Source organism: Castor canadensis, chromosome 4 (assembly GCF_047511655.1).
Source record: "Castor canadensis chromosome 4, mCasCan1.hap1v2, whole genome shotgun sequence".
In the NCBI taxonomy this organism is placed as follows: Eukaryota; Metazoa; Chordata; class Mammalia; order Rodentia; family Castoridae; genus Castor; species Castor canadensis.
This window is the reverse complement of record NC_133389.1, coordinates 100,715,680-100,787,768: the sequence shown is the minus strand read 5'-3', so window position 1 is coordinate 100,787,768 and position 72,089 is coordinate 100,715,680. Positions and strand designations below refer to the sequence as shown.

The following is a 72,089-nucleotide window of genomic DNA, read 5'->3' as shown; positions in this document are numbered from 1 at the left end:
ACAAATAATAATAAAAAAAAAAAAGTCTAAAACAGGAGGGTGGCAAGTCCAGGTTGACTTGCGAAAAGCAAGACCCTAACTTCAAGATAAGCAGAATAGAAGGGTTGGAGGTGTGGCACAAGCAGTAGAGCATCTGTATAGCAAGCACAAATCCTTGAGTTCAAACGTCAATACTACCAAAGAAGAGGGGGCAGGGAACATCCTATTACATTTCATAGGCCCATGCATGTGGATACTTATCACTGATTATATTTCTTATGACTGTCTTTTTTTTTTTTTTTTAGAAAATTTATTTATTTATTTATTTGTTTATTTATTTATTTTCTTCATTTTTCTTTTATTATTCATATGTGCATACAAGGCTTGGTTCATTTCTCCCCCCTGCCCCCACCCCCTCCCTTACCACCCACTCCACCCCCTCCCGCTCCCCCCCTCAATACCCAGCAGAAACTATTTTGCCCTTATCTCTAATTTTGTTGTAGAGAGAGTATAAGCAATAATAGGAAGGAACAAGGGGTTTTGCTGGTTGAGATAAGGATAGCTATACAGGGCATTGACTCACATTGATTTCTGTGCGTGGGTGTTATCTTCTAGGTTAATTCTTTTTGATCTAACCTTTTCTCTAGTTCCTGGTCCCCTTTTCCTGTTGGCCTCAGTTGCTTTTAAGGTATCTGCTTTAGTTTCTCTGCATTAAGGGCAACAAATGCTAGCTAGTTTTTTAGGTGTCTTACCTATCCTCACCCCTCCCTTGTGTGCTCTCGCTTTTATCATGTGCTGATAGTCCAATCCCCTTGTTGTGTTTGCCCTTGATCTAATGTCCACATATGAGGGAGAACATACGATTTTTGGTCTTTTGGGCCAGGCTAACCTCACTCAGAATGATGTTCTCCAATTCCATCCAATGACTGTCTTTTTTAAATGTCCTTTAAAGTTAGACCTATTGAAATTACTCTGGGAATGGGGAGAGTGGGGATAAAGGCAAAGGATGGAGTGTGTGAATTCAACTATGACATACTATAAGAACTTTTGTAAGTGTCACAATATACCCCCAGCACAACAATAATGAAAAAAACTTACATCCCCCCCCTTCAAAAAAAACTTGCTATGTTACATATAAAATAGTTTGTCCTTTTAATTTCTCTGGGATCTGTAGTGATTTTCCATTCTAAATAGTTGAAATTCATGCCTTGTCGTTTTTTTTTAAAACATAGTTAAAAGTTGATTAATTTTTATTGATGACTAATGCTGTATGGGCTTATATTTCTGGGTTTTCTATTCTATTCCATTTGTTTATGTGTCTGCTTTTAGGCCACTACCATGCAGTATTTGTTACTATGGCTTTGTAGTATAATTTGATGTCCGGTAGTATATAATACCTCCAGCATTGCACTTTTTTCTCAGGATTGCTTTGGTTATTCAAGCAATCCATGTTCTTCCATGGAATTTTTTAATTACTTTTTTATATTTCTGTGAAAAAAAATCAATGACATTTTGGTAGATATTACATTGAACCCATATATTGCTTTTTGGTAGCACATCCATTTTGTAATATTAATTCTGCTGTCCTATGAACAGGGAAGGACTGTTTTGGGGAAAGGACAGAGAGGAGAGAAACAAGGAATGGAGATGGGGATGAATAAGATCAAAGAACATTTTGTACATGAGTGAACATTTCATAATGTAACACACTATTTGTACAATAAAAAAATTTAAAAACATATAATTAAAAAAAGAAATTCAAAGACAATTTGCTTATACTTTCCTGAAATAAATGCAATATTCATTTTACCTATTGCTTCTTTAATTGTTGGAAACTGTTCCTATTAGGCAATGGCTTTCATTGCTTTCTTCAACTGGAGTGAGAGAAAATGCTCAGCAAGCTGGATCAACAATTATGAGGTGGACATCTATAAAAATGGTGGGCTCTTGGGGGTATATGGATAGCTGAGTTCTCCAGTATAATTACATGCTACTATTACAGTTTATCCATGTAAAAAAATGCCCATTCATAGGGTTTTTTCCTGGAAAATGTGTAGCCTATTCCCAGGATATTGATCTTTTTGTTCTATTATTAAATTCATCTTCACTGAGCTGCTACAGTGTTCATAGTTCTGTTTTCTATACATATATTTCTACATGGTCAGTTTTCCATCTTGCATCTATCAAATAGTAAGAAATATAATGGTCATTTTCCAGACAGTAACATAATTCACTCAAATTTCAAACTTAGTTAAGGGATTACACTTTCTCACACCAAGGTTCTAAATATCCCATATTTAATCCTAGAGTAGCAATCCTCCCCAACTATTTCCATCCTTCATTTTGCATACTCATACATCCCTCTTAAATGTTCATGATTTTTCTAAGATGTTTTAATAATCAAATTGTATCTTTTATTGATATAATAATTAATTATAAATATTAAAATGGAATTGTAGATATTATATTAATAACTAATATTTTATAAAAATTTTATAATTTATAATTTGCTAATCATATTCATTTTATGTCCTTAGATACAAAGAATTTTGGAGATTCAGAGTAACTAAACGAATTGCTCAAACTCACCAGCTGGTTATTAGTAGGTCAAAAATTTTTATCATATTGAGTCATAAGAAATTTCTGGTTGTCTGATTGTCTCAAGCTCCTTATTCTACAAATGAGAAAGTTGACACATAGATAGTCATGACAGACATTGTGACTCGTTAGCCTTTCCTACCAATTTGCTTTGCATTCTGAGATAATAATATAAACTATAGATGTTTTTAAGCAATATCACCAACACGTGTTACATAATCATCACCCCTCTTTAAAAGTTACATTAGACAAAAGAATGTGTGCATTCTACTGATACTTAATCAGCAACCATGCATATTTTGAAGTTCCGTGAGAAACTCGCAGGCTGACAAATATTTCTATTGAAATGCTGATCACTAAATTCTGACCTGTTCTGACTCTCTTTGCTGGTATAGTCTCTTTGATGGTATAGTTTCTTTGAACCCTGCATTTGAGTGCATAATATGTGCAGAAGTAGTTGTACTGTCACAAAGAGAATGTAATTTCCCTAGCAATTCTCAAAGTGTTCATGTGATTCCCAAAATATTATAAATGTTTGTACATCACTATTATATTTAAAACTCTTAGATATTATTATTACATTTCTCATGAGTTGCCTAAGAACAATTTCTTCCTTTCACACCATTAAAGATAGCTAGAAAGCACATTCTAGCATCATTTTGTTTAAACAAGTTCTGTGCACATCATGATGTCATGTGGTTAACTCATAACACCATACAGAACAATCTTTTGGAGCTTCTGCATATCTAGGATAGAATCTCTCCATTGCCTGGCAGTGATTTACAGTTTATGCCCTATCAATTCCACAAAGATAAAACCTAGAATGATACACATGGAGAAAGAGCCCATTCCCTGACTTCAGAATGATTTGTGATATTTACTGACTAACCAAACACTTGCAATGGGATCAGACCCAAATAGCCTTTCAAGACTGGAGTGATGACAATTGGCAGGTGTTAGTGTGGTACCAGAACATGTACAATACTTGCAGTGTCATAGAACAGTGGTGTTTCCAAAGGGGAGCGGCAGCATCATTCCACAAAGGAGACTGGGAGATGATATGGGCACAAGTCATTGTCCTGGGCATAGGATGGAACCCAGAAATGTCATAAAATCCCTCTTTGATCTGTTGTCACTACTGTTGGTTGTATGAGAAATTAACATATTTAATTAACTGTCTGACCAAAGCAGCTGTTACCTTATATAAAACCTTGAACATTGATGTCTGGCTTATCCCACTAGGTGTTTGAATGTGCCAATGGCATAAGACTGATAATATTTTATACTACATGGCACAGCATGACTTCTCTTGCAATCAGCTCAAGTCAAGATCTTCTTTAAATTCTTTATGGAGAATAGTGATGCTCCAGCCCAAATTGCTTAATAATGCACTATGTCAGGCCAGCCAAGAGGAAGCTCCATGCACAACAAAACTGGCCAATCCCATCATTCCCAACGACCAAAGAGGTCCCTGTAACACAGGCTCTGGCAGAGTCAGTCGTGCCTCTTTCCTCTTTATTTGTTGGGATGCGATTTTATTCAAAACTCACTTCTAATACTTTTTACAGATTATTATTTGCTTTATATATTTTTTCAAACAAAAATTTCCCTGTCTGCAATATTTCCAAGTGGAAAGAAATGTTGCCGAGTCAGAAGTTACTTTCATCAGTTTGCTAAGTTGTTGGTCCAAAGCTATTATGAAGATATTGTAAAATAAACTTAATGCATCTAATTTCATATGGTACATGGATTGGTTTGGAGGATTTCTGAGAGGAGGGGGTGAGGGGGGAAGGGAAGGTAGAAGGTAGATTTTCTGACCATTGAAAAATGTTTCCTTTACTTAGTTTGTTATTTCAACTATTTGTGAAAGAGTAAGAATCAAGCATTTCCTATTTTGGATGGCTGTAGCTGTGATGAGTTTATCTCTTGCAAAGATGGAGGCCAGAATTTTCAATACCTTTCCCAGCGGTAATGTGGTAACCCTGGTTATCTTGATTGTCAGTGCTGCTCTTTTCTGAATGAACTTACTTTGCCATTGAATGTGTCTTCTTCATCATACCTTTACTACTGGATACACTTAATATTTCCTTTTGTACAATTTCTGAAATTCTTGGAAAGTATTGCAAAGTCTGCATTTTTGGCTAGTACCATATGTAACTTACAAACACTTTGCTAGTTCAGCAATTGAAGGGCTCAACATCCTGATTAGAGAGCAAGGCCTACATAAATCAGTGGGGAAAAAGTTACCTAGCAAAGACTTTTCTTCACCATTGGAATTATTACACTTTAAACTGTAAGAAACAAAATGTGCAATAATTAGGATATATGCATTTGGTTTTATGTGACTATAAAAAATTGACAAACACTATTTTCAAAAATATGAAACTGAAGAAATGTTGAATAAATATAACAATGGCACTTACTTTATTGTTAATGAGCATATCATATATTGTGTGTACATTTATTCACACAAAGTCACATTTTATTTGCATATATCACCAGAAAAAACTTCCCAGGTTTAAAGAAAAGTAAAATGGTGATCAGTTAGTTCATTTTTCACTGATTTCTTGTAAGATAAATATATATATACTATATGTATACATATGTGCGTACATGAATACTCACATATATATGCGTACATATGTGCATGCATTCTTACCTATGGCTATAAAACAGGCAAAAATACATTATTAAAACAAATGAGGCTTCAGCACATCTGAAGTGAGAAAGAACAACCTCAAGCTTATAGAACTCTAAATTTAGAGAGAGGTCTTAGAGGTCTATCTTATTGTTAAGCTCAGTTAAGAATAAGATGTCTAACTAATATACTTACTCTGGTATAAAACTGATATTTTTACTCTGATCATGAGATTTCTGATTTCTCTGTTTAGACAGAATTTACTGCATCAATTTCTTCTGTTCAATAAATAGGTGCCAAATATTTTAGGGATATGAGCAAGACAGATACTGCACCTGTCCTCACGTTGCTTATAGAACAGATGTCTAACAAAGATCATAACTAAAGAGTTTCTATAAGTACAGAATTTATGACTAGAAGAGGGAGCACTTGCTTAGCACGCATGAGGCCCTGAGCACAGAAATCTCCAGCATTGCAAAAAAAAAAAAAAAAAATTAAAGAGCTTGAGCCAGGACGCTTGGAATCCTAGCACTCTGAAGGCTACATACATATTGAGACTTCTCTCAAAACAAACATAGTGAAAATTAATAAATTTAAAATATAGAGTGATGTCCTAATAGTTTATAACATAATCCTACCATCAATTAAACAAGGATTCTGCTAAGCAACTTGTACACATTCTCTAATGGATGCTTTATAATATACAGGTTAGGTAGCTACTAATATTATCAACTGTGAACAGCTTAGATGAGAACAGAACTTAATTGCAAAGGTTAATAGTCACCATAGTGGCAGAAAAGGTTGTCTGCTTGCTTTCTCACCTACAGATATTATGCCCTGGCCTGTTACATAGTTCTTCCTGTCTGATCAGCTCGTAAAAATTCTTGGGTATTTTTGTTGTCTGTTGCAACATAGTTCTGTTTTCCTTTTCAAATTCTGCTCACTCTGAGCTTATCCCAGGTCGAGGATCTGCTTTACATGTGTGAAAAGTTTTGTTTTTTGTTTTATTTGTCTTTTACTACCTGCAGAAAATGCTTATATGTTTTTTTGGCAAATCTTCCATTTTCTATTTTGAACTGCATTTGAAGAGATGGCATTTACCAAAGAGGATTAGCAAAGTTATCACCAACCCTGGAAGGCCTTCTTCTTTCAGTTTTCATGGCCTTGCATCTTTCCCTCTGATTCTTGCTTCCATCTCCTTGGGTGAACTGTGATCTACTCTAGTGAACCTAAGGCCTAGGAGATAATAATCCATACTGGCATTCTAGTCACTGTCTATTAACATTTCCCCCATTCTACTACTTCCTAAGAAGGATTGCTCTGTCTTTTTAGTGAAATCCCAAGTGTTGGCACCGTAAGAATTATGGCTGAAAGAATTGAAATAAATATGCTTACTTAAGTGAAAATATGATTAGTCTGATTTTCAATTCCTCTTTCCTTTTATAATGATACCCTAAACTTCATTTTTTTGGAAATTATCTTTCTCAAATATTCACAGAGTCTTCAAACCAGATGAATACACTTTTCCCAGGCAAATGGCAGATACCAGACTCAAGTCAGAGCAGTGGTGCCCAAGTACTTCCTGTTTCCTTGATGTGTTCTGAAGAACAAAGATAAAGATATGGTAGTACCAGCAGGGTTCATCCATTTCAGTGGACACTATGAAGCTTGTTTTATCTTAATAAATGTTCCAAGTGCAATTGAAGACAATGTGTATTTTCCTGTTGTTTGTTTAGTGCATTGTCTTTAATCCTGAATAGCAATTAGGTCAAACAGGATTATGCAAATCTTCTCTAATCATATAGGTTTATTGGTCCATGTGTTCTAATATGGAGTGAAGAATTAACATATCTGACTGTAAATATGAATTTATCTATTGTTCTTCTGTAGTCTTATCAGTATTTCACCATGTATTTTTAAATTCTATTAGGTACATAAACAAATTCATGTCAGTTAGGTCTACTAGATATATAAATGTTTAAGTTTGTTATATTTCTTAACCCATTTATCTTACGCTATTTTTCTCAGCTTTAAATCTACTTTGACATCTGACAGTTATTTGAACTGATGTTTTATTAACTTTGGCATAGCATATATTTTATATCATTTACCCTAGATTTTTCTCTATATTGGAGGTATGTTTCTTATTGGCAACATTTAGTTGAGGTTTAGTTTTATGCTTTAGGGATTTTTTGAGCCTCTTATTTCTTTTTAGTGGGATACCTGATCATTTACACTTAATGAAATTATTGATATAAATATGTCTTATATGTTTATAAGCATATGTAATATGAAAAAACAGAGAATTTAAAAAGTACCTGTGAGAAGCCTGTTCAGACCCAGACTGTTTTACTACCTCCTTTTGTTGTCTTTTTATATAATTTTTCCTTAGCCCATGTTCTCTTTCATTGGTTCTATAAAAGCTGTGTTTTTTTTAAATTTTCTGTCTTCAGTCTCTTGTTGAATCCCTGTGATGGATACAGTTTGTGTTTGGAGGCTTATTGTTTGTTCATTTGTTTTTGGTGGGACTGAAGTTCAAACATGGATATATTTTAAAATAAGTATTGTTTAACAATAACAATATACAAAACCCTTCTTTTGGACTAACTGAATTTATCTCCTCTTTTGGCTTATTGGTGATACCTTTTATTTGGTTGTCTTAATGATTATGGGTAGGGCTATTGGTATGATGTTTTCTAAGTTATCATTCCTAGTGCTTTCATCACTTTCTTTAGATACAGGATTTCATGTTATACCATTTCTATCAGATGAACATAGTTTAACATTTATTATGGTATGGGTCTACTGGTAGTGGGTTTTTGTACCTTAAAACATCTATACTTGCCATTGTTATTCAAGGATCTTTTTCCTAAATGTAGACTTCTGGGTTTGTAGAGCTTTTTTCTTTCCCTGTGGCTCTACAATCTTTTAACTAGCCTTCCTCTGTGGAGAAATCTGCCATCATTAGCCTTGTTCATAATATATATTTTCCTTCCTAGTTTTCTTGGTTATTTTTCAGAAGTTTGGCTATGATGTGCCATGTTGTAGTAACATGTGTGATGTTTGGTGTTCAATGATCTTCTTAGATATATAGGGTACTGTCTGCCACATTTATAATATATTTGTTCAAGTTTTGTTCAAATATATTCTCTCCCCCAATTAAGTATCTATTAGCCTACTTGAAACACCAACCAAAACCTAATGCTCTGGTCTTTTTTTAAAAAATTGTCTTTTTTTCCTCTTCACATATCATTTTGTATTATTTCTGTTGTTATATCTTAAAGTGCACAAACTTTCTCCTTACCTACATCTAATATGCATTTAATTCCATCCATTGTTATCTCATACAACATAGTTTTCATCTAGAAATCCAATTTAAGATATCTTTCATGCCTTTTTTCCCCTTTATTGTTGTGCTGGGTGGGGGTATTGTGGCATTTACAAATGTTCTTACAGTGTGTCAAATATATTCTACATGAATTCACACCTTTCACTGCTCTCCTTTATCCCTCCTCTCCCAATTCCTGGAATAGTTTCAACAAGTATATTGTTTTTGCATACATATGTATACATAGTTTGCACCATTTTCACCCTCCAACCCCCACTCTCCATCACCTCAATTGAAGTTTTAAATATTTGAATCCAATTATAACAATTATTTTAATGTCTTTGTTAATTTTCCACCTGTGTGAGTTTGGGTCAGTTTCAATTGATTGCTTTATCACCATATGATTTCTATAATATCAGTTTTTAAAATCTGATGCCCTACATTGTGTATCTTAATTTTCTGGCACTAGATATTACTATTACCAGAAACACACTCAACCTATATTACAAGACACAATTAACTTTGAACACTTTGAGTTTTATTTTTGAGGTTCGTTGGGCAGGACCAAAGCAATGGTCAACTATTCTAGATCTAATTGTTCTCCACTACTGAGGCAAGACTATTCTTTATTCAACCAAACTCTTTGAAAGAATAACATCACTTTGAGTAAAATAAAGAGATTCATGACTTATTGGCTATAGGGTTTAAAGCAGCAGGATGAGTCACAGATGGTTAAATATTCTATTCTTGCAGAATATAAGAGTATGATTGATGAAACAGAAAAGTCAAAATACGGTATCATGATGAAGTATGCAAAATGATCCTAAAGTCTTGAAATATGTATAATTCTGTGTGTATAACCTTTTGCATCTTACAAATTGTAAGTGCAAATATATGTTGTCTTCATCTATCAAACTTATGTCTTTTTATTTACTTTTTTTCTATTCTTATCTTAAATGCCTTTTGTCAAACATTAATTTTACATGCATCCTTCAGCCAAATTCTATGTTCCATGGCCATGTTAATATGTGTATGACCTTTCAATTTTTGTAGTTTATATATTTAACTATAGCTACAATGAAAGAGATTTAAATGAAATTACAAACAATAAAGAAGTACATGTTCAAAATGTGAAAAATACACTATGTTTTGGATTTCATGAAACATGAAAAACTAACTTAAAGGTCTTTATATATTTTAAGTTACACATCTAAGAGCTATCCAGCATAAGAAAATTTTTGAAGGAAAGCATGGAACAAAATATTTCTGCATAATTTACATAAAAGATGGAGCAACATGTATGGGGATATGCTCTGTGTCCAACACAAGGCAATATACTTATCACAATTTTCTTGATGGAGCCTTAGTAATTTAGTGACAATAGAACATAATCAAATGAATAGGAAAGCAGCACTTCCCATCATCCAACAATGTTAGGCAATAAAATTCCAACTTTTTTTTCAAGAGGCAAAAATATATCATCAAACATAAAAACCTGGGATAAAACCCACAATATGAAAGTTACTGCCTTAATGAAATATTAAAATTGCATCAGGAATACTCTTGTGGCATTAAAAATAAACAATAACATTTCTTCCTCATTATGGTTCACTTCAATTCTTTAAAAATTAATTATTACCTCTTTAAATATTTGATTAAATTAGATTTCAGTGGGCTATCACTACCCACAAAACACATGCCATTGTATATAAATTCTCATCTCAGCCTCTGATATAATTTGTCATGTTATTTAATTCTATGATGAATTCCTTGACTTTTTTTTTTGCTTTGGTAGTTTAAAATACTGAAAATAATCACAGCTATCATTTTGAATATAAATATTGTATACTGTTAAGAAGCATCATAAAAAGTGAAATTTGACAGGAATATTTGGTACTTCCCTATCATATGCTCTGAGTTTCTCACAAAGTCATTTGCAATTGCACTTTTGAAAAATATCTTTAAAAATCACATATAATTGTAAGGCAGAAACCATGCAGTTCAACTTTCCATAGTATATACAGTTTGATTGCTAAATCCAGCATTTTTGGCACCTGTCTATAGATTAGTAATAAAACATGTTTTTGAGGAACATGAACACATTTTATACTATGATTCCATTTTACAAGATTCAGAGTACATTGTCCAGTTTGTTCTATGTTTAAAATACCACATATACATGTAACCTTACCATTATCATAAGTAATGAGTTTATTAAGTCATCATTTTTCTTTTTCAGAGAATTGTCTCCATATAATTCATGCTGTGCTTAAATTTTCACAACTGTATCTGCTGTTTGATTTCATATGTCAATCATTGAAATTTGGCAATTTTGCCTAAAGTGATAGCCAGAGGTAAAAGTTAAACTAGTTTATATACAAAAGTCTTAGAAAAAAGGAAAGGAATTGGTAGGTTAGCAAAGAAATCAAGATTTGTGGATCCTTGTATTTAGATCATGCCATATTCTGCTCAATTTCTCAGACATCAAGGAAAAGATTTTATGACCCAATAATAAATGACTCAATTTTCTTCAACCTAAGTTCACAGTGTCTCTCTTAAAATGCAATAGTATCCTACTCTCAACTCTTCTCTCCAATCTAGTTCCCATTCTTAACTTTCTAGCTGTAACCAACCGCACTATAATCTTTTCTAATCACGCAGTCTGGAAATGTTAGGCTAATCTGGGCTCTCTAAGATTCCCCATATCCATTCTGTTATCTAGCATAGTAAATTCCAAGGTTTTACTTGTCAAGCCTACAACTGTGTAAGAATGATCCCACAGCCTCACAGAATTTTCTGTTAGGGAGCAAAATAGGTAGCCATGTTGGTGATCTTAACAGTCTGGCCTTAGTTTTTTTGGATCAGGTATAGACATTCCACTCAAACTGCATCAACAGTAATTTTTCTCAAGAACATGAAATCACAGACATAGATATAGTTTCATTAGTCAGTGTGGTCACTGTAATAAAATGTTACACTTTCCAGACTTCCAAGTGAAACTTAAAGAAGAGAAGACAATCTTATTAAAAATAAGAATAAAAAAGAAGTACAACCCCAGAAAGGTTGACCTCAATACCTAATTTTCTAGTCCCTGATTTCAGTCCCTATGGAAACCCAAATATGCTTCCTGGTATTAGACTTTAACAGCAGCATTTAGACCCTGGATTTAAATCCCCAAACTGTTGATTCAGCTGGTTTATGTTTTAGGAAAATACTGTTTCTCACAATTTAAAACTAAGAGCATTGTGAAGAAATTGTACTTTACATTTTTCTTGCCTGTACACTTTTTTCCATGTTTACTGCTGCCATCACACCTTCAATAATTTCATACATTCACTGAACATTCATTCAGCAGTGTTTGAGTCACTATCATATGCACAGATGCAAGGCATACTTCTAAAACTAGGGTAATAATGTTGAATAACTTTCAAGCAATTTGTTCTACTAAATTATGTAATAGAGAATAGGGACAAAGTCTTCAAAGGAAAAGAACATCTTTCTGTGAGTATTTCAACAAAGGAAGTTGATATAGGACAAGGATCAAGAAAGGTCTCTATGAGAAAATATCAATGAAATTCTCAAGGACGATTAGTAATACATTTGTGTAGAAAGGAGGAGGAGCTGAGGAATGTCTGAAGAAAAGGGAGGAGATGTTCTTACAAAATTCTCTCAATCTTTTGCAATTCTGAATGCTGTGGGAACTGAGGACAAGGCAATAAGATTGGAGCAAAAGAGCAAGCAGAAACAGCATAACATATCACTGGAGAGCTCACAGATGACAGTTTGGATTCTACCCTAAGAATAATGGGATGTAGTAGAAGACGTTGAAAGAAATGCCTTTACTTCATATAATCAGTTTCATATTTTGAAAATGTTCTTCTAGCTTCGGTGTTGAGAAGGGATTGGTGAGGGACCAAGTTAGATGTGGTAGACATATTATTTGCTATTAAAGTACTCCCAACTTAGCAATGATTCTAGTTTTGACTTGGGTCTTGCAGTGTGCTAGTAGAAATGAAGATACTTAGGAGACAAACCAATAGGAGTTGTTGATTTGTGCACAGAAGTAAGGGAAAGGCTGACATTGTAAATGACTCCAAGCTTTCTGGCTAGTGTGATTAAATTGAAACTGGTAGCTCTAATTGCAGTATGTTGAAATTTACCTTCTTAAAAGAAATGTATAAAGAAAGGAGGTAAAGAAATATTCATGAGTTGACCATTAGACATGTTGAGTTTGAAATATTCTTAACATTTTTTATTTGATTAAATATCTCATAGGAGATGAGAGTGAACCTGAAAGGATACCGACATAATCTCTCAAGACTGGATCTTGCCAACTGTGGCAGTCTACACCTATAGTCCCAGATAATTGTGAGGCAGAGATCATGAGAATAATTGTCTGAGGATAACCTGGGAAAAATAGTTATCAAGACCCCATCTTAGCCAATAAACTAGATATGGTGCTTGTAATCCCATTTATCTGAGATGCATAAACAGGAAAACAGCAATCCATTCCTGCCAGACAAAAGTGTGAGACCTTATCCAAACGATATTTGAAACAGAAAGGGCTGGAGACATGGCTCAACTGGTAGAGAGCCTGCTTAACAAGTGCTGAGTTCAAAACCCAGTATGACAAAAAAATGAAAATAAAAAAGAAATTGGGTCATGAAGTCAAAGGAAGAGGTCATTAGAGCATGGGCTATCAAAGAAAAACGCATTTTAAAATAAAAATGTTGCACTGGATTGAATGATTATGAGATTGTGAATACCAGCATGGCAGAGCACTTCATGGAGCAATGAGGAGTTTCACCATGTGGTTTCTCTCACTTTTTTTCATTATTGGAATATAAACTCAGGGCCTTGCACTTGCTAGGCAGAGGCAGACACTATGGTATTTGAAGGCTAGCCCCATACCTTTGTTGCTTTAGTTATTTTATGGACAGGGTCTCACATTTTATCCTTAAGACTACTATACTCCTATGTATGCCTCCCACATAGCTGAGATTACAAACATGTCCCACCATACCTAGCTTTTTGGTTGAGATGGAGCCTTGCTAACTTTTTGTGCAATCTGGCCCCAAACCATGATCCTCCTGATCTCTGCCTCCTGAGAAGCTGGGATTACAAACAGGATCCACCATTCCCACCCTATGTATCCCATCCTTGAATTAAACTTATGCCCAAAATCTCATTTCATTTCAAAGCCTGAATTCTTAAGATATCACTACTCATGCCATTCCACACTTTCACCCATGATGGTACTCTAGAATAAAAAGAAAGTGTTCCTATAAATACTTATCTTAATGTCATGTACTTAATAATCACTGAAAACAAACTTACAAAATTTAACTGCCTATTACATAGGCAAAAAATAAATGCATTATTAATTTTCACACATCACCTGGAAAGTATTCTCAATTATAAGGTGGAGTAGGTGTTAGGATCCAGTAACACTGCTGAGGGTCTAATGTTCCTGGATGAGCTGGTTATCTACAAGTTTCCATCTCCCTTTTTCATTTGTGTGTCTAAGGGAGAGATGTCACTAATCATTGATTACAAAGAGCAAGGACACAGTTATGTCAAATAAGAAATCATTTATTCCAAGAACACAAATGTGTCAGATCCCAAGAAAAACTAAAATCCAGATTCTTGAACCAGAAATATGAATGTGGCTCTGGATGAAAATCAGAAGTGGAGGCCTCTATAGGCCAATTTCCTTAATGAATATCAGTGCAAAAATCCTTAATAAAATAATGGCAAACCGAATCCAACAACACATCAGAAAGATCATACACCATGACCAAGTCAGCTTCATCTCAGGGATGCAGGGGTGGTTCAACATATGAAAATCTATAAATGTAATATGGCACATTAATAAAAGCAAAGACAAAAAACATTTGATCATCTTAATAGATGCAAAAAAAGTCTTCAACAAGATCCAACCCCACTTCATGATAAAAGCTCTAAGAAAACTAGGAATAGAAGGAAAGTACCTCAACATTGTAAAGGCTATATATGACAAACTTACAGCCAACATCATAATTAATGGTGAAAAATTGAAACCATTTCCCCTTAAAATCAGGACAAGACAAGGGTGCCCACTATCCCCACTCCTATTTAACATTGTACTGGAATTCTTAGCCAGAGCATTTAGGCAAGAAGAAGAAATAAAAGGAATATAAATAGGTAAAGAAAATGTCATAATATCCCTATTTGCAGATGATATAATCTTAAACAATAAAGACCCAAAAAACTCTACCCCAAAACTCTTAGACACCATAAACAGGTATAACAAGGTAGCAGGATACAAAAATCAACTTACAAAAATCACTAGCATTTCTATACACCAACAATGAACAAACTGAGAAGGAATACATGGAAACAATTCAATTTACAATAGCCTCAAAAAAAAAATCAAATACCTAGGAGTAAACTTAGGAAAAGATGTGAATAACCTCTACAAGGAGAATTACAAACCCCTGAATTTGAGAGATTGAGGAAGACTACAGAAGATGGAAAGATCTCCCATGCTCATGGATTGGAAGACTCAACATAGTAATAATGGCTATACTACCAAAAGCAATCTACATGTTTGATGCAATTCCCATCAAAATCCCAATGACTTTCATCACAGAGATTGAAAAATCTACCCTAAAGTTCATTTGGAAACACAAGAGACCGCGAATAGCCAAGGCAATACTCAGCAAAAAAGAGCAATGCTGGTATCACAATACCCGACTTCAAACTATATTACAAAGCCATAGCAATAAAAACAGCATGGTACTGATACAAATACAGACATGAAGAGCACTGGAACAGAATAAAGGACCCGAATATGAATCCACACAACTATACCCACTTCATTTTTGACAAAGGGGCCAAAAATATACTATGGAGAAGAGACAGCCTCTTCAACAAATGTTGCTTAGAAATGTGGTTATCTGTCAGCAAAAAACTGAAACTAGATCCATGTCTATCACCCTGTACTAGTATCAACTCAAAATGGATCAAGGACCTAAATATTAGACCCAAAACTCTGAAGTTACTACAGGAAGGAGCAGGAAACACTCTGGAAGTAATAGGTATAGGCAAGGACTTCCTCAATAGAACCCCAGCAGCCCAGCAACTAAGACAAAGGATGGACAAATGGGACTTCATAAAACGAAAAAGCTTCTGCACAACAAAGAAATGGTTTCTAAACTGAATAGACAACCCACAGAGTGGGAGAAAATATTTGTCAGCTATACATCAGACAAAGGACTAATAACCAGAATATATAGGGAACTCAAAATACTAAACTCTCCCCAAATCAACAACTCAATGAAGAAATGGGCAACTGAACTAAACAGAAGTTTCTCAAAAGAAGAAATTAAAATGGCCATAAAACACATGAAAAAATGCTTACCATCTCTAGCCATAAAGGAAATGCAAGTCAAAATCACACTAAGATTCCACCTCATCCCTGTTAGAATAGCCATCATCAAAAACACCACCAACAACAGGTGTTGGTGAGGATGTGGGGGAAAAGAAACCCTGGTACACTGCTGGTGTGAATGCAAGCTGGGGCAACCATTGTGGAAAAAAATTTTGGAGGCTCCTTAAAAATCTAAACATAGATCTGCCATATGATCCAGCAATCCCACTCCTGGGGATATACCCAAAGGAATGTGACACAGGTTACTCCAAAGGCATCTGCACAGCCATGTTTATTGCAGCACTATTCACAATAGCCAAGTTATGGAAACAGCCAAGATGCCCCACTACTGACGAACGGATCAAGAAAATGTGGTATTTATACACAATGGAATTTTATGCAGCCATGAAGAAGAAAGAAATGTTATCATTTGCAGGTAAATGGATGGAACTGGAGAACATTCTGAACCAGGTTAGCCAGACCCAGAAGACCAAAAATGGTATGTTCTCCCTCATATGCAGTCTTTAGATCTAGGGCAAATACGGCAATGTTGTAGGACTTGGGTTACATGACAAGGGTAGAACATATACGAGAGGTATGGAGTTAGATAGAAAATCCAAAACATGAAAACATTTGATGTCCCCACTCCAGAGGAATTAATACAGAAACCTTAAAGCAACAGAGGTCAACAGGAGAAGCAGATCAGGAGCCAGTGTAAAGATCAGTTACAGATCAATCAACTTGGGTTGAGATACATTTGTACATGAAAGCAATAGTAGGAATCTTTCTGTATAGCTGTCCTTATCTTAACTAGCAAAAATGCTATGTCTTTCTTACTATTGCTCATTTCTACTCTTCAACCGAACTGGAGAAAAGCGCAGAACAGGTTCTGCCTGGAAGGGAGAGGGTGGGGGCGGGGGCAGGAGGGAGAAATGACCCAAACAATGTACTCACATGTGAATAAATGAATAATAAAAATATAAATAAATAAATAACCTTTTCAAATGAAAGAAAGAAGAAGTGGAGACCTCGGCCAAGGGAGTTCCTGGGTCTCTCTTGGACTCCAGCTGCTCACAGTCACTATTTATTTGCATGTTTGTTTCTGCTACTCATACCTTTTGTATTTATCTCATTCCCCCCCAGCCAATGTTTAGTTGTGTGTGCATGCATGTGTTTGTGTCTGTCTTTTTACTTGGTCTCATAGTTTATTGAACTGGTTTTGTTTGTGTTCTCTTATAAATTCTGATTGCACATGGCCCAATCACAGCTTCTCTAGTGTCTCTGTTGTGACCTTTTCATTTTTAGTACTCATATGTAACCCCATTATTTTTCCATATTTGATGATATATATACCAGAAAAAGAGTCTGATTTAGTCTGTTAATCATTTTGAACCAATCACAGTGTAAGATATTGCCATGCTATTGATCAGTTGTTCATGGGCCACATGGTGAAAATCATTCACCTTTAAAAGGGCATTGGGATGTGACAGCATTGTTTAGAAGAGTTTGCAAACTTATCAGATAATGTAGCCAGTATCAATGTCAGGTACAATGCTCAGGACATACTTAGTGATGCCTGTGGTACTATAAACTTATGGTCTGTGCTACAGGTCCCAGGCTGAATGTTAGAATCACTTGGTAAGAGTTTTAGGAATGCACATTTTCACATATCACTTTGATGGTTCTAAATGGAATATGTTGGTTCATATATGATATAATATCATATTTTAAAATCTCCGTAGGTCATTCAGATTTAGCTTTTCAGTCATCTAAGACATTTTTCTCTTGACATAAGCATTATATGATGTTTTATTTCTGTCACAAATTATCTTATTTTTCAGCTTATTTTATTTTAAAGAGTTCATCAAATTTGTTAGCAACAAAGTTATTTCCATAATTATTTGCCTAGTTAAAGCCTTTTATAAGTATGTGAATTTTCTCAATGGTTCTAAACCAGGGGATACCCATTGATATGTACAAAAAGGTTCACCATGTGATAGAAACAATAAATCCTTCTGGAAGACAATAAGCATGGGGTTTTGGTAAATCAGAAATGGCATGTTCCCTCTTACAAGGCCCACCGCTGTGAAGCATAATTAATTGTCATATAAATATGGGAAGTAATGTTGCCACAGTGTCTATTTTCCAAAAGAAGATGAAAATCTAGATTTTATAAAAAACATCCATGTTTCATATGTTGATAATTTCTTCAAAAATTAACATATGCTTACTTCATAAGCTATTCTGTAACATTGGTGAAAAGATTATTATATTGTATTTTATACTGTAGTGCCTCTTAAAAGGAGAAATTTGTTTTGATTTGTCATGATTTGTGGTGCTGGGGATCGAACATCGGGCCCTGTGTATGATAGGCAGTGCTGTACCACTGAGTCACAACCCCAGCCTTTAGAGGAGAAACTCACTTTAAAAGGAAAATACGTAATATTTTGGGTTGAGATGGTGATACTGAAAGTTTTGTTTTGTGAGAACAAAGAGACAGATATATCGCTTGTGTGAGAGAGAAGAGATATATAAGGTGGAATCTACCAAGAGAGAAATGGAAAGAGAAAAATGGCAATTATGTTACAATCTATAGCTTATAACAAAATACAGCCAGTGGTGTTATATAGATATGTGTGTGTGTGTGTGTGTGTGTATATCATATATCATATATTATATAGAGATACAGATAGATATACATATGTGTATATAATGCATATACAAACATATATATATTTATTTTGTGACTGAAATCACTTAATCTTAAATAATTCATATACAAATGATCTAGACAAATCACATAAAGAAGCATCAAGTGAAATGATTTGAATCACAAGCCTATATTTTACCATCTAATAGAAAATGGAAATCAGCAATGAGAGTTGATACATGTATAGAAATCAGAGTGTATTACCTTGACAACTGGGTTCAATCCAAACAGGATCATGAGAACTACAGGCCCTGGGAATTTGCAGAACTTGAGTGATTCTATTGAACACTTCAGAATCTGACATTGGGACTAAGATCCTATTCAACAGCTATGGTTCAGTTCCCCTAGGTGCTCTGTTGTATGGGGTATAATATTAAATTTCATGTAATACTATTTTTGGTTCTCTAACCATCTTGTATACCTTATTCAGGAAAAAATTGTTCATTTTCATCCTTGTCACTTTAAAATCTTATACCAAATTCTAAATATTGATAATATTGATTAAAATGAAGGATGTGGTATACACAGTGAAAGTTCTCTTTATCATAAAGTATTCTAAAATGGCAAAGCTAGAGGAGGACAGAGAATAGCAAAAGACTTTCTGTTATGATAACACAAACTAAAGTTTAATTGCATAATCTTAAGTTAATTGCCATGTGAAATAAGGACAGTGAATAGCAATGAAAAGATAGTGCTCTTACTATCAGGTAGTAGATTGAAAAAGATGCAGCAATTTTTATTCCATTTGTTCTCATTTTGTTGTTGTTATGGAATATTTTGGATAGATGTTGAATTAAAAATATTTCTGGTTTCCAAGTTCTTGTGATAGCAAATGCTGTGGAATATCCAAATACAAGGTAGCAGGAATGACCATCAAACTTGATGTTCAAGCTCAAGAATGTTAATATTTGACTTAGATACTTGTAGTTTTTCAACAGTTGGGTAGTTATGCATTTGAGTCTAGATAGTCTTCATTATTGCCTAGTAATATGTGTTCCTATGGCTATTTTAAAGATAACATGAAAGAATTTTTAATATGAATTTTGAGAATTGTTAGTAAACAATTGTTAACAAAATTATTCATTAATCTAACTATGAATTTACAATTCTAAAAAATCCTTATTTACTCTATGAGAAATTCCAGAAGAATCTAGAATTATTCCTTTATTTTGGGCAATGGTCTCAACAGAACACCACAGCCTCTTATTAATGAGCTGAACAATCTTCTGATCTGTTTATTACATACTCTTAGAATGTAATTCTTTGAAAATAAGCATATGATTGGAATTTAAGTGTGCTAATTAGAGTTCTGATCTATCCAGTTCTGACACCCAGCCTTGAAGGTATATTGCCTATGTTTTTTGATCACTATATATAGATGTAATAAAAATCTCAACTTTGGTCCTTATTAAATCAGGGAGCCTGGATTCATAAATACTGTAGATGTATTTTCTGTCATGGGTTTCATAGGATGCTGGGCGAAGCTACTTTTCTGCAGCTGACTTCCTCACCTTGGTTTGGGGGTCCCAGACATTACATTTTGACATAAGCTTAGAACAAAATTTGTGAACATTGTCAACTGAAGGTCTATCCAATCGTTAGCATCATTTAGCATTCAGCAAATGATATTTACAAAACATCTTTGGAAAAGTCACTGTAATTAGAAAAAGTAGCTAAGGTAACTATTTCTTATAACTTTATGATGTTGTGTCAGGTCAACTCAATATTTTCTCATTGGACAAAAAGGTAAATCAAGAGGATAATTTTAAGTACAAACTATAGTGAGTTAAATAAAATTGTGATTTTTAAAAGACAAAAATAGTTATCTCAGTACTTACTGTTTCTTCCTAAATACTTTTTTCTTGGCTCTTCTTTTGCTTCATAAGAGCTTCAACATGCATCTCAAAGTTTTGTCTTTCTAGAAGCTTTGTCTATCTCCATAGGCAAAGTAGCTCAGGAAGCCAGCATGAATTGTAAGGATTTGACAGACTATCCATATCAAGCAACGATGAATTTGAAATGTTTCCACATCTGAATTCCTCTTTCTTCCAGTTTTACATTTTTGCATTTAAAATTTTTGTTAGCATATATTAATTGTAAAGGGGGATTTCATTGAGATATTTCCATAATGTGTTTAATGTACTTTGATCAAATTCGCCCTGTGTTACTTTTCTTACCCCCTTCCCCAATTTTAAGTAATTTTCAATAGATTTCCTTATTCTGTTTTCATAAATATACATAAAATACTTTGATCATATTCACCCTTGACTTCTTTCATACTCTCCCCTGCTCCTGGTTCCCATCCCCAAACAGTCCCCACTTGACACTCCTGTCATTCATTTTTTAAGTTCTAGACTTCACATATGACAGAGAACATGTGATATTTGTCTATCTCACTCAACATGATGACCTCTAGTTTGATTCATTTTTCAGAAAATGACATAATTTCATTCTTCTTTAAGACTGAATAATACTCCATTGTGTATATATACCATATTTTCTTTATCTGTTCATCAGCTGGCATGCACCTGGGCTGATTACATAGCCTGGCTATTGTGAATAGTACTACTGTAAGCATGATCTGCAGGTGTCCCAGTGTGCTCACTCATACTCATTGGGGTGTATGCTCAAGAGAGGTATAGCAAGATCATATGGTACTTCTAGTTTTAATTTTTGAAGGTAACTCCACACTGATTTTTCCCAGTGACAGCACTAATTTACATTCCCACCAAAAATATATAAGGGTTCCTTTCTCCTACATTCTTGCCAGCATTTATTATTTGCTTTCTTGTTGATAGCCATTCCAACTGTGGTTAGATAGAATCTCCGTATAGTTTGAGTTTGTATTTCCTTTAGGGGTAAGGATGTTGACCATTTCTTCATATATTTCTTTACCATTTGTATTTCATCTTTAGGCCACTGTCTGTTCAAATCATTTGCCAGTTTATTTTTTGGACTGTATGCTCTTTTGATGTTTAATTCTTGGAGTTCTTTATTATTTTTTTTCTGGAGGTACTTGGGTTTGAACTCAGGGCTTTGTGCTTACTAGGCACATGCTCTACCACTTGAACCATACCTCCAACCCTTTTTGCTATGGTTATTTTGGAGATAGGGTCTTTTTACCTAGGTCAGCCTGAACCACAATCCTCCTATTTTATGTTTCCCTCCATAGCTGGAATAACAGGCACATACCACCATGCCCAGCATTTTTTCACATTGAGATGGGGTATCTCAAACTCTTTGGCCTATGCTGGCCTTGAACTGTGATCCTCCTCATGTCAGCATGAGGATTTCAGGTGTGCATCATCACCATATGCCTGAAGCTCTTTGTATATTCTGGATATTAATCATTTCTAATGGATAGCTGGAAAAGATTTTCTCTTATTCTCTGTGTTGTCTCTTGATTCTTATAATCATTTTCTTTGCTGTGCAGAAGGATTTTCATTCGATGCAATCCCGTTTGTCAATTTTGGCTATTATTGCCTGAGCTATTGGGATCTTACTCAGGAAAATGTTCCCTATGCCTGTATCTTCAAGGGTTTTCCCCTAACAGTTTTGAAGTTTCAACTCTTACATTAAGAACTTTGATCCAGTTTGAATGATTTTTTTACAAGGTAAGAGATAGCCATCTAATTTCAGTCTTTCACATGTGGATACTCATTTTTCCTAACACTATTTGTTGAAGAGATTGTTTTCTCTATAGTAGGTTTTTGTCACCTTTGTTAAAAACAGATGACTGTAACTGTGTGGGTTGATTTCTGGGTCTTCTATTTTATTCCACTGATCTATATGTCTGTTTTTGTGCCAGTGCTATGCCGGTTTTGTTACTGTGGCTGTGTAGTATAATTTATTGTGATACCTCTAGCATTCCTCTTCTTTTTAGGATGACATTAACTCCTCAGGGTTTTTTGTACTTTTAAAACAATTTTAGGATTTATTTTTCTATTTCTATGAAAAATTACATTGAAATTTTGATGAGGACTGCATTGAATCTATAGACTGCTTTCAGTAGAGTAGCATAAGTAGTTTCACAATATGAATTCCGCCAATCCATGAACAATGGAGTTCTTTACATCTTCTAGTGTCTTGAATTACTTTCCTCAAGATTTTATGGTTTTTCACTGTAGTGGTCTTTCACTACCTTAATCAAACTCATTCTTAGGTATTAAATTTTTTGAAGATATAGTGAATATTTTTCCCTAATTTCTTAGTCTGTTCATTATTAGTATATAAATAATCTACTGATTTTTAATGATGATTTTATATTCTACTACTTTGCTGAAAGTGTTTATTAGATGTAAGATGGTTTTTTGCTGCACTTATCTTTTAAGTATAGGATCATATCATCTGCAAATGGGAATAATTTGACTTCTTCCTCTTCTATTTATATCCTTTTTACTTCTTTCTCTTGCCTTATTGTTCTGGCTAAGAATTAAAACACTATACTGAACAAGAGTGGGCAGAGTGGAACATGTCTTGTCCCTGACTTAAAATAGTTTCAGTTTTTCCCCATTTAGAGCAATGTTTGATATAGGTTTATTTTACATAGTCTACCTTATACTAAGGTAGATTCCTTCTATTGCTATTTCTTTTAGGGATTTTATCATGAAATGATGTTGAATTTCATTAAAGACCTCTCTGCATCTATTGAGATGATAATCTGGTTTATGTCCTTTATTTATTTAGGTGCTATAATATGTTTATTGATTTCCTTATGTTGAAACATTCTTGCATCCCTGAAATTTGACCAACTTGATCACGATGTATGACACCTTTAATGTTAAATTCAGTTTGAAAATATTTTACCGAGCATTTTTGGGCCTAAATTCATTGAGGAAGTTTGAGAGTAACTTCCTTTTTTGTTGTGTCCTTATCTGTTTTTAGTATCCCGTTAATATTGTCTCCATAGAATGAGTTTGGTAGGTTCCTTCCCTTTCTACTTTCGGGAAGAGTTTGGGGACCACGGATGTCAGTTCTCTCTAAAATGTCTGGTAAAATTTAGCAGTGTAACCATCTAGGCATGGACTTTTTTTGTGGGGGGAGGCAGAGACTATTACTGCTTCAATTTCAATATCATTGCTTGTTATTGATCTGTTTAGGTGGTTTATATCCTCTTGACTCAATTTTGGTGGGTCCTATACATCTATAAATTTGTTGATTTTGTCTATTAGAATAAAGGTATTCAAGGTATTCTCTAATTATCCTGTGGATTTCATTGGTATTTTTAATGATGCCTACTTTCAGGCTTCATCCCAGGGATGCAGGGGTGGTTCAACATATGAAAATCAATAAACGTAATAAACCACATTAACAGAAGCAAAGACAAAAACCACTTGATCATCTCAATAGATGCAGAAAAAGCCTTTGATAAGATCCAACACCATTTCATGATAAAAGCTCTAAGAAAACTAGGAATAGAAGGAAAGTACCTCAACATTATAAAAGCTATATATGACAAGCCTACAGCCAGCATTATACTTGATGGAGAAAAACTGAAATCATTCCCTCTAAAATCAGGAACCAGACAAGGATGCCCACTATCTCCACTCCTATTCAACATAGTACTGGAATTCCTAGCCAGAGCAATTAGGCAAGAAGAAGGAATAAAAGGAATACAAATAGGTAAAGAAACTGTCAAAATATCCCTATTTGCAGATGACATGATCCTATACCTTAAAGACCCAAAAAACTCTACTCAGAAGCTTCTAGACATCATCAATAGCTACAGCAAGGTAGCTGGATATAAAATCAACATAGAAAAATCATTAGCATTTCTATACACCAACAATGAGCAAACTGAAAAAGAATGTATGAAAACAATTCCATTTATAATAGCCTCAAAAAAAATCAAATACCTAGGTGTAAACCTAACAAAAGATGTAAATGACCTCTACAAGGAAAACTATACACTTCTGAAGAAAGAGATTGAGGAATACTATAGAAAATGGAGAGATCTCCCATGCTCAAGGATTGGTAGAATCAACATAGTAAAAATATCTATACTCCCAAAAGTAATCTACATGTTTAATGCAATTCCCATCAAAATTCCAATGACATTCATTAAAGAGATTGGAAAATCTACCGTGAAATTTATATGGAAACACAAGAGGCCACCAATAGCCAAGGCAATACTCAGTCAAAAGAACAATGCTGGAGGTATCACGATTACCTGACTTCAATCTGTATTACAAAGCAATAATGATAAAAACAGCATGGTACTGGCACAAAAACAGACATGAAGACCAGTGGAACAGAATAGAGGACCCAGATATGAAGCCACACAACTATAACCAACTTGTCTTTGACAAAGGAGCTAAAAATACACAATGGAGAAATAGCAGCCTTTTCAAAAAAACTACTGGGAAAACTGGTTAGCAGTCTGCAAAAACTGACACTAGATCCATGTATATCACCCTATACCAATATTAACTCAAAATGGATCAAGAATCTTAATATCAGACCACAAACTCTAAAGTTGATACAGGAAAGAGTAGGAAATACTCTGGAGTTAGTAGGTATAGGTAAGAACTTTCTCAACAAAACCCCAGCAGCACAGCAACTAAGAGATAGCATAGATAAATGGGACCTCACAAAACTAAAAAGCTTCTGTTCATCAAAAGAAATGGTCTCTAAACTGAAGAGAACACCCACAGAGTGGGAGAAAATATTTGCCAGCTACACATCAGACAAAGGACTGATAACCAGAATATATAGGGAACTTAAAAAACTAAATTCTCCCAAAACTAATGAACCAATAAAGAAATGGGCAAGTGAACTAAACAGAACTTTCTCAAAAGAAGAAATTCAAGTGGTCAAAAAACACATGAAAAAATGCTCACCATCTCTAGCAATAAAGGAAATGCAAATTAAAACCACACTAAGATTCCACCTCACCCCTGTTAGAATAGCCATCATCAGCAACACAACCAACAACAGGTGTTGGCGAGGATGTGGGGAAAAAGGAACCCTCTTACACTGTTGGTGGGAATGTAAACTGGTACAACCACTCTGGAAAAAAATTTGGAGGCTACTTAAAAAGCTAAACATTGATCTACCATATGATCCAGCAATGCCACTCTTGGGGATATACCCAAAAGAATGTGACACAGGTTACTCCAGAGGCACCTGCACACCCATGTTTATTGTGGCGCTATTCACAATAGCCAAGTTATGGAAACAGCCAAGATGCCCCAGCACTGACGAATGGATTAAGAAAATGTGGTATCTGTACACAATGGAATTTATGCAGCCATGAAGAAGAACGAAATGTTATCATTCACTGGTAAATGGATGGAATTGGAGAACATCATTCTGAGTGAGGTTAGCCTGACCCAAAAGACCAAAAATCATATGTTCTCCCTCATTTGTGGACATTAGATCAAGGGCAAACACAACAATGGGATTGGACTTTGAGCACATGATAAAAGCTTTATCACACAAGGGAGGGGTGAGGATAGGTAAGACAACTAAAAAATTAGCTAGCATTTGTTGCCCTTAACACAGAGAAACTAAAGCAGATACCTTAAAAGCAACTGAGGCCAATAGGAAAAGGGGACTAGGAACTAGAGAAAAGGTTAGATCAAAAAGAATTAACCTAGAAGGTAACACCCACGCACAGGAAATCAATGTGAGTCAATGCCCTGTATAGCTATCCTTATCTCAACCAGCAAAAACACTTGTTCCTTCTTATTATTGCTTATATTCTCTCTACAACAAAATTAGAAATAAGGGCAAAATAGTTTCTGCTGGGTATTGAGGAGGGGAGAGGGAGGGGGCGGAGTGTGGTAAGGGAGGGGGTGGGGGCAGGGGAGAGAAATGACCCAAGCCTTGTATGCACATATGAATAATAAAATAAAAAAAAATGATGCCTGCTTTGTGATCTTTAATTCTATTAATTTGGGTCTTCTTCCTTTTTCTTTTGGTTAGTTTACTAAGAGTTTGTCAATCTTGTTTATCTTTTTAAAGAACCAATGCTTTGTTTCATTGATGCTTTTTTGGTTTTTGTTTATTTATAGTCTCCATTTTATTCATTTCTGCACTAAACTATATTATTTACTTCCATCTACTGCTTTTGAGTTTGACTTGTTCTTGTGTTTCTAACAGCTTAAGGTGCATCCTTAGGTTATTTTTTGAGATCTCTATTTTTTTAATGTAGGCACTCAGGTATAAACTTTCCTCTTTGCACTGCCTATGCTCTGTACCAAAGGTCCTGATACTTTGTGTTGTCGTTTTCATTTGATTCTAAGAATTTTTTTAATTTCATCCCTTGTTTCTTCTATGACTTACTAATCATTCAAAAGTGTATCGATAAGTCTCAATGTGTTTGAATATTTTCTGCAGTTTCTCTTGTTCTTGATTTCTAGTTTTATTCTATTGTTATCTGATAAAATGCAAAAGTTTTTTTCTATTTTCTTGTATTTGTTAACTCTTTATGATCTAAAATATTATCTGATTTGGAAAAAGTTCCATGGGCTTCTGAACAGAATGTGTATTCTTTCTATGGCCTTTGGGTGGAATATTCCATAGATGCCTGTTAAGTACATTTGACTTATAGTGTTATTTAATTCTGAAGATTCTTTGTTGACTTTCTGACTGAATGACCTATTTATTAGTGAAAATGGGGTATTAAAGACACCTACTATTATTGTGCTAGGAGTCTATATATGTTTTTAAGTAGAGTAGGATTTTCTTCATGAACTTGAGTGTATTGTCATTTGGTGTATAAATGTTTGAAACTGTTATCCTCCTGGTGGATTGTTCCATTTATCAATATGTAGTGACCTTCTTTGTCCCTTCTAATTTTTGTTTGAAGTCTGCTTTATCAGACAGAACATGGATATTCCTTTTTGTTATTGAGCTTCATTCACTTGAAAAATCTTTTCCCATCCTTTTATTTTCATTCTCTGTTTTTCTTTGCCAGTGAGTTGTGTTTCTTTTACACAAGTGCTCAAGTCTTGTTTTTTTAATCCAGTTTACCAGTTTGTGTCTTTTGATTGGAAAATTGAGACCATTAATGCTATTATTATTGAAATGCATTAATGCTTGTCATGGTGTTGTTTTTGTAGTGTTTGATTCTTCTCTCTCCTCATTTGCTCATCTGTTTTTTTCCTTGTATTTTTATGGTTGCATTTATCTTCCTCTTCTCTGTGTAGGATTCCCTTAAGCATCTTCAGCAGTACTGGTTTAGTAGTTCATGAATTGCTGAAGGGCTTTTTTTTTAATCATGGAAGAGTTTTCTTTCTCCTTTAATTATGAAAGATAGCTTTTTTGACTGGACTAATCTAGATCAGCAGTTATCTTCTTTCAGGGTTTGAAATACATAACTTTATGACATGCTTTTAAAGTTTCTATTAAGAAATCTTCTGTTATTCTAAGGGTTTACCTTTCTACATGACTTAGCTGTTCTCTCTTATAGCTTTCAATATTTTTCCTGATTCTGCATATTTAATTTTTTTACTGTAATATGACATGAGGAGTTTCTATTTTGGTGTTATCTGTGTAGAGTCCTAAAAGCCTCCTATGCTGGGATGAACATCTCCTTCTCAAGGTTTGGGAACTTGTCTATTATGCTTTATTGACTCTATTTCTTATGCCTTTAGCTTGCATCTCTTCATCTATGCCCATTTTTCATAGGTTTGGTCTTCTAATGGTATCTAAGAGGTCTTGTATATTCCATTTATATTTCTTCATTTTTTTCTTTCTCTTCAACTGACTTTTCTAATATAGCTACCTTGTCATCTAGCCCTGACATTCTTTTCCATTTGTTTCAGTTTACTAAAGAGGCTTTCAACTGAGTTTTTTATTTGACTTATAGAGATTTTCATTTCCAGGATTTCAATTTGTTTAAGGATTTCTACATCTTTATTAAATTTTCCTTTTATATTTTACATTGTCTTCCTTATTTTATTCACCTGTGGGGGGTTTTGTATCCTGTTTGAATTAATTTAACTATTTATATTTATTGTCTTTGAATTCATTGAGGTATTTATACATATCTTCTTAAATTGTGTTGATCATCCATTTTGTCATCCTTTTGAGTTCAATATTTGAGATTTCATCCTCTTCATTGTCATTCAAGTTTTTGTGTGATTGTTTTCATTTTTAGCTATCATGTTTACTTGTTTTTTACATTTTTTGTGTTTCTGCACTTAGATTTACTAATCAGAATTCAGGTTGTTGGTTGGAGGTTTTAATCACCTAAATTCTTTCAGTTGAATCACTCTGTATGTTCCAGGAGGACTGGGTCATAGCAGGTTTGATATGCTATTTCTAAACACTGACCTGGAAGTATAACTTAGAAATAACAAATTCACCAATTCAAAGACAAACTAGATATTTCCATGAAGTAGTAAACAAGTGCAACATAACTGACACTTCCCTGTAATGTTATATATAAAAAGGACTAGCATTCTTATAGTGGTTAGAAAAAAATATAGGTATAGGATTTTTAAAAATAGCAGTAAAAGTAAGGGGAATGTTAAGGAAGGAAGATAGTGAGAAAGTGGTGAAGTGTGTGAGGTGAAAAAAGATAAAATGATAGTGTGCAGAAATATAGCTTGATTATAAGGAGAAAGATACTATAGTAAGAGATTGCAAAAGAATGGAATGAATTAGGAATAATAATTTTAAAAGTAGGGAGAATTAACTACCAATAGAAAAATTTTTAAAAGAAATGGAAAAAACAAAAGTCAGTACTTCTTCATTGTTAAGGAGGAAGAGAATGTATGCCAGTTGGGCTCTGTCAGCAGTAGGTCTTCTCCAGTCTCTGGCTCTCAGTGTTCTCTCCGTGGTCCTCCGGTTGTGTTTACTCACTTATTCCTGCTGGGCCTGAGATTGCTTCATATTTCCTTCTGGGTGTAGCCTAGGTGCAGCGTTCCATGGTTGGTTAAGGTTCTGGACCTAGGGCAGCAGCTGGAATGAGACAGGGAAGGTTCTGTGGAGGAGCAGCAATTCCCAATTGCTGGCTACTTGGGGGTTGGAGAGAGGAATTATGATGGGGGGTTTGGGGTGTGACTGGGACAAATCCAGTCCCAGTAGAAGTTGGGAGCAAAGTGGAGAAGCCTCCAAGCCAGCTAGTGGGTCAGGGGGCACTTTGCCAATTATGCTCACTCTCAGAGCCCACATCTTGCCTTGGATAGGGGATCCAATGGCAGTTTTGGCTTGTCTACGGCAAACATTTTCCTTTTCCACATAGACCTCTGGTTTGATGTATCCTTTTCACACTGACAGGTTAATAACTCATTCCACTCATGTCTATGCAGAGCTGGGCATTGTGGTCAGTACTGTAGCTAATTACCTTATGTCTGTATCTGTCCTTGCCCTGGGAAGGGTCTCAGGTGCTGGGTACCGTCTTCCTGACAGAACCAGCTTTGATAACCTCTTGAGAGCTCAACTTGCAGGGACACTTATAGGCAGTTGTATAGATGTTGGGCTGTGCAGTAGGTTAGGGGATGTACCCAGTTAGAGGGAACTCCAGTAGGCTTTCTCACTCCCATGCCAGTCATTTGCCTGGTTTGGGGACCCAGGCCCTGTATACATTCCTTCCACCCTGAAGCAAGACTCTATGGCCTCCGATCAGTCCTTCGTCCAGAGAAGCTTACAGGTTGTTATAAATACAAAATAAAATATAAAATATATACATAGTGAGTTCCACAGTGGACTTAGGGATATAGCTGGTCAGAGGGAATTCTGTAAGACTTGCTTCTTCATGTACCTGCCTTCTGTCCTGCATAGGAAGACACAATCACAGGTTGGCATCTGTCTCTTCAGGTTAAGTCATGTCTACCTGTGCTTAGCTCTCCAGGCAGTTTACAACGTTGTGCATGCAAGTGGCTCTTGCCACCAATATGCAGTGCTGGCACAGTCTAAGGATGGAGCTGCTCAGTACCTGTTTCCATGAAGCTGCTCTGGGTCCACCCAAGCAAACTTTTCTCTTTGTTTCTTTTACAGATCTAAATTTTGATATTTTTAATTTTTTTTCTCTAGCCACTAGTTATCTAGCCTTTTACTGACTTATTAACTTGCCTCCCTTTCCTTGTAATCACATACCTGAGATTTTATGTCTGGTTCATGGAGGCACAGAAATGTAGGGGTATCTGCAATCTGCTATCTTGTTTGTTCTAGCTTATAATTTTTTTTAATTAAAAACAGATTCAGTTGAATATCTTATATAACATTTGAGAAACAATAAACTATTATTCTTGAGTTTACATTATGCTTTCACAGAGGATTTTATCTCAGACATTGTCTTATTAACATTCAAAATTATCCAGAAAACTAGGTAAATATGATTATACTGAATCATGATAGAATTGCAAAGAAGAGAGGTACACTCCAGCTACCTTTACTCCTCCATTGGATCTTGACTTGAAAAATATAGTAAAAAGAAAAACTAATAGCTGAAATTGAAGCTGACAGGTTGGAAACTTTAATAAGCTTATTTCCAATAGTAATATAAGATCCATGAGTTGGAGATTATATTTCTAGCACTGTCATTTTCCTCTCTTTTAAGAACAGTGTCACGTACATAGAAATGGTCCATTAAATTTTTGAATGAATTTTAGGTTACTCATTCATACTTCATTGTCATACATGTTCTCTTGTCCTACATGAATAATTTTTTCTATAACTGAAGGACAATAGATCTATCTAAACAGTAAAAGGCAATTTTGACCTGTACTTATCATTTTGCATATTTTAAAACAAATTTGAATGTTATTAAACATTAATATTTAATTCTATCTTGCCTGTTAGTAAGCACATTAAGGAAGAAAAATTGAGATAAGTATTCAAAAATTTCAGATAGCATAATTGGAAGGGCTTAGATTCAATCCTTGATCTGTTTACCTTCTAAGTCTTAGTTCTTTTCACTGTGTTCCCGTTTGGTTATTATGACTTTTTAAATCTTCTTTTAAATATCATCCTTATATGTAAATAAATTTGATTTGTTTCTTATAATTCATGTATATCATATATTCGTATATAGTATATCATCACTATATACTTCTAATATAAAATATATTAATATGATATCATATTAATTATATATACTATATTATCTTACATTAGATAATATATTGTATTTCTTATATTAGAGTTTTTAATAATGAATATAGAGAAGAAAAGAAAGGATATGAAAAGATAACATATTTTTAAAAACACTTATTGTTCGAAACAGTTCATTGGAATTTGGTGAAAATTTGCATAAAGCCCTAAAAGATGGGAAAATGGTGTCCTTAGTTTTTGCAATTGCACTCATCCTTCAATTCCACCCCATGCTTCCACATAACCAAAAGAAAAAAATGGCATGAAGAAATGAGACAAAGTTTCAGAATGGTAGCAAGCCTGTGACTTTGTGTAACTGTTTGAAACCATAAGGAAATGACATCAAAGGATGAAGAAGGCCTCTCTTTACTGCATAGCAGTTCTGGAAGAACTGTATAACAGAAACTTCTAACCTCGATTAAGGACACAGGACAACACTGAGGAAAGACTTGAAATTAGAGGGATGGGGTGGCGGGGACATTCCAGGCACAGGGAATATGTGAAAAAGACAAGACTTGCAAGGAGTTTTTGAGGTTGAGGAGCTAAAAAAACAGTCATCATTGCGCAGCCTAAAGTATAAAAGGTTGTGATAGTTTAACTGAATCTGGTGAGACAGATTTGGCGGGATCATGAAAATGGAAGTCTATTATATTTAAATTATTCAACCACTAAACAATTGTCAACTCTGTCCAATTTTCCTGTTCTCTCCATTCAACTATCTATAGCCCTCCCTCAGCCAGCTAGGTGAAAGACACTACATCTCTTTACTAATTACCCTGTCTGTCCTTGCACTAAAATAAGCTTAATCCTTTGATAGAAAATTTAAATCAAGTCTTGCTACTGCATAAAACCTTGTAATAACTTCTCAACCACCAGTAAAGTGTTCCTAACACTTACACTTATACTTATCATGGACTTCCATTATCTGATGTTCTCGTTCTCTCTCTCTCTCTCTCTCTCTCTCTCTCTCACACACACACACATACACACACACACAGCTTATCATGTCATTGCTTGTCACTCTTCTACCTTGCTGTATTCATATTGAATTTCTTTCAATTGTTCCAACTTACCAGACTCAGAAAGGTTTTCTCCTCTGTCTACTTGTCTTGGGTGATTTATTCAACCTGATCATCTGGAAACCCAGATATGTCATTATTTTTTTTCTTGTCTCCAGCTAAATTATAAACCAATGTATATTCTTAGACCCTAGAACAGAACCAGTCCATGTTTACTGTTTGCCTTTAACAGAAAGGATAATCAAGGTAGAGTTCCTCTAATAAAAATGTGTGTGCTGCTCAAATAAATGAATTTTTCTCAAAATAATTTCTATCAGAAAAGTATAGCTTTGAATAGAACATGGAGTTCTTTGTATTTTAAAGTTTATAAAAATAATAAATAATATTACTTTTCAGAGAATTGAGGAGCCTTTTCTGAACTTCAGAAGAGTTCAGGAACTGATGGGTAAAAGTAAGCAGCTTTCACACAGCTCTATGAGCATTGAAGTAGTCATTTACCACTTGCAACACTTACCCACTTCCACAACTCATTCTGACAAAGCTTACCACAAAACCACATGCTCTTCCAATTGCTTGACAGAAATTCAACTTGAAAAGTTTCTTACAATGTAAATTTTCTGTATATTTCCAGCCATGAGAGAAATAAAGCCTGTCACAGTCTGTGTGGGCTTGGCACTTGAGATACTTTGGGACCCAAATAAATGACTAAAAGTGACACTGAAGAAGAGAATAAAAGAGAAAAATCAAGAGCGAGAAAATAGATAACACAGGCGGCTGTTCTCTATAATTCGCATTCAACTATCATTAGGGAAATTAGATGACCTGTTAGGTGGTGTGTTTTCCAAGCGAATGATCTGGTAGGTGAGGTCAGATGATTTTTGCTGAACAGTAGCAATGTTCAAAGTTTTAGGTATGCGGTGGTCCATGTTTGAGGTGGTTAATGTGGGAGGAGGCTGGAGCACATTCCTAGTAGCTGCTTAGCCATGGAAAGAGATAAAACAACAATGAGAAGCCATATTCATCTTTAAAAGATATCTGGATCAGTTAAAGATAGCAGAGTAGGTTACTGAAATATAGTTGGAAATGAGGAGAAATGCAGTTATAAAGAGTGTGTGGTCCTAGTTGGAGAGAGTGGTTTCAAGTGAATGAATGTCAGCTCCATTGGCTGATGGATGTACTGAATTCCCCACAGACACAATTAATATGCTTGCGGCTGAAAAGTCCACTCCACTTAGGAATAGAGATGATGCTTCAATATCAAACCAGTTGAAGACTATGGCTGAACACCTGGAATAATCAAAGCCTGCTGCCATAAAGACTTCGGTAGTTGTTGAGACCAATCATGGAAGTAATTACAGGATAAAAAAGAGTTGCTTTTATCAATTATTCTCATGTGCATCTTGTTTCTTTCCAGCGAGGTCCTTGGATAATTATGATGTTGTTGTTTGATGCATTATTCTGGCAGCCAGGGTGCCTTCTCCCAGGTCAGTCCTCTTCTTAGAGTATTTCATACTTCTCATTCATCCTTCTCCTAAGCAAAATATTTACATTCAATAGAGGCCAATCCACCATACTTTTTAAGTAGTAACACAAAAGTGAAGTCCCTCCAGTAAGGAATAGAGAAAGAAAAGCTTGATCAGAGCGCAGTTTCTAGAACAAAATTGGCTGGGAGTGTAGTCTTACTTATTGTTGGTAGAAGCATGTTAAGTTCCACGTGGCCTGGACTTCTGCATCTGTAAAACAAGAATAATAACATTTACCTTGTTGAGTTGTTGTAAAGACTGAATGAGAGACTATAGGTACCATACTGAGAACAGCGTTCACTACAACATAAACTTCAAGAATACTTAGCAATTATTATTTGTTACCATTCTTCAGTCATTCTGGAATTTTAACAGCTACTCATCCAACATGGGGTAAAATATGAGACCTAAAAAAATGTACATCTGAAATGCCCCAAACCGTTTAAGTTTATCTTTGAACTGCCTATTATGTAAAGCTTCTAAAATCCTCTATGTTCAACCACTTATAAATACATTTTTTTGCAGGATTATTATTCATTCTTTAGAGCTCAGCCCTAAGGAAGGACCTTGAGATAATAGTAGTTATTCCTTAAGCCAAATTGAACCCATGCTGTTATCTCCATATTCTTCGTGACTTGATAACACTTAGATTGATTTGTTAATAAATACAATTACACAATTTTGTTTCCCTGATTTTTATAGTATTTTTTTCTTTTTTCTCCCCTCCTTTCCACTCACCCTACAACACACCTAAAATGCAGCTTTCTCTGTGAGATGATGAATGTACATTAGTTAGTTAACTATGATTTGCATGGCAAAAGGGAAATGTTTTTATAACAGACTTAAATAAAACTGAATAATCAACATGTAGATGGATAAAAGAAACCTAACCTTCTGTTTGTTTTTGTTTATTAAGTTGAAAGCCCCATAAGACCTGAAATCATACTTCTTAAATTACAGTTTTACTGCAGCCTGCCCTATTTTTGCCTTGAAATGATGTTCAAAAGATTTTAACTTTGTTAAACATGAATTCTGGGGGAAAAATCTTGCTTCGACCATTTACTATGTGATGTTGGGCAAATCAGTTAAGTTCTCTGTGTCCCAGTTACAGCATGAGTCATATGAAGATTTTAAATTTACTTCCTTTAGAGGGTAATTTTTAAGATTCCTCCTGATACTGATTTCTGGTTTCTTAATGCTGTGGTTGAAAGAGATACTTGATATTGTTTCCATCTTAAATTTTTTAAGACTTGTTTGGGTACCTAATGTATCTATCCTGGAGAATGTTCTATGCACACTTGAAAAAATGTAGAGATTATAGGGTTACTTTGAAATTAAATTGAATTAATTTTAATTGCTGAGAACATGTCTCACAAAGGGCAAGAACTGTGTGTTTCTTTGCACATTTGAAATACAATAATCCCATACAAGAGTGAATTCTAGTAAGGTATGCTTCATAGAGTACGAGGCAGACTTATAAAATTGTGAATTTAAGTCCTCCAAGTTCTCAGACTCAAATATAGAGCCAGGAGATAATTGTGTGCTTCTGCATGTGTATATGCGCATATGTGTGTGCGTGCTTCTCTTGGCTCCTTCTTTAATATAGCAATGCTAGTTCGCACTCTGTTTAGCTAAATAAAAGATGTTTAGACTTCCTTTAAGGCTGTTGTTCTTCCAGCTCTTCTGGCAGCAGATGTAAGAGCGTAACATCCTGTTTTGCATGGTCAAAGGTTCCTTGGCTGCAAGAATGTTGTACTAAATGTGTTAAAGGAAATAAATGGTACACTGCTCTCACAAAGACGGTATGGTGTCCGAGAGGAGTTTAGTCTTTACTTTTCAATTTTCTATGTAGTTCACTGCTATCCTCTAACATTTCTGGACTCCCAGAGTGTACTCAGCAGCTTCAGGAACTGGCACTGTCCATTAGGCCCATCTGACTGTTTTCATTCTGTTATCTCCAACTCCAAGGATACTTGACAACTGGAATAATTTATTTCTGCATTTAAAATGGAAAACTCATGGCCATTTTAATGTATATGCAAATTATAACTTTACGGAAGGAATATTTAAGAGGATTTGGTAAAAATTAAAGACTCAAAAAGTAACTCATCTCCACAATTTTCCATTTTTCAGTGATTTAGCATTAAGAAAACTACTACTTCTAGTATTTTCAATAGGAACATTGATGTTTCTGGACTAGCCCCAAGTTTTTCTGTTTTTCAAAATTTTCAGAAAACAATGAAGTGAAAAGGACAGTTCACTTCACAATAAATATATATTAGAACCACTCCCAAACTCAGTGGCTTATGACAAGGGCTTATTTGTCAGTCACAATTTATAGGTCTTAAAGGTTGAACTGATCTCACCTAGGCTCAGTTTGCTTTAACTCTAGGATATGGATTTTGTTCAGATCTGGTTTTCTTTGAAAAAAGAGTAATATATATTTAAGGCATCTTCTTCTCATACCAAAATGCAAGAGTGTGAGATGAAAAGCACAACAATGAAGTGCATCTCAAGAATCATGCCACACAGTCCTTTGATATCCAGTTTGTCAGAATAAGTCACACAGTGGTAAAGTACATTCCATCCACCATGAGACTATGGAACATGTTGGGGGTAGTCCAGGCAGGTGGCAATGGTCAGGAAGCGAATACTTGCTGAAAATACTCTCAATGATAAGATGAAAAAACTAATCAATTTAGCCTCCAAATAAGAAGTACCAGAATGATTTTTTCTGAAACTTGGTAATGGTTCAACTTGCCTTTAAGAAATACTTCTAAGTAGGTATACTTAAGGCTCTTTTTGAGCATTCAGACACAAGACAAGAGAATCACCTCTCCATAATTCTCTCATCTGTCACAGAGGGCCTGGTGGAAGAGTTTTAGAAGTCAGGAATGTACACTAGACATATGTGAGAGAGACATAGATAGCGATATGCAATGGAGGGCAGGGAATCAGAACTTCAGTTCATTGTGGTAAATGAAACGACCATCAGTAAAGAATTAAGTAGAGTGGTCTTTATATTTTGAAGGCCTGAGAGGAGCAAGGCTATGAACAGTTGCAGTCTTTTCAGTGCTCTGGCCTCCTTGTGGACTCCCCTCTGTGAAGATATGTATAACCAAGATATGCATGGAGAGGCTGAGGACCAATCGATTAAAATTAAGGGATAGGAGAGTAGGTAGAAGCCACAAGGTCATAGTAGAGAGTTGCCTTAACTCTCTCTTCTGATTAAGGAAAGCAGCTCACATCTCTTCTTTCTGTTGAATTCAGGAGCCACAAAGCCTGATAGTCTTTGTTATGTTGTATCACGTATGCTTTAAGTAATATCATGTTTTCTAATACATGAGCATATACAGTGTCATCGTTGATAGAATCATGTACCCTGAGTTCAAAGTATAACCCCCAACAATGACCAGCAGTTTAATTAACCTGTCCTGTCTCATCCCCCTTGCAAGTAAAAAGTAAAAGTAAATAGCTCATAGGGTTGTTGGGAGGCCTCAATTAGTTAACCATGCAAAGATAAGGAAATAAATGTTAAATTAAGTACATTTGCACTATTTATATGGAGTTCTCAGACATATTAAGTTGCACATTCTTTATAAAAAGAGGAAATTTGGTTCACACAGATGTTCACTTGAATTCTTACTAGTTGTATAATATTGGATAAGTTACTTAATCTCTTTAAAAATGGATGCATATAGACAATCTGTTTTATAAAATTGATGGAAGTGGAAGGGCCAAGAACATAATGTCAGGTTTTCTTTTTCATATTTGAATTACATTATTAGTAAATTAGTTACTTGATGATATATTATAATCTATAGAGAATGTGTTTTAATTATTAGATAACATAATACAATTTATTAATAACAGTCTTCTAGCAGCTTGCACAGAACCCTCAGAGGGAGCATATATGGCAATGATGAAGTGTAAAAACAGTGATTAAGCATCATTACTTTGAATATTATTACCGCAAATGCATTTCTGGTTAAAATCATTCTTGCCTAAATTAGATAAGGTGTGAGTCATATAATTTTCTCCTTGCGGTCCTACTTCAATGAAAAAAAATGTGAGACCAGATTTTTTAATATTTTTGGCTCTTTTATCTAAATCAAAATTTACAATAAAGGAACAAAAATTTGTTTTTTAATGGAAGTGAATCTACCTTCTACCTGGATTTAATCTCTATGAATTCTCACGTGAACAACTGGTTTCCTTCTTCTGCCAGGGAATTATGTCTCAAAATTATTCATCAGTCTGTTGTACAGTCACTGCACCATTTCTTCTAACTGTCCTTTTGCTCTGAACAGTGGCTCTGTTCTGCATTGTTTGAGTGCTTATGATGATGATACCATGGAAATATTCCCTTATTTAGCAGACAAGCATAAATCCTCTGAAGGCTCAAGAGTCCACAGGATGTTTGTGAGTAGGTATTTGATAGGACAACCAACAGTTCTCCCAGGGCAACATAGCTGTATAGTCAGTCCTTGTTTTAGGACTGAAACTTCACCAACTGCGTACATTTGAGAAAGATTTGGACCTCTTTGAGTTTTTTTCTGTAAGGTAGTAAGAATAGCTGTTGTGGCAAAAAGAAATGATAAAAAAAATAACTTGAAGTTATTCTGAAAAGTAGTCTATATTTCTTAATAAAATAATCCTGGGAAATCTTTCAAGAGCATGAGTGTTTCTCAGTCTTATTATTGCTTTGTAATTTAATTATCATACCTGGAACGACAGAGATGACCTGTGATTTGTATAATGTGTATCATTAGTGTTCAATAATCACATCTATTATCAGATAACACATAATGTTATTTGTGCTTTATATTTTAAAATGGCATACAAAGTACCAAGTAAAAGAATTCATCAGAAGTATTGACAAGATTTTTAATTCCTTCTGTTTCCTTTGATATTTTCTTAAATAGTATATGTAAGCAATGCAACCCATATGTAAAACACATTTCAGTTTATGTTTATTCTGCCTTTTATTGCACATTTGAAAATTAATAATTCAATGTTCTAATATTAGCTGTCATCTTAGCTGTGATAAAATTAATAATTCATCAAAATGATATCAAACAAATGGTGCCTTTTTTGCTCTGGATAGAAATAGTTCTTTCAGCTTTGAGAAACTACAATTGGTGAATTTATTTCTTTTATTTTGGGTGAAATAATATTTATTCATTTGAGCTATAATTTCAATGTTTTCATGTTAAGTATAGAAATCTGCATATATCATAAATGATGCTGAGAAAACAACCATTCTCTTGTTACACAAGTTTGTTTCTAGCCTTGCTCATATCTTGGCAGACAAATCTTCAGAAAAACCACAATAAAAGAGTCATGTTTTGGAAAAGTTGAATATAAATGAAATAATTTCTTCTTTGGTTCTGGCTGGTGTACTCTTTGCCTTTTACAGGCTAGAACTCACCGTCTGTATAAAGTAGAAGTGAAGGGTGCAATGGTGAGAAATCCTGCACATTTTTTTCTGACTAATAATATATTTCCTTGAATCTATTTGAATATACTTTAAGTTAAAATATGTGATCCAAAAGTTGTATCATGCTTAAAAATGTGATCTTAAAATACATGATTTCAAGAGTGTTTAATACTTTGTCCTTTTGTAATTTATGGCTACTGTTTTGGGGTTCTTAGAATTTTAGTGGGAGAAATAGTAACGCAGTTCATTTAATTCTCACATTTTTTCTTGGAGGCAGTGGTGGTATACAGCAAAAACATCATAGCTTATAGAAAGGTTTGAGTTCTCACCTAGGCTGATTTTATGAACCACATTTTTTAGATAGTGGATTTATAATATATCAAAGGGTGTTCAAAGCCTCACTATAAATTTCTTTATCCTAAATCTTACAAATCTTACTGAATCATGAGCCAATGTTTTCAGGTATATTTATGGAGAACAATTCTGTGTCCTGGGTGGGTGTGAATAAAGTGGTAAACCTCCCTCTTCACTATGCATTCACCTTTTTTTGACTTACTATTTCAGCTCTAATTTTCTCAGTATCAGTGTGCACTGCTACCATCTGAAGCACTTGCTCCCAATGGAGTCCCAGTACAGTTTTAGAGATTCTGTTCCAGTGAATTTAGTGAACAGCCCAGAATTTACATTTTAAAGTAAGTACCCCAAATTATTCTAGTACCAGTGGCCCACATACCATTACCATCTATCATTCCTTGACCAGATTGTATCAGAAGCATTTCTAATACTGATACTAAATATTGATAGTGCCCCTCTTTAACTCTTCAAAGTATTTTGAGTTAGATGATAAATAAAATGGTGCACTATCCATAGATCATACCTAAAGAGCACATGATCATTGCCTCTCAGGGAAGTATATTCCTGAATTCAAAAGAAGAATGTTGGTGTTGTGTACTAGAACTGAGTCTTAAATTAACAATAAACTTCTGGGCCCTATTTTCTTCCTCTCCTCCATACCTCCTGGTAACACCAGTTTTAAGATCCCTGAATTCCTTTCTTTTCTTACTTTATTAGTTTGTGTTTAGATTATTCAAATAAATGTGTGCTTCAAAGTTGACAGTGTTCACACGAAAATATATTTCTCACTGAGCCTATAAACCTATAAGAAATTGTTTACTTATATCGGTGAATCAACTTTCTGAAAAAGACCCTGATAAATCTGTCAGTGGTAACAAAGTAAAAGAGTGTATATTAAAAACAGAAATTTACAGCCTTTTTTTACTCCTTCTTTTCATAAATTAAATAAATGTCTTCACAGTAAAGAAAAACTGTCCTAAAAATTTTCCCTTCTGATTGAATAGAATACTGCCCATTGTAAGAACTCATTTATCAGAAGTTTTTATTTGAGGTTTCTATTTATCAAATATTGAGTCCCCATTAATTGGAAGGTGCTATGTTTTTAAAGTCCCCTCCAAAACTCATGTTGGAATTTAGTTACTTCGTAATAGTACTAAGAGATGGAACCTTTAAGAGGTGATTAAGTCACAGGGTTTTGCCCTTATAAATGGATTATAGCCATTATGGGAGCGAGTTAATTACCACAGGAGTGGGTTCCTGATAGAAGGCCAAGTTGGCCAGATTTCTTCTCTCTGTCTTCCATGGGTTTACTTGAATTCTATGTTGTGAAGCACAAAGGACTTCTCCAAATGACAGTATCTTGCTTCTGGACTTCCTAGCCTCCAGAACTATGAGCTAATTACACTTCTATGACTTATAAATTAACCAGTCTGCAGTATTCTGTTATAACAACAGAAAATGGGCTAAGACAGAAGCCAACATTTTAGGTTCAAAGAAGCAAAGAAAACATAGTCACTTTTCTCAAGAAGACCAAATTTGACACACATTTTCATGGAGTCATGTGCAAAATGCTGTGGAAACACACAAGATTGCTAACTCACTTTAACTGTGAAAAACAGTGATATCTGTTTTCATAGACATCTAGGTAATGGAATATTTTGTCTGGGAGTACTATAGTGATATATTATGAAAATAAAATTTTCACAAAAGTTTTCATTCAACCTTTGACATTTGTTGAAGAAGAACTTACTGTGTACAAACCACTTTGCTTGGCACTGAAAGTAATAAAAATATCACAAAATCATGCTTTCTGCCTTCAAAAAGCTTAGAGACATGGGATTATATAATATGGGAGGTAGAAAGTGCTATGCATAAAAAGAACAGCTTAGATAGTATGATATAGGATTTTAGGCAAAGATAAATTTCCCCTTGGCTAGAGAACTGCAACTTTCTTAATACTGAAGATCATATTTTAGTTTTGATTTTTTAAATGTGGTCTTATAGATTTCGCTGTATTTTTCTGTGATAATTTTCTAACTAAAGTATTTATTTCTAGAAATAATCTAATAAAAGTAACACATGACCTACCTATCTCTTCTCTGTTCTCTAGGATTTTGTTTGTTACTTTGACACAGATTGAAATATAGACTGGTTCCCCACTCAGTAATGCAATTTGTTTAGAACCCCAAAAGTTCTCTGATGTTTCCATGTTTCATATCTCTGTGTCTCTTGCACATATTTTGCAATATTTCTGCTTCTATTTTACCACAGAGTGCTTTCTAAACATTCCTCAGTGTTTGGCATAATCTCCATCCCATACTATATGCATAAGAACCTGGAGGTTCTTGAAGACAATTTTTTAAATATATTTTTCTCTACTTATAAGTAGACATCAATAGATGTTGACCAGATTTCTATTATCTGGAACTGATTTGAGGAATTAAGGAATATTAAGAATCTGAAGACAGGAACAATAGAAAAACAATAAATTTTTATTAATTAAAGATTTGTGATTCTGTCATATATCAGGTACCTTGGTACACACATGAACTGCAAAGATGAATAAGAAATCATCCAAGCAATTACAGCCCAGTTTCAGGAACCATATTTCAAGTGACATTGTATAAAAAATTAAGCAAAAATCCAATTCAGCATCAAATACTCTCTCCTTTCTTTTTTATTCTGTGGCAGATAAATAAAAACTAAAATGAGGAAAGAATTTCAATAACTAATAATGCAATATGATTGAAAACCACTTGTCTTATGGAGACATGAACACTGTATATGTAAATTATGTAGCCTCTGTTCTCAGGACTACTATTTAGAATTATTTCTCCTTTATATCCATAGGGAAAATAATATCTGATAATACTTGAAACTGACAAGTTAAATTTGCTAAGGAAATTTTAAAATTACAAACTTTTTGATTAGTTATTTCCTTTTCCTATCAACCATGCATGTATATATTGAGATTTACTTTTTGTTAGTATCAAAATCTATTGATTCTCAAGATAAATATTGACCTGACCTTGCCTTCAACTCAGTTATATCTACTTCTTAAGTCAATAAATCTAGAAACAGATCTGACAGCAGTCGATATTAGTTTAAAATTCTTAAAACACAGTTTGCTCTAAGGTAATAATTTGGGTATTTTAGTTTTTGCCACTAAGAAATTTAAAAAGGCAGTATAATTTACCAATCTGCTACATCAAACTATTTCTGTGTCATTTGGTTCCAAATACTAAGGTCCTATTCATGCCTAGAAACATATCTAATGCCTCTATTTCTTTTTTTTTTTACACATTTACCAATTTATTATAGAGTATTGTAAAGGATACAGATGAAGAAACACTTCAGGCAGATAAAGGAGAAAGTGGTACAGAGTTTCCATGGCCTTTCCAGGTACGCCATCCTCCAATAACATCCATGTGGTCAGCTGTCTGGACTATCTGATGCTGTCCCTTTGGATTTTTATGGACACCTCATTGCATACACATGGACAACATGTAGAAATGTGACTGGATATAGTCTGATCAAATGCTTGATGGATGAATGGGGAAACCACCAGAGCCTGTCTACTCAGATGCCCTAGGCTCTCTATGTGGCCTGTCTTCTAATCACTCACCCAAAATATTTGGATACTTTATTATGCTTGCTGGTGGCAATTGTACACCAGTCTCTTGCTTTGATTCAAATTATAATTAAGCTATATAATTATCCTCTAATTGACTGATGTTCTGTGTTGATCTCAGTTCTCCTTGGACTGAATTTTACCTGGAGGTACAATAAATAGAGTCAACAGTCATACTGGACTTTAGAAGTTAAAGGCAATAATACATTTGTTACCTCATTTATTAACTTGTTCTTATCTTTTCAAAGTCCAGGAGATATAAAACCACAGGTTAAGACTGCATATATTTATACTATACATAAAAGAGGTTAGCTCAGGAGCCTGGTTATAACCAATGCAATGTACTCTAAAATTTATTACTTTTTTAAAAATAATCTTTTACTGACACTGCTTCCCAGTGAAGTTAGGGATGGGTGACATATTTATACTTCAAAAGTCCATAATGAAATCTGTCCAAATGTGCTTTTTTAAACTGTAATTTTAGTTTGCCATGTATGTAAGAATATGCAGCACTTGGAAATTGTTTTGAAAATAACCAATATTCAACTATGTTCCAAAGAAATAGACTGTAATATTAAAATGTACTTCACCAGAAAACTGTTTTGAGATTGAACCTAAAAGTCATGAGAACAGATGATGAGTTCAAGACAAAAATAAGAATAGATGATGAGTTCCGGATTTTACTTAATCAGTTAAGAACATCCTACTACAGGATATTTCAAGGTATAAGGTGCCACAGAAGCTATTAATAACCTCATTAAAGCTTTCATTCATTCCTAGTGAATGAATAACTAGAGACAAATCATGCAAATTGACTAAGCCATATGAGGGAGACATGAATACCTGAGGAAATACTGATACCTTACTGGAAACCACACTAGAAAACATGGGTACAAAGCTAATAAAACCTTACAAGAAATTCTAACTTTTTGAAAGCAGATGTCATATTTTGTTCATATTTCCATCTTAATGTCTATGTTTGTATAACATACTTTGCATATATGTGGCTCTCAATAAATTCTTATGTTTACCATAACAAATATATGTCCATAATTTTTATTCTACTTTAAGGACTCTTAATGTCATTTAATCAAATACGAGCTCTATATTTGAAAGAAATAGAATATCGTACATCAAGAAATGTGTTTTGATTATGAAATGACATGTTTTGCAGTGTAATATAATTGTATTCAGGGTCACAAAGAAAAAACATATAAGTAACTATTGGAATTATAAAGCTAGAATTATTTTTTCATTTTTTAAACTTGCCATTTTTTAATCCTGTAATGTTTCTTATCATTCTGTCTCCAGGATTTTGTTTATACTGAACTTAAGACCATAGAAATATTAATCATGATACCTATTTGAAGAAAATGTTTATTATAAATGTGTTTTGCATTAAAATGTAATTTATAATAATTATGCAACTGAAAAGTTCAAATAGGATTATTTTTTGATATTGTGTTTACCTTTTCTACTAACTCATATCTAAAAGGTTAAAAGTAGTTCAAGAGAAACTTTTCTCTAATTATCTAGTTTTCTCTCTTCTCATTCTTCTACGAACCTAAAAATGGTTAAACAGGGACAGTTACCACCTGAGAACTGGCATTTGAAATTCAGCAAAATGAATTTTCCTCTTACCTAAGATTCTTTATATTTCTCATACTTAGTGTTGGTTAACAGAGAGTGCTGCTTACAGTATCTCTCATTTGTGTAAGTGAAAAATAACTATGTTTTTATTACTTAAAATATTACAAAAAGGGACAATATGCTAAAAATATGCAGTGAACAAATATCATCTGTACAGACTGGAAGAGAACCTTCATAAATTAACCTTATTAGTGCATTACTGTAAGCGAATGCCAAAAAAGCTCCTAATTTGCATTAAGATAGATTTTTCAGGTTGGCTGCATGATTTAATTAAAGAAAAGATTAAGAATCATTAAACAAGCTGCTCTACCTTGCAATAACAGAATTCATATCTGATTCAGGTTAACGAAAACACAGATGGTGATTCAGTAACTGTTGAGTTGCTGTAACAGAATGAAAATGATCCCATTAGTTCTCTGGAAATGTGAGGGAATTTGGAAATTAGTATGCAGATACATTGTATGGTGCTAGACAGCTTGGTCTGCTCGGATCATCGCTGATTATACTTTGTTTGGGTTGGCAACACTGAACTTAATAAATGAAAAAATGTTCCAGTATACCACAGTTGGAAACTGTTCAAGGTTGAAATAGGTGTGCAGGCTTTCAAAAGGAGAGAGTTAAGTAAACAAATGTCAATCAATTCAGAGCTGGCAACTTTTTTTTTTCCTTTAAAGAATATGTCTGTTCTTGAGAAGCAAGTGTCATAAAAATGGAAACCCTTTACTGGATACATATGTTTGTGTGATATTTATTATTACAAAAGTATTTTAAATGCATAGTATCAGTTGGAGAGAGATTAGCAAGCATTTTAATAGTTTTCTTTCTGGCAGAAATAGAAAAATTCAGTTACTATGAGAATTATTATATTTTTCACAAAAGAAATCAATATAATTCTGATTGAAAATGTTATGACAGGATTTAAAAAAGTGTAAGTATAATGACTATTGAAAGTTTAAAGGTGTCATTAAGGACCACAGAGCAATCTTCAAGCAGCCTTCTAGGAAAGAAGAATGTAAACAAGTAGCATAGTGAATCAGTGCAGCTGACAGAAAGAACCAGTGCATCAGGAGCTCAACTATCTGGGCAGCCTCCATTTTTAACTCCTGGTTCACACCATCCATCTTCATGCTCAGCATCTGACCCTTTGGAATGAATCTCAGGGATAGTGTGAAGATACAGATACATAGAAGTCCTAAAAGGCAAGCAGCAAATGATCCTTTTTCACTTAATTTATTACAATAAAGAAGACACAGCAAAATATGTACGGCTAATGGGAGCCACTTTCACCCTGAATGTTGAATGATCATTTTAGTTGCATTTGTATATGGTTATATGAGATTTGCATTAGGTCCCTCTCCTACTGTCCTGTAATGATTTCAACTAGACTTTCTTTTTGAAAGTCTGTCTTGGTCCTATAATTTTTCTAGCAATTAACTTAAAGGCCAGACCATAGATTATATGGAATGCTCATGGGATTCAATAAAAAAATGAAGGTTACATTCTACACTTAAGTGTTCCTTATTATTGTGTGTTATGATCTTTCCAGAATGTTTTGTACCAGGGACTTCATCCTTCATATGCAAACCAGCTTAAAGCTTAAGAAGCATTAAGTGACATCATATAGTCTTGGACAACACATACTACCAATGTGATAAGACTGATGTCATGGAAAATATAACTCCTTTTCAGGATTAGTACCTGAAGACTCTGATCGGGTTGCCTTTTCTCTATTACTATTCATTTCATTAAACTGTTTCAAAAGTAATTTATATCATCATTTCTCCTAAAATTTATATGCTAAAACTTATACTCTACAATGCATAATAACTTCAACACCTGGCAGCATTTGAAAGTATACATGTTGTTATAAACATGAGTATCATAGTTTCAAATGACATCCCCTTACCCATAGCCCATTACAAGTGTTTTTTATGACTCTCAAACCAGATTACTAAGGAAATCACACTTTTGAGAAGAAATGCTATGAAACATTTTCCATGCACTGCTAGATACAAATTCAGTATCTATGGTTATAAAGGCCTTGGTATACCTTCCTTCTTTTTAGACACAACTTTATCTGATCAAAAAAGTGTCTCTCTGGTTTCTCCAAGCACTGTATCAGGAGCAACTTTGAGCATATGAATTGTGCATGCAACATATGGCACTATTTTAAATCAAGATGCTTAACAAAGAAACTATATTAAATTATTTGCCACTACAGTATAGTATTGTCATTTTACAGTGCTAATGGGAGCCACTTTCACCCTGTATATTCAATAATCATTTTAGTTGCATTTATTTATGGTTATATGAGATTTGTGTTAGGTCACTCTCCTACTGTCCTGTAATGATTTCAACTAGACTTTCTTTTTCATTTAGTATGCCAGTTCTACTCATTATCTTTGTATCTGAACACTTTTTTTGTTCATTTATTCACATGTGCATACATTGTTTAGATCATTTCTCCACCCTGCCTTCCTCCTCCACCCTTCTTCCCCACCCCACCCCCTCAGTTGTGTCTGAACATTTTGTGGGAAGGTTTGAAGTCAATGGAACAGATTGTGGAAAGAATTATGGTACATGCCTATATTTTTATGCCATTTAAAATTACTTATCCCATTTCCTTTATAATAAGAACCTATGCTGTGGCAAATTGGTAGTTACTTTTTTATTGTTGTGAAAGCTGTTTATAGGTGTTGCAATATTAGCTCTACAATGACTTGGAGAAAAGTTGTTCCATAAAAATAAAAAAGTATAAGGAAAAAATAAGTGGTAGGCAACTTTATTTATAGAAATCTTCACTATAGGATTCTTTATCATAAAAAGTTAATTCTTAGTGGATGTCACTTATTTACTCCACAGAATTTTAAAAAATAAAATATTTTAAGTAAACATTCCTATATGATATAGTTAAGTAAATGGTAGCATATATCAAATTTTACCATGTTATATTATTAAAAGGTCATTAAAATCAAGTTGTAATTTAAACATGATTATTTAAACACATTTAAATATAAGTGGGAAAGAATGAAAGTTTGGTATTGCCTTTAGTTGATCTGCATTTACTTGTCATTCCTTGAGCCACTATTATGAAAATTATCTACTCTTAAAAGGTCTGTATTCTGTATGTGGTTCTTGCACCCCAACCAGCAAATGAGACTGTGTGATGTAGCAACATGCCTTCTGTAAATGTTAAATAAAAGGGACTCTTACCTCTTCTGAAAAAAATATCTACTATGTTCCATATGGTGCATTAGCAAATGTCATGAAGTTTACATTATTTGTACTATCCCGTTAATTACTTTCATTTCACAGATTGTGAGATCAAAATTTAATTTACCAAAATTGTAGCTAAACAGGATTTGAACACAGTGCCTGTGCTGCCAAATTATTTCCTCTTCAGCAGACATTAACTCTAACCTACATAACTTTTAAAATCCTTACTATTCTGATTCAAATGTCATTTTATGCTAAATAATGCAGGTAAGGGTCAATTAGTATTCAATTTGTACTCTATCAAACTGATTTCAACTTGATTTGTTATTATGTAAACATATTCTTTTACCTGTTTATCATACATGGAGTCTGTTTTTCTAACAAGGTACACATAAGTACTAATCACACCACTACACCCTGGATGGAGAATGAGTATCTCTGCCGCAAGAATCAAAATCCACACTAAAGAGGAATCAACGTTTCCACTGGAAAGAGCTTTGTTTATGTATTTCCCAACCAATATATTAAGAGGTATATTTATATTACACTTCTCTGAATGATTATATCCATAGTGGCTTAAAATTCTCTACCCATAATTCCTAAAGGAAAGCCAAGCCTCTATTCAAATTAAAGAAGTCTTCAAGCTACTAATTATTCAGTAAACAAGTTAATCTGCTTGCCTGCCCTTGAGGAAGTTTTGCCCTACCTCTTGTCCAGAATAAAGCCAGAATTCTCCATGTTCCTCTTAAGGCTGAACCACTATTAAATGGAAATGATTCCATCTACTGCAGGAATAGAGCTTAACAAGTGGGAAGAAGGACAAAGTGTTCAAAGAACAAATTTTATCATCAAAATTAGACAAAGGGGAGCAGTGAAGAAGGTGGGTTAATGAAAAAAAAAGAGAGAACTCAAGATTAAAAATTCAAAAAAGCTAAATAATTTTAAAAACCAAAAATAAAAAAAGTGGAAGAGATTGTGAGATGACAGGGACAAGCTCTAATGATTGCTATGCCAATGCTAAGCTATCATAAACCAGAGTGGTTTTTCTTCACCTTCTTCAATAGCTCTGTGATTGAGAAAGTCTAAGCTTGATGCCTAATTAGATAAGCATTACAAGTGAGGAAGGGCTGAGAAAAAATGCCATAGAGATCTTTAAGGTTTTAAAACTAAAACCTGGGTATACTACAAACTGTATACCCTTCTCCACCAGCTACTCCCTGTCAGCTCCGCCTTCAAGCACTTTCTTCGCTGATTGACCAATTTTTGGAGCACTCTAGGATTCAATGCAAACTTCTCCTCTATCTCCTCAGTGGTGTTACAGCTTAACCACTTAGGTTCTAATTTTCCAATTTGTAGACAATTTCTAGAACAAATGATCACCAATGTTCTTACATTATAAAAATCATGCACTTGTTAACTTTTTTGACAGAAATTCACAAAGAGAGAAATAAAATAATGTAAAGCATATAGAATAATAAATCACATAAATAAATGATTTGAGTAATACATAAAATAATTGATAAAATGTTTTACTAGGACATTTTGATCCAATAGAATTTCTAACTAGATAGATCTAGTGACATGGAAATAACCCTGCCTCTTATCTTACTATTTTTATCTATTGATGATTCTAGGATGGCATTTTTGGTTCTTGATATGATTTCTAGCAGCTTAGAGATATTAAGTAAATATTTATAAAAGAACAAAACATCCCTATTGTTTGGGGAGAACCACCTTCTATAGTTCTTTCTAAATGATGTTAGTACATTTTTGCTGGGAGATGCAAAAGCTTCACTTCCCTCATCCTTAACATATTCCTAAGCAAGTACATTTATTTGACTATCAGCTTAGCTCTAATATATTGAGAACTGGGCAGGTTGGTTGGGGAAATCACTAGCTACTCTAATGTCCTAATTTTGCTTGAACAACCTATATGCACAATAACAGTACCTTGGGTAAATTGAGAAGATGATCTGCAAACAAACAGCTACTCAGATTTAAGGAAAAGCAGAATTTGGAAAATGTGCACAGAGGTGAAATCAAAGTTAATTTTATATACTTCTTGGCTTTAGAAAAAATCTAAAAATTTCCTCTGTTTTCTCCTACCCTTTACTTATATCATTAGATACATACAGAAACTTATGATTCTCCCACTTAACATATATACTTTTATTAGAAAATGTACAACATGAAAATAGATCTAAACCATTTAATCCATCCCAACAAAGTAGGCAAGTTTCAATGTGAAATATTTTTTGAGAGGAAATCATGCTCCCAAAGTGTTCCTTCAAATTCTAAAATTAAAGAGTCAATGTTTGATAAATGGAGTTAAATCCAGAGAAGTAGCAGTAGGTGTACAATTCATGATTCTAGAATATAAATTTTGTATAATTTTAAGGCAAGTCTCAAATATTCTGTGATCATTTTAAATCAAATCTGCTTTGAAGCATTCAGAGCTGCCATATTCCTTTCTTTCCTGCTTTCCTTTCATTCCTGTCTCTTCTCCTTCCATCAGTTTTTCAATTCTATTTTGAAATGCTTTAGGTTCCTAACTGGTTATTTAAGAATACAAAGTCTACATGATGTAATCTGAATTACTACAAATCTACACATGTGTTAGTTCTACAGTGCACAGCCACTGGAATTTTTTTCCTATATATAACACTGATTTTGTGTTTTTTTCTTATGTGTTCTGTTACTCCACATTAGAGGTATACTGGCACTTTACTGACTTTCACCATTCCGTCAGATCACACATAATACAGCACAATTCAGCAGGAGTGAACATAAAAACAGATTATCTCTCACCCTGGGAAGTTTGCCCTTCCTGTAAAGGTTGAAAGAAATGTATGGAAGCTCAGACTAATATCCCTCACAGTTTACCAGATTGTGAATATCACACAACTTTTGTAAAGGCAAGTTGACAGTCATTCTTGAGTAGTAGTCTGAAAGGAGTATATTGAGAGATAGAAGTAAAGAGTACTTGCCTGCAAAACTTGTTCTAGTTAAGAACCATAAGCCATAGGCCTTTAAAACATCACTGCTAGCTAGCTGCAGAAGCACTACAAGGTACAATACTTAGATTTAAAATTCAGAATGCACCTATTTGTTCCTTTTATTTTAATGTGCCTTGGGAAGAGGATAAACATTTGTAAACACTCATTTGTCTTAATGAGATTGTGCTTTCATAAAAACCCCATTAATTATATAAAAAGTTTAGATGGGATCTAAGGGTAAAGATAGCAGAGTAAAACTAAAACACATTACCTCTTTCCTACAACTCTCCCCACATAGTGAAAGAAAGGAAAAAAAACCCAAAGCCACCATGACTATCTGACTATCTGACTATCTGAACAATACCATAAAATGGTAAGCAGGAAAAAGGCAGCCAAGGATAGACTCAAAACTCTAGGGTGGTTTGTATTTTTGATAAAGTGCTATGCCACTCTCTCTTCAGAGGTAAAATGATTGGAAAAGAGTGTAAATGAGCAGAATTTAAAGAAAACTACCTAATTGAGAGAGATGCAGACTGAGGGACTGAATATCTGACTGGATGTGTGTTGGGGGAAGAAGGTGGAAATCACAGAAAAGCAAATAGAAGAAACCTCTACTACTATGGCATGGTCCCTGTGACCTGGTCTCCCGCGTTACATATGCTCATAGTTTTGGGGAGAAGAGGGTAAAACCTGAGAGGTAAGGACCAATGATTAAAATCTAAGGAAATTTAATATATCAGATAATAAAATGGAACTTATTAGAATTAAATATAAAAAGGACACAATAGCTTTAGAAAAAGTGAAGCACATATAAAAAGCAACAGTTGGGGCCACAGACACCCCAATAAATTTCTTAGGTTAATCAGATTCTGATTCAACCATATTCTGATTCGACAACTCTGGAGTGAGCCTGAGATTCTGTACGTGCATCAGTCTCCAATATGATGCTTATGCTGTTGGTCTTCAAAATACTACAAAGAGTAAGAAAATAGAAGAAATTAACAAGTGACTCTAACTCCATGATAGAAAAATAGTCCTATGCTATTTCTCCCATGCTCCTGGGTATTGATATGTCAAAAATCTCAGAACAGAATCCACACTTTCCATCAAAGACAACATTTTTTCCAATAGGGCTATACCCTCTGCCCTTTACTCTGCCAGGCCTAAATACACATCTTCCCAGTGCTTCATACTATAGAAAAGATTACAACACACTTTGTACTTCTGAGGTAAAGACTCCCTATCCTTAAATAGTAGGGGAAGAGGATACAGGAGAATCCACTCTGAACAAAATGAAAATTTAAATAATGACACCCATATTAAGTTAAATTAATGAAAATAAAAGGAATACAAAGAAAAGTATGTAAACATACTTTAGAGAAAAACAAATGAATAGAGAATCCAGAAAGCAGATGAAGACCACAGTCTGAAAAAAAGATCAAAATTATGTTTCTTATAAGTGATCACATTATGTACAAATTGCAATAAAATTAGAACCCTAAAAAATAAAAAGACTTAATTGAAAATGGAGATTGCCTAGCTATAAGAACACTTCAAATAAATGTGGAAAACTTTAAAAGCTGTGTGCATGAACCATATTGCTAATAGTGAGTGCTATGGTTTGCCAATGTTTGCACCGCCAAAGCTCAGGTTGAAATGTGATAACCATTGTAAAGGTGTTGAGAGGCGGATTCCAATGGGTAGCGATGAGGTCAAGTGGACGCCGCCCTTGGAACAAATTAGGAACTTGGAGTGAGTTCATTCTCTCTCACACATCTTTCTCTGACCTTGCATGTGGTGCCTCCTGCCATTTTATGATATGCTGGCTATCTTAGACCTGCCAGCCTGTAGCCTTTTTTTTTTCTTTTTTTGGTGTCCTGGGGTTTGAACTCAGGGCCTCATGCTTGCTAAGCATGTGCTCTACCATTTAAACCCCGTCCCCAGGCCTTTTCTTGCTTTTGATATTTTTCAGATAGGGCCTTGTAGTTTTTCCCAGCACCAGTCTCAGATCACAACTCTCCTATCTGCAGTCTACCACATAGCTAGAATAAGAGCCATACACCGCCATGCCCAGCTTGTTTGCGGAGATGGGTTTCTCTCACTAACTTGAATCTCTACCTCCAAAGTAGTTGGAATTACTAGTGTGAGCCATGGTGACTCAATGACAGCTGACAGAATTTTAAACAAGTGAATTTCTGTTCGTTATCATTGCCCAGCCTGAAGCATGCTGTTTACAGTGGCACAAACAGACTAAGACAGCAGGGAAGGCTTAATGAAATTTTAGAGATTACATAGAAAAGAGGTAAAGATATTGAAGAAATTAATAGTAACAAAATTAGGAGTATATAGACTAAGCAATAATATTCATTGTTATCAAATTAAAATTTGAACATATGGAGAAAAGTGCTCAATCATTTGACAGAAGATCCTAGTTAATTGCATTTATTATGCATAGGTATCCACCCTCAGGATTCATAACTCAGTGAAAAGATGAACAAAGACAAATTAAATGAATACAATGGATATACCTAGATTACTCTATGCATAAATGTAACTATATAAAACTATAATCATATAATTTATAGCTATAACATATTAAGGATAAATACAACTAAAAAGACTATTTTGAACTAAGAAGATAGTATATTAATGAAACAAGAACAGTACACTATTTAAAAATAAAGAGTAAAAGACCAAGCAAGAAAATACAGAGACTAAAAAATTCACCAACATCCTTTGGAAATTAAGCAAACAAGAAGGCAGAATTTGGTAGAACAGTAGAAAAATAAACTTAATATATCTTCCAGATAAGGAAGCACCAAAATTGTTAAACTCCATCATACCCGTCTCAGGAAAGTACTTGAAAATGAGCAACAAAAAGAGTAATCCAAGAAAGACGTGATCTAAGAGGGAGGCAGAGTGGAGCTTCAGGCAGTTGAGGAAGGGGACACTGAGCTGACAGCTGTTTTATGAGCATGGGAGGGCTCCAGTCCAGACTGGACCAGGTGAGCAGGTTATGGAAACAGATTCCCGTTCATAGGGTGTGTCTCTAATGTTGAAGTAAATTTTCCACTAGTTAAAGATCTGGAGAAGAATTAGTAATTAGTCCAAGGAAATCTAGGCAAACAAAAAGCAAGATATCTTCAGAGGAAACCATGAATTGTTTAAGACATGAAAAGTAACTATAGTCTCCTCTGTGGACCTTTTGTAAGTAGGTTTTGAAACTTACTTAACTGTGATTTTTTTTTAACAAAAAGATGAATTTTTTTATTGAAGGAAGGGATTACCTACGGAAAAACTCGTGTGTGCTGACATTATAATTGCATAAGAAAATATGTATCCTGTTTAAGCTATTGAATTTTGAAAATAATGAAAGAATTCTTGAAGCACCTGAGCAATTACAAGGTCAGGCTAGTATCAGAATTGTTTGTAACAGTATCCATTTCTTCGTTCCACAAATCTTTTGAGGGAACCCCATGTGCAAGACTTTGTTTCCGGCCACAGCAAAACAAAATAGAGAAAATGCTTCCCTCATGGAGTTCGCCTTCTCATTCATTCAATGCCAGAAGACAGTAGAGCAACGTGTAAAAGATCTGAGATATTAAATGCAGACCCAATTCTGTGTAAATATTACATGAAAGAACTGGCTTTTTTAAAAACGAAAGTACTCAGGAAATATAGCGACATGAGCATTTGTTTTTACATTCAAGCTAACAGAGAGATAACTCCTAATAAACAAATCAGGAATAGAGAGACAATTATTAATAATTTAAAACAGTGGTAAGCACTTAATAAATTTAAAGTAAACCTAATTCTATACATCTAAGAATGTTATTATGAAAAATAATAAAATTGTTGTGAAATTTACCATCATAAGTTACTTATTTAAAAAAACAAGGTGCAATGCTTCTATTCAAAAAATCTATAAGCTGTACTAAAGGTACATGCAAAGAGTTGAATCTTTATGTTTTTTTACTTTAATAGTATAGTTAAATAAACATTGTCCTTGGCTTCTTAATTTTTGTAATAATCTTTTCCTTGAATCGAGTAGGGTACTTTCATAACTAGTACATAAAGGAGTGATTTGAAAGATAGCTGAATTTTGGCATTTAAGTAGACATTTCAGGTTTGTTCTATTTGAGAAAAATGAAGAATACGTTTGCAATATTCTTTCTTTTTTAAATTGTTTCTTTTTCTAAATCCATCTGTTCTTACCATAGTTTTCTGGAGCAATATTCACCTTTAATAAAGGCTACATATCAATAATGGGTTTTTTGTGTTTATATTTTCTTATTTATAATTATTTACTTTATTCCTTAAAGGCATAGATCAGGAGGATCACCTTTTGAAGCCATCCCAGGCAAATAGTTTGTGAAACTCTACATTGGAAAAAACCCATCATAAAAACAAAAGGGCTAGTGGAGTGGCTCAAGGTATAGGCCCTGAGTTCAAGCCTCAGTACCGAAAATAAAAATGAACCTTGCTAAAGTATGTTAAATTTTACCCTTAAGCTCCAGTCAGGAAATTGTTTTGTTACAAAAAGAATCAAGATATCGCTCCTTCTTCCCAGTACTGCACCAAAACCAGAGATGATAGGATAATCATAGGCTCCAGGTGAAAGCTATAATTCTAGAAAATCAAAGTTTTCATTCCCATGGCAATAAAAGATTAATAAAAATCATGTTGTAGAGAACAGAATGCCCTGGAATTTGAGGATGGTTGTAAAAATAAACTTTGTGCAATCACAAATTCTTTGAAAATCTGTGAATGTTGGGGAAAATTAGAAACAGATAATCAACAATCCCTCAGAAACACACTAAGTAGATGAATTCGGGTGAATTCACACTAGATACAGTTCCCTTATCACAGCTGAGTAGGAATTAGTGACACAACTATCAATCATCCAATTGTAGTTGTGTAGGGTAATCTAGTTATAAATATTATATACATTTAATTTGTTTCTGTTTATTTTTTTTTCTAACTTGATGAAATTCTGAACTGAAAATCCACATGAGATATTCTGAGAGATGAATTCAGTCAGTGGATGTCAAGTGAGTACTGAATATCTGGCAGATATTCTGCTAATTGCTAGGGTTACTGCCTTGATATGTCAGGTTCTTACATGGGAAATTTACAGCCTGATGGAAAAGGGTCAAATAAACAGGACAGAGAAACGCAAGGCACTTCATCTGAAACTTTCAATTAGAATACAGTTGCACTCAACAGAGGAGGATGACACTTCCTGAGTGCTGGCTCTCACAGAATCCATTTAAAAGCAGGTGTGCAAGGTGTTACCTACCACAAAGCACTTACCTTTAATCTCACCCATTCACTTGGTCTCATTCAACTCCCTTCATGATTATAGCACATTTTCTGTAGATAACTGAGAAAGATTAAGATTTAGCCTGAGTGATTAGCCTGAAATAAGATTCTACTTAACCTTAATCACATTAACTATCATCCTTAACCAACAAAAAAAAAATGCAGAGAAAATAGCAATGTGTCATCATGTGACATCAATATTCTTAGGCATTTCACAACAGTTTTTTGACTTCTACTAGGTGGGACTGCAGCTAGCCTGTATCATACCTATACGAGTGAGCCCTTCAGTAAAACTTAATCTTTGCTTACCCACATTAGTCCCTTGGTCTCTTCTCATCTGAAATCTTGCTCCCCTTTTTCTGCCACCTGGAATGACCTTCTTCTTGATTCTGAAAAATTTTGTTCTTACTCTCTTCACAGCCCTGTTTCAGTTCCATATTTTTAGCCCTACACTAAGCATTTTAAACCATAAAGATCCCATCTTACCCTCTCTAATTTTTTACAGAATTGGCTTTTCTGGAGCTAAGTTGATACTTTCTATATCACATTCAATGTTGTCAGTTAATATTTATTTATGCTAGCTTTCCCCAAAAGCTTATTGAAATTCTGAAAATTATTAGCTTTGTCTCACACTTCATATTCTTTCCTTTTTTTTTAGCCTAGAACCCTACTTTTAATAAGAATTTAATAAAGCAAAGTCAACTTTTTGCTTGATTGTCATTTTTTTGTTGTTCCCTGTGTTTTCTTTAAGTTTGTGGTGCTTCATTCTCTAGTGGTAAAAGCAGCATGAATTCCCCAGAATTTTGCAGCCAACATGGAAATACAGACAAGCTAAATAAAGCTACTGTGTGTTCTGGGTACACAGTTCTGCCTCTATACTATACAAGATAGTACCTATTCTTGTATGTTAAAAATAAAATCAAATTATAGGAATCACTGTCATACAAAGCTCAGACCATCAGTAACTAAAGCTCGGGAAATAGGAATCTGGCAGAACAAGGGAGATAAGGACAAATTGGACATTGAAACTCAGAAAATAGAACCACAACTCAAGATTTTCCACATTTGAAGTCTAATATTCCACTTACATTTTCAAGCAGAAAGAGCCCTTTGCTGACACTCCAGTTTTTTAGAGTGGATTCTTTGAATAGTTATTTAATTAAGAATGTTAATGGTTATGAAAATGTAAGGGATTGTGCAAAGAGAATGTTAAAAGGTGCAAAAGAGAGGGGAAAGGAGATGGCATGATCAGCCAGAATACAGAGGATCTCTCACATCATTGTTTCACAACTTGGGAGAGATTTCCCTTTCCATTTTTTCAGGGTGTATAGCCATTTGAGAACACCCAAGATCAAGCTATGCCTGTCAAAGCCCCATGCTGTGTCATCACGTTGCTGGTGGCTAGGAGCCAGCACTGTCATCACTTGGTTTTGTGCTGCTTAGGGCAGAAAATCTGATTGTTCAGCAACATGTAATCAGCTTAAAACAAATCTGGAAGATGTTACCCAAAGACTAGATGATATCCAGGCCCTGAAACCTTGAGCAGACAAAGAAAATGAGGGATTTTCTTTGAGATAAAAACTCTATCTGTGGCAAGAAACTTGAGAATTTGGAACAAGATTCAACTCAATAAGTTTAATAGCAAATCTTTTAAAAAACTGGGATAGCAATCCCAACAAGCAGGTCTTATATATTAGTGAAAGAAGCCAGGATACAATTTCTAGAACCATAATTTCTTTCTTTGATGCCCAGAAATCACTTAACATATTCCTCAGGGAAGTTATGCTCCCATGAGAAGTAGAGTTATATTTATGAAAAGCCAAGATAGATGTCTTAAAAGTTGAGCTACATAGCATGTGATTTGTGACCTTGTATGTGTCATTTGTCTTCATCAAACTTTTGAAAAAGTAGAGATAGGAATACTAGTTCTACTACTATTTTGCTACAAATCCCTTTATCTTTTCTTTCTTCCATGTTTTCTCTCCCATCGTATGTAATACTGATGCAGCAGAAGAGAGGTTTATGATATGACATAGAGTTATTAGCAAGGGATTGCTCTCTAAATTATAAAAACCTGTTCTCCAAGAAAATGCACCCTATCTCCCCTTGCAATCCATGGCTTACTCCTCTTGTTTTCTACCCACATGGCCTCTGACGCTAATGATGATCAAGGGCAGCAAAACAGAGTTATTACTGGAGTTAGCATGAGAAACTACAAGATTCTGGGTGATAAGTCCTGAATCCAAACCCAAATTTATTCATGAAGGCTTTCTAGAAGCAAAGGCATTTAGTGAATCTTAAAAAGAGCAAAAATAACTAATGCTTTTTGAGCACTTACGTTCACCAAATATCACTGTACATACTTTATTCCTATTATTTTATTCATTCCTCATGATAAATTCTTGAAGGAAATATTCTGATTATTTTCATTTTGCATTGATGAATCTAAGGACAAAGAGAGGTTAAATAATCTGCTCAACCCTTCCATGCAGCAAATAGTAAATCTGAACCTGCAAGCTCTAAATCCAAAAAAAAACACACTTGTTTCCACAACTCTCCATTGCAGTGGTGTGGAATTGCCCAAAGAGGAAAAAGGCAGAACAAGATGTGAATAAAGGCACAAAGGAATGAAAGAGGATTTGTGTTCAGAGACCTACATTTGAAGAAGTCTGTAAGAGGAATTATTTAGACGCTGGTTATGATCAAGTCCATTAGTATTATGTTTTGCTGATTTATAAATAGCTGGGTAAATATTTACTACCAACTAGTATACTTTTCCTGGCATCTTCTGGTATCCAATGATATGTCTTTTTATCTGCTAAGCCATAAGGCATCAGTTTTCTTGAAAAAGAGTTGATAAAACAGAAACAGAAAATATCATTTGGAATTGCAAAATAACTTCAGATTACTGTGTTTATAAGCACTAAATTAGTTGTGGCATAAAATTTTGACCTCAAAGACAAGTCTTGGATTAATTCCTCATTAGTGAGAGTAGGCCTTTATAGTTAATACAAAGTCATTCTACAGGTTGGGTGTAGGGTCAAGGAAAAAATCAGGGATGATAGAAACCTTGGAGAAGGTAGAGTCTCTGAGAGAAAAAGGGAATTGCCCCAAACTCCATGTAAAGTTCCAGAGAGCCAGCAAGATCTAAAGTTTCCCATTACTCAGTATCATAGGTACAGAAGCCTAAAAAGACTTCATGGAGCCTCTACTTAGGAAGACTAGAAAAGTAGAGGGGAAGCAGATAAAGTCTATCTAGGATCCAGAGAAAAGCAGAAAAGCACCTATGAGAGAGCTGGCCTAGAGAGACCATGTGATTGCAATAGGGGGAAGGAAGCAGCAAAACTTGTACTTATTAGGGAGCAAAAGTCACAGAGTGATCTAGGACTCAATGGTATCCCAATGGATAGATGCTGTCAACCTGGACTACATAAATTTCTCTTGTGCCACCCAACCCCTATACCTTGACCAGGTAGTCTTTATAGTTTTAACACTAGGTACTCCTTTCTCAAGGACTGAGCTTAGAGATGAGAGACTTTATTCAATGGGGATTTAATTTTGAATATATGGTGAAAAGAAGATCAAAAGAGAAAATTAGTTCAGGTACAGAAAAATAAATTTAAGTTTCTATACACCTAAATTTGTGACTTAACATTTCATGCCTACTATAGACTCATCTTATTATTTGGTGTGATTTTGATTTTGATTTCTCAAATGTATGAGAAAATTGAAGGAATGTACTGTCATATGGACTTTAAGGAAAACATCAACTGAAGAGGATAGATGAAGCTATAGTAGGGAGAAAGCAGTTAACAGGGAGCAGAATGAACTCTTACCTGATGAGCTGCTCTTTCCCATAAATGGACAGCATAGTAATTTTCTACATGTGTATCCACACTGTCTCAACTAATGTTCAAACAATTGCACTTACTCCTTTGTCACCATTTTTATCTATGTATAACAACTGAAGAACACTTTATTTTTCCATCTGTGGACTCCCTCATAGATGTATGAATTTACTTGACAATTATCCTAGCCTTTGTTTGGACTGGTCTTGCCTTCCTTACTCTTGGGGTGATTCATACATTCAGATCTTCATTCCTTAACTTTTTAAGACCTTCTTAAATGTCTGCAGGTGCCTTATCCAGTACTGTTTAGTGACTAAATGTAGATTATGAAGGTCACATGTTTTCTCTCATATATGGAAGATAGATACAAATACAAGCATTATCATATATACAGAGAACATGTTTCCAATAGTGTAACTATTAAAGGAGACTAGGGAAAGAGGGAAAGAAGAAGAGAATGATAAGAGAGTGAGTAATATTGAAATAGATTGCATCTGTGTAGGAAGAAGATACAACAAAACACACTGAAAACTGTTGAACAATATGAGAGAGGGGAAAATGATAAGGAAGATTAATAGAGGGGGTTAGAATGCTTAAAGTACAATATATTTATGGGTAAAATATCAAGGCAAAAGCCTCATTGAACAATGAACAGACACTTAAATAATGAAGGACAGAAATGTAAAATGGGTCATGTTAAAGGAAGGATATTAGCAAGAGGGGAAGGGTAAATTAAGAGGGTAAAAAAGAGTGAATATGGTTGATGTACTATCCATAAGTGTGTGAATATGGAACATTGAAAACTGTCCAATTCATTTTAAGAAGGAAAAAGGGGAAGAGGGAGAATAATTAAGGGCATGAACCAAACTGGGGTACATTGTATGCATATATGGAAATGTCACAAAGAAACCTTCTGTACAACTATTATGTACGAATAAAAACATTCAGAAAGAAATATAGAGGAAATGAAGAAAGAGAAAGAGAGAGAAAAAGAGTAAAGAAAGGAAGAAAGAGAGAGAAAGAAAAAGGAACAAAGGGAGGGAGGGAGGAAGGGAAGAAGGGAGGGAGGGAGGGAGAGAGGAAGAAGAAAATTCTGCTTTGTATCTTGTATTGCTTCATAACAAATAACTATAAAACTTAATGGCTTAAACCACCTATTTGATTTTACTCGCAGATTGATGGTTCAGGAATTCAGAAAGGGTTTCACAAGTTGCTTCCTCTCTCACCCACATGGCCTCAGTGCATCAACAGATACTGGAATCCTTTTCCAGCACTTCTTCCCTCACATATCTGGTGCCTCAGAGCTTCTTTCCTCTCAACCCCTCTCCACATGTCATCTCATCATTCAGATCCTGGGCTTCTCCCAGCATGAAGAACTTAGAAATTCTCATTTTTCCATGATCCTGGCATTCAAGAGCTAGTGTTCTCAGAAAAAGAAGTACTGGCATAGTATCATGTCTTTCATATTCTATGGAAGGAATGTCAAAGTATTTGCAGCCATATTTAATAATCAAGCATTTGCAGTCAGGTGGTTGGTTGGAACTAAAATCATTTGGAAGCTCTTCTAATCTGGGTATCTATGTTGACTCCTTCAGTTATTGTTGGAAATTGAGCTCAGATGAGGCTATTGACTAGCATGTCTACTCTACACCTCATCTCACTGTGTAATTTTTCATGGTATAACATCTGGATTCTTAAGAAAGGGTCATAAAAATTATCATTAGAAGAGAGGCTGTAACATTCTGCTTTAATCTACTGGTTAAACAATTCATTAAGAATAAATGTATGACATCAGTCAGAAGAAAGAGTTTTTGAGTTTGACGCCAAAAGCACAGCAAAAAAGCAAAATTGGGTTGCATCATATTGAAAAAGCTTCTTCACAGCAAGAGAAAAAAATTAACAGTGTGCAGAGACAATTTAAAGATTGGGAGAAAATATTTCTAATCCCCTAATATAGGGCTAAAATAATAAAGCATATTAAAAATTAAAAATATTTAAGAAATTCAGTATCAAGAAAACAAGCACAGAAAACAATTAAAAAATAGGCCAGGGATCTGAATATGCATTTCTCAAAAGAAAACATACAGGCCAACAGACATGAAAGCATACTCAATATCACATCATCAGGAAATGCAAACTAAAATAGCAGTAAAAAATAAAAATACAAAAAAACAGGCTTGAGATATCTCACACCTGTCAGAATAGTTATGAAAATATGAAAGGCAGCAAATGGAGAGAATGTGGGGAAAAGTGAATCCTTATATACTGTTGGTGAGAATATAAATTAGTATAGCAATTATGGAAAATTATACAGGTTTCCTCAAAGAACCACAAATAGAACAACTATATGATCTAGCAATGTGACTTCTGGAAATTTACACTAAAGATTTGAAATCAGGATGATAAAGACAACTCTGTACTATGTTCATTACAGCAATGATCAAAATAATCAAGTTATAGAACCAATATAAGTGTCCATCAACAGATGAACAAATAAAGAAAATGTGATAGTTAGACATAAGGAATACTATCCAATCTTTAAAAAGAAGGAAATTCTCTTATTTGCAACAATATAATTGGAATTAGATATCATTATGCTAAGTGAAATAAGCCTGGAACAGAAAGACAAATTTATATGTTTTCAATTATAGGTAGAATCAAAAAGGATTAAACTCATAGAAGCAGAACAGAATGGTGGTGAGAGAGGCTGCAAGTAGAGGGGATGGGAAACAATGGTCAAAGAATATAAAATCTCAGACAGGAAGAATTTTTTGTTTTATTGCACAGTGTGGTGAATATCATTAAATAATAGAATACTGTACATTTCAAAACTGCTAAGAAAATAAATTTCAAATGTTCTCACTATCACAAATGTTAAGTATTTGAGGTGATATGTTAAGTAGCTTGATTTAATTATTCCACATTGCATTAATAAAATATAACATCACTGTGTACTCCTTAAATGTATACAATTATATATTGTCAATTTGCGATTTAAAGCAGAAGACCAGCTTAAATTCACGGGGAGGGAAATTAGATTCCACCTCTTAATATGAGGCGAAGTACTTCCCAACTTTTATCAAGGTTGCAAGGAAGGGCCTTGTCATTCTAGGTCATGGCTGAATATGATACTTTGCCACTGCATTGCATTCTGTCAGACAACATTGCTTTTCTTACTGGTTATATATTTTATGCAATGAAAGACCATGGTTCATTGTACAAGTGATGCCTTAGCTTTTACTATACTAAGAGGGACCCTTAGCAGTGACAGATTAAGCCATATGAAACGATTAATACTCAACGAACTTTGACCAACAGAAATTGCAATTTCACACCATTCAACTTAATATTTTAGGTGTTCATGAGCATTGAGATATGTAGCTAAACAAGAAAAGTTTACATTCATATTCAACAAATTAATAAGGGATTCTTTGTTATGTTAACTTTGAAAAAGGGCACTTTACTCTAGGCCAAGGTGGCCAAACCCACATTTCTGTCTTCTGGTTCCTGAGTCCCTAAACCCTTCCTGCCATCGATTCTCAGGATTTATGAGGCAAATGGCTACATTTGGCTAAGACTTGAAAAGGCCTACTATCCAAACTTATCCCCTAGGGAAGAAAGAAGGGCAATCACTGTGTCAATAGCAATGAATATATTCTCCTTTATATCAAACCGTCCATTTTTCTTTGTGACTTTCCCAGTGTTGCTTCCCACATGAAGGACCTGTCTTACAATTTACTCCCTACTGGAGAACTTTGCTATAATAGGTCTCCTGTGAAGCAACCCACAACTCTTAAAATTAGGGAAGATAGCCAAACCTCAAAACTCAGAGCTGACTACTTGCTGAGTTGGCATATTTTAGGAAGGCATTGTTATGTGTCAATAACTCTCTCATACTATGGTTTATATGGTATAAAACACTCAACAAATGTAAATTATTAACAGAGATGTGATTATGACTCTAATTCTTTCTTTGTCTTTTCATTGCTTAAACAGTATGAATGGAAGCAAATCTGCCTTCTGTCTCTCACCTCAGAAACTTTCAATATTTAATCACAAATGCTTCAAGTCACTATGATGTTTCTGACCTCTAAGAGATTAAGTTTCATGTCTTCTACATGAGGTTTTAAATCCAACACCGGGAGCTTGGGACTCTGATTTGCTATTTGAGGCAAAGCATACTGATAATAACACTTCTGATTCCAGAAAACCAGAGTAGACAAAACTTTAAGTGGGTATTGGAATAAAATGGATTGTCTCTCTCAGTGATGTCCTGCAGTGCATCACAAGAGGGTGTGAAGTCACATTATCTCAGTAGAAGAGAAGGGCTGCTGACTAACAGTTCTCTCTTTAAAGAAGTCTGGGCTCTGCTTGGTGTTTGGGCTGAGATACAAAACAATTTCTCTATTTTCCAAATAGTTCACCCCTCCCTAATTATAGCTCTCAGATGAATGTTTTGTTACCATCAGAAAGCAGGCAAAGCAGGAAGGAAATAATCAGGCATTTTCACTTAGAACATTGAATTTTAATACCGTTTTTCCTCTTGCTACCAAACCTTTCAATTTTACTTCTTACATGTTTTAAGTATAATCAATTTTACCTTTCAAGATATCATTCCTCATCCATAAAATTATACAAAAAATTGCCATAAACAAGCTGGCTGAAAAGGAACAATTGCATATTTTTAAAGAAAAAATAACCTTCATGTTTATAGAAATAATAAAAACCCATGCAATACTTCTTTTAAAGATCTTGCTCTAAACAAACTGAATTATTCATGCATAGAATTGTACAGCATTAGAACACCTGTTTTCAATCATGCATAATGTAAAATCACTCATTACCTCAAAAGAGCCTCTACATCTCCAGCAATCAAATGGCATTGAAACAGCAAAACAGGTGCCTGGCAGGTGGATCCAAGCAGATGTTTTGGGCTTGCATGTCTTTTCTTGTACAGGTGTGATGATCTTGTTTTCAACTGCATAATTGCTATTTAAATAGGTAACATTTAATTCTTATGTACTTTAATATTTATTTTTGCTTCTTCATTTCCTCCCCTTCTTTGCCACTACTGGGCTTAAGGTAGATTTCAAAGCTTTCAAGATCCTGTAAGGTGGAATAATATGCCAGGGGAAAGTTCAATTCCTTTCTTAGAAGTCCATGGTATAGGAACACTTTGTTTTAAAAGTACACAGACTCTGGGTGGGCAAGTGGGGTTTCAGCAGCAGTACTAACTACTGAACAGGAAAGGAAAAGTTACTTTCCTTTTGTAGGTATCATGTGAAAGTCATAGTTAACTATTTCTACTGGGCATACCAGGAATTTTAAATTATTTGATGCAAATCTATGAGTGCAAATCAGATAGAGAACATCTTTCTTCAGCTGCCAATAGATACTTTATTGAACTTCTACAAAGATAGCTCTGTGTGCATTCTCCTTGTGAGGCATCAAAACGCATTTGCTTAAGCATGTTTTAGTAAAACATCTTTAAGTCTCAGCTGGAAATAGGGTTTTCTCTTCCTACTGGATTTATCCAATATAAATTCATTCAAGCAGAATAAGTAATACAGCTTTCCACAGGGGGTGTTCCAGTCACCTTATTTCTTTGTCTGTTTGTACAGTTCTTCTTTTTTCTTTTTTAATAATCAACAAATTTATTGTCACTGGAAAGTGCTATATAGAAAGCTGCAAAGACAGGAAACTATTTATGAGAACAGGTGCAATATGAATTTCTATGGCATCCCATCAATGTTATCCTTTTCTGCAAATCCTTGTGCCTCTTTTTGTCATGGTTGACAGTGAGTCAGACTGCCTGACTTAAGTTAGAAGTCCACTCTACTGACACAGTTGGGTGTTTGGCCATCCTTATAGCTCAATTACTGAAGTCACTTCCATACCAAGCAAGTGAACTTAGGATCATACTAATAACAAAACAGATCTTTAGCATGCTTTATAACACCATTTACATTTTAGGTGATCTATGCAAGGTATTCTAGTACTTCTATGTAAAGAGAATGATAATATCAGTCCAAATATGATATTAATCTCATTCAAGTATCCAGATATTTCTAATATCCAGATATGTGGCATCATTCATGTAGAACAATGACCTGGGACATCTTGACATCCTTTCCTCAACACCTTCCTAAGGAGGGTTTGGCTTTGGGAAGACATGATCATTATTAGTTAGTCATGTCATGTCTTTTTAAAATGAAAATAACCTAAAATATGAATAACCCTATTGTACTGATTTTACTGAACTGTTTTAGTCATTTAAGTTAATTTGATGGATTTTTAAGGCCAGAGAGTTAACCTTCAGGCCTTAATTTTTGCCTAAGTCTTATTGATAAGTTGCTAGAGACTCACCTCTATCATAAATACAATGAGAATGAAATGTCTGTTGTGGTATGCATTAATCAAATAACCCACTAATTAATTAATTTAATTTATTTAAACATTAGTTATTGATATTTTATTGCTATAAATCATTTTAACCACTTGTTGTGCATGAATTAAGATCCAGTTCCAAGTAGTATTCATTGAGGGAAATAAGGTAAATAGATACAGGCATGATCAAAGAAAACAATTTCAATCCCTTCAACTCAGGTACATACTCCAATGCAAAATATCAGTATACTACATAAAAATAGGTTATCCTGAAGTCTATTCAAAGTGAAGTGTGTTCTCAAAAAAATCATCTTTAAAATCATGAACTTTAGTTTTTAACTGTCTTCATCTTAATTTTTAAAAATTGCTTACTTAACTAATGTACAAAAATAGAAAAAATATGTATATTGATGTGGTGCTATGTCATTTTGTTTTTTAAAGGTTTCATTGTTCTATTTCATGTAAGTATGTAAAATACACTGACCATATTCACCATCCTTTATCCCCTCCACTTACCCATCTCCCTCCCAGAAGTACCCACCCTCTCACAGGACCTATTTTATGCTTCTATCCTTCATTTTCAATTTCAAAGTCAGTGTCCATGTGATGTGCCAATACATGAGTGCATTGTGTAATGCTCAAATCTGGTTAAACATATCTATCTTCTCAAAACATTTTTCTTTTCATTATGGAGAAAACATTTAGAATACTTTCTTCTAGATTTTTGAAATGTAAAGTTTATTGTTGTCAGCTATAGTAAGGCTACTAAGCAATAGCACCCCAGAACTTCTTACCCCCATCTAACTGTAACTTAGTACCCATTAACATACCTTTCCCCATGCCCTCCCATCCTCTATGACACTCAATTTCTATGTTTTTTATATTCCACATTTGCATGATCATGCAGTACTTGTCTTTCTGTGCCTGGCTTAATCCTAATAGAAGTGTGCTACCAAATAAACTTTCCTTAGAAGCCCACTAGAAAAGACATGGCATATTTTAAAACAAAATTAACAAGGAAAACTGCTTTTTAAAAAAAAATTAATAAGTAGAATTTTATAGTCTAGCACATTGGGGTACAGTGGTAATTTTTATTTTCAACTTGATTTTATTAAGAAATGCCTAGAAGATTAGTAAAACACACCTGTGGTGTGTCTGTAAGGGCGTTTCCAAAGATGATTAGCTCATGACAGCTGTGACCTAATGAATGGATGAACCCCTGGATGAATTCGTAATATGATGGCATTATTGGGAATTGATGAACGGTATGAAATGAGGCCTCGTTGGTAGAAGTAGTTTGATCTAGTAGAAACAGGTCCCTGGATGCATATTGTTGGGGGCTATATTTTTCCCTGACTCCCTCCTATATTCCACTTTTATCTGCTTCTTGACTACGATGATGTGAATTGCTTTGTTCTACCACAATCTCTCCACTGTGATGGACTGACATCTCTGAGACTGTGAGCCAAATAAATAATTCCTACCAGTAAGTTGTTTCTGTCAGATGTTTTGGTCACAACAATGCAAAGTAACTAATACATAGGGGAAGTACAAGCTGGTGACAGCTGCTGAATTGATAGAGAGGTGACACGTTGACAATATTCTGATTTCGTACATAGTCTCTCTTCCTCAAGCATCAGAGACTACTGTCTCTCATAGAATGCCTGTTTTATTTATGACATTTACAACATTGGGTTGGTTTCTGATTTCTTTCCTTTGTAAATCAATGTAGATTCCTGGAGTGTTTCAAAGATGAGACATAATTCTTTCAATAAGATTTGAAAATATGCTTTCACCTATGTGGCCTACATCATTTATTCTCCCACCTCCACATCTTGCATTTCCTATAGCCTATCCCAGGGCTCTGTTTCCTCAAACCAGGGCTGATTTTAAATGTTTTGTCTTCCTTGGCAAACAATATGTAACTATGAAGTTGTACCATTAGAAATGAGTATGACTAGAGCTCTGCAATTTTTAACTTTTCTCTTACAGATAGAGTGACGGTCTTTTCTAGATTATACAAATAAAAATATCTTGAATCACTAAATGAGATCACCCATTCTGCCATTTTCCTTTTACTTACTATTATAAAATTACTTTTCAGCATTCATTCTCTTAAAACTTACTTTTGTAATCTTTCAGTTATTTTTTATTTTTATGTTTGAATTAGCATACATTAATAATATGACAATTAGTGGAATCTTTAAGTTCTAAGTGAAACAATTTTCCAAGTTTGGGGGGAGTTTACTTTCTTCAGAAGTGAGGGACTGACAGGAACCTACCATAGATTGAAATAAACTATAGACTAACGAGTTTCAGTATTAATCAAAAAATCCATGATCTAGAGCAACATATCATCTCAACTCAAATTATGACTAATGTACCAAGTTAAATGTACACTAACTATAGCATTCAGTTTTCTGACCCATTTTTCAAGATTCCCATTCCTGTGAAGTTCATTAAGTGCTCCTAATCCCCATTTCTGTCATATCTAGGTGTAAGGTGCCAGTTCATTGTTTGTGGGTAATTTGGTTATTCATAATAGACCATTTGAGTGACAGCAAAAATGGATATTACCAACCCATAAATAAGTGGCAAATAATTTATAGGAACAAAATAGTATAAACACATAATTTATTACTACTCTCATTAAAAGGAATTCTACCTACACCATTTCTATTTATTCCAATGTAGATGAAAACTTTCAAATAAAAAAATGAAATAAAATTTACTAATGTGCTAAAAATAAAGCTTTAATGATTCCAATCGTATTTGGGGATTTTAAAGTTCCTAATTGTTATCACTTTGGATATCAGCTCCATTATATTGTATAGAAACAGACAGAGAACTATTTTTCACATGGTATATGCCATAGCTCTATTTCCTGTTTTTAACATTTTAGAAAATAATTACATTAGTATTATATGGGGTGGGTTGCCCTGGGTTACCTTGTTAAGAGAACTTGTTCAAATTTTTATATGAAACATGCTTCTATACATAGTTATCACTCATTTTTACTATAGCTCAGGTGACTCTTCTATGCATGAGACAGCATTTTTCTTAAACTTAGACAAATTAATTAAATTTATAGAAAAAGTTAAGATTTTCACTTAATTATATTTAATTATTTTTAAACAAATTAAGTAAAAATGAAATTTAAAATCTGTCTTTATAAAAGCAATAAAAGAAATCTGTTCTCCAGGAAAGTTTCATTTAAATCAAGGTTTTATGTAATATCAGCCATGTATTATTTAGCCATTATTTATTAGAATTTCCTCATTTTTATTTTGGATACCTATAATACTACTCAAAAATATGTATGGATAATTTATTGTTCATAGTATCATCATAAACACATACATATTTAAACATTTCACATGATCTTATTTTCCCCACAAAATACATTAAAGTCACTGTATATACAACTCAAAACTATAATAAGCCTTAGATATCAGGAATAGTCTCATATTTATAATTGCATGTTGTTCCATTGTTTTTTGAAATAAGTCAGTGAAAAGATGGGGATTTTTGACAAAGTGAGAATGGTATTTTAATTACCATAATCAAACTTAGTAAATGCATACTATGTACATAATGGACCTGAGAGAAGATGTTAAATTAAAATAGCAGATCAAGAGGTACCTGAGGTCAAATATTACAATATTTTGTTTAGTTAGAGGCAATGTAATATTACACTTGACAGTGACACAAGTATTTATTGAATCCAATCCCATTTGAGGCAATCGTGTCAGCACTTGGAGTATGTCACTGAAAAATATCAGAAAAAGCTCTGTCTTCATGGAGTTTGTGTTCTAGCAAGTGCAGGACAGTTGTCTGAGTGATCTTGGCCCAATCCAATTCTTCTCTTTTCTCACCTGTAGTTCTCAAGAGTTGGTATAGCTTGTGCTAGATCACTATATTCTAAAGTAAGGAAGAACTGACCAGACAAACTGTTCTGTTCCAATCAACAACAGTTAGGTTCCTGTCTGCCATGCCATGCAATGACATGTTCTCCCTTGGGTATAAAATCCACATGTGCTGCTTTCAGGGTCCCTCAGTTGTGCCATAATGTTGGAAAACAGTCAAATGTGATTCTATCCACCCTGTGAAGCTTGAAAGGCCAGCTCCACATGAATTTAAGGCATCTATGAGCTCTTGCTGTCTATTGATATGAAATAAAGTTACTTCAACTAGTTGTGTGAATGTTCTGTCTCACAAGATGTGTAAGTTGTGCTGTATAAATTTCCAAGATGCAGTGGACTGAAGTAGTAACCAGTGCACAGTGAATCTTCTTTACAGCCGTGGAAGACTAAAAACAGAAAATAAGCATAATCAGTGAACTAATTATATGGTCTGTTAAAAGGATGTAAGAGTTATGAAAAAGGAAAGAGAAAAAGTAGGACAAGTTCAGGGGAAATGAGACTACTAAGAGTACATTGTACATTACAGTACTAAATAAAATGCTCAGTATAGGCCACCTCATTTAGCAGGTGACATCTGAAGGAGGTCAAAAAAATTAGCAAAATGAAGATCCAAGAGAAAGAAATCAGCTAGTGCAAAGGATTCAAAGCAAGAGCACAAGTGTAGGATGCCAGTGAAGCTACAGCAGAGTGAGTGGAGGAAAGCTGTAGATAAGGTCACAGGGGACAGATAATTTAAGTCAAATTTCAGCACACTTTTATGTAAAGAACACAATAGTAAGTATTTAAGGACTTGCAATCCACAGAGTCCTTACTGTAAACACTCAGTTTTGAATAGACAGTTGTAGCCATTGGCAATGCATGAATGAAAGTGAGTGGTGATACTATTAACTTTATTTATGGACACCGAATCTTAAATTGCATTTAATTTTCACATAACATACATTCAGAAAATTCTTCTCAAGCATTTCAAAATATAATACCATCCTTATCTCATGGAACATTAAAAATTGATAGTGACCCAGTTTGGCATGCAGACCACAGTTTGCTAGCCCTCAGTATAAGATACAGCTGC

At 34.4% G+C, this 72,089-nt stretch overlaps 1 long non-coding RNA gene across 2 annotated transcripts; it reads right to left on the bottom strand.

Annotated features, from left to right (window-relative positions):
• Nucleotides 1-31,885: 31,885 nt before the first annotated feature.
• On the bottom strand, nucleotides 31,886-57,242 carry LOC141422369 (uncharacterized). 2 transcript variants are annotated; one of them, XR_012446916.1, is made up of 4 exons: nucleotides 57,169-57,242; nucleotides 56,851-56,920; nucleotides 34,411-34,460; nucleotides 31,886-34,258 (listed from the first exon to the last, which is right to left on the bottom strand). It is a non-coding gene; the product is annotated as an uncharacterized lncRNA (long non-coding RNA). The 2 variants fall into 2 exon arrangements; XR_012446915.1 differs by having other exon boundaries at nucleotides 31,886-34,460.
• Nucleotides 57,243-72,089: the final 14,847 nt, after the last annotated feature.